Source organism: Nuphar pumila, chromosome 9, assembly GCF_984573655.1.
Source record: "Nuphar pumila chromosome 9, dmNupPumi1.hap1.1, whole genome shotgun sequence".
NCBI classification, from domain to species: Eukaryota; Viridiplantae; Streptophyta; class Magnoliopsida; order Nymphaeales; family Nymphaeaceae; genus Nuphar; species Nuphar pumila.
In genome coordinates this window covers 2,538,881-2,610,969 of record NC_143257.1, presented here as the reverse complement: position 1 = coordinate 2,610,969, position 72,089 = coordinate 2,538,881, and the positions used below count along the sequence as shown (strand labels likewise).

The 72,089-nt window shown below is 38.9% G+C and overlaps 3 protein-coding genes across 3 annotated transcripts; all 3 read right to left on the bottom strand.

The window, feature by feature from the left end:
- Positions 1 to 19,365: 19,365 nt before the first annotated feature.
- On the bottom strand, positions 19,366 to 31,867 carry LOC149828200 (uncharacterized). The gene is made up of 7 exons (XM_090017438.1): positions 31,335 to 31,867; positions 27,782 to 27,958; positions 27,547 to 27,696; positions 23,016 to 23,117; positions 22,851 to 22,921; positions 22,683 to 22,750; positions 19,366 to 19,860 (listed from the first exon to the last, which is right to left on the bottom strand). The coding sequence occupies exons 1-7, from the start codon at positions 31,593 to 31,595 to the stop codon at positions 19,625 to 19,627; spliced, it is 1,065 nt and encodes a 354-aa protein (XP_089873564.1). The 5' UTR covers positions 31,596 to 31,867; the 3' UTR covers positions 19,366 to 19,624.
- Positions 31,868 to 43,816: 11,949 nt separating this feature from the next.
- On the bottom strand, positions 43,817 to 48,754 carry LOC149828199 (uncharacterized). The gene is made up of 2 exons (XM_090018129.1): positions 47,297 to 48,754; positions 43,817 to 44,203 (listed from the first exon to the last, which is right to left on the bottom strand). The coding sequence occupies exons 1-2, from the start codon at positions 48,752 to 48,754 to the stop codon at positions 43,817 to 43,819; spliced, it is 1,845 nt and encodes a 614-aa protein (XP_089874255.1).
- A 12,553-nt stretch (positions 48,755 to 61,307) lies between these two features.
- On the bottom strand, positions 61,308 to 64,029 carry LOC149828198 (exopolygalacturonase-like). The gene is made up of 6 exons (XM_090018128.1): positions 64,005 to 64,029; positions 63,830 to 63,906; positions 63,033 to 63,347; positions 62,272 to 62,561; positions 61,757 to 61,988; positions 61,308 to 61,532 (listed from the first exon to the last, which is right to left on the bottom strand). The coding sequence occupies exons 1-6, from the start codon at positions 64,027 to 64,029 to the stop codon at positions 61,308 to 61,310; spliced, it is 1,164 nt and encodes a 387-aa protein (XP_089874254.1).
- Between the last annotated feature and the right edge of the window lie 8,060 nt (positions 64,030 to 72,089).

The window sequence follows — 72,089 nt, the reverse complement described above, 5'->3', positions numbered from 1 at the left end:
TTGAGAATTGCTTAAGGAGTGTCATGATACACTATAGGCCGGCCATCCTGGTCAGGAGCGGACCATAGCACTCCTTGAGCGCAACTACTATTGGCCGTAGATGAGGGACGACGTTGAGGGGTATGTACATACATGCCTCATCTGTCAGTAAGATAAGATGACAAACCAGAAGGTTGTCGGTCTCCTTGAGCCTCTACCAATTCCAGAATGTCCATAAGATAGCATTTTCATGTACTTAACTGTTACTTTGCCAAAGATAGAGGGCTTCAATTCCATCCTGGTTGTGGTGGATCATTTCTCAAAGTATGCCACCTTCATTTCAGCGTCGAAGGAGTGCCCTGCAGAATTGTTTGTAAAGCATGTGATGAAGCATTGGGGCATACCAAAGAGCATCGTGAGCGATCGCGATGCTCACTTCACAGGCAAGTTCTGGCATGAAGTATTTCAGTTACTTGGCTCTGATTTGCTGTTTTTAATAAGTTTTTATCCGCATAGATGGGCAAATAGAGCGCATCAACGAGATACTTCAGCAATACCTTAGGCACTTTGTTAGTGCCAATAAAAAATTTGGGTAAAACTCTTTGATGTGACACAATTTTGTTACAATCTGCAGAAGAGTGAGTCTTCAGGCTACAACCTGTTTGAGATAGCCACGGGACAACATCCACGCTGACTCCACCCACTTTTGCCGCACAAGAAAAAGGAAAACCATCTTTTGCCTATCAGTTTGTTCGCGACTGGCACGAGTAGAACGAGTTGGTAAAGGCATTCTTACACAAGGTGACAAAGAGAATGAAGAAGTGAACGAACAAGTATCGTCGGCCCGCTGAGTTCTAAGTTGGGGACCAAGTGTTGGTGAAGTTATATCCTAGTCACACAAACATCTTCTGCGGGAGGCACCACAGACTGCTCAGAAAGTACAAAGGTCCCTTCACCTTCACAAAGAAGGTGGGCAAGCTGGATTTGCCCCTAGAATTCAAGGTGTACCCGGTGTTCTATGTGTGCAACCTCAAGCAGTTTCATCCAGACGATGGAGATCCAGAACGCAGTGTGCCACAACGTACTCCCATCATGTAGAGGGCCCAATAACATAATGGGCCGAGAAGCACCTCAGTAAGATCCTTCGTCACAAGGTCAACTACTTGGGCGGAGCGAAGAAGTACCTAGTGCAGTGGGAGGAAACAACAGAACCAACGTAGGAGCCTGCATTCTAAATGAGCAGTCGCTACCCGACTAAAGTCAGGGCTTACCATGAAACAGATGGCACCGAGGACGATGCATGATTTGAAGGAGGGAGCATGTTCCCTTGCAACTTACATTGTAAAGTTGTGCTTAGAGTCTGTTTTACTTTTGTTGAGTCTGATGTAAGTTGCCCGGTTCAAGTGAATCAATACCCCGAAGGGGCGGTCCGTATACTTGAACTGTAATAGCTTGCAGGCAAAATTGTGAATGGATTAAATGCGTTGAGCTTTATTTTGTTCACCCTCATTGTGATTACTTCTTGTGATTGCAATTTTTCTCCATCTATTCTCTCTTGCACTCTAATTACAAGCTTCCGCTGACAAGTAGGCTTGCAGCGGTAAGGAAGGACCATGGCGCCACACTGGCCTATTGAAGGAAATAGGCTCATGACACTCTATGTCCCTCACTTTAAATTTAATCTTATTTCCGTTAGTAAATTGATTCATGATTTGAAATGTGTCATTGTGTTCAATACTGATCATTGTGTTTTTCAGGACCCGCACTCGAAGACGATGATTGGAATGGGTAAGCTGCAAGGGAACCTTTATATCCTTGAAGGTGATTGCCCCCATGCCCTGCATACAACACCGCCTTCCCTCTGGCATATTCGTCTTGGACATGTGTCAAATTCACGTCTTCAAATTCTTATCAATTTTAATAAAGTTAATGACCAGATCTCTACTGATCCATGTTGTGTTTGTCATAAAGCCAAACAAACTCGATTACCTTTCCCTCATGGGACCATCTCCTCCTCCAAACCGTTTGAACTCATCTATTGTGACATATGAGGGCCATATCAGACCCCCTCTATGTCTGGGGCCCATTTTTTCTTGACCATAGTTGCCGATTTTAGCATAAGCACATGGGTATATCTTATGCAGTACAAATTTGAGACTTTTAATATTTTCAAAAGTTTTCTTGCGTTAATTCATACTCTGTTTCAAACTCCTCTTTTATGCCTTCGATCTGACAATGACACCAAGTTTATTTCTCATGATCTCCAAACTTTCCTTCAAGAAAACATCATTCTTCATCAGTACAACTATGTCGCAACACCTCAACAAAATGATGTTATTGAATGCAAGCACCGTGACTTGTTGAATGTCGCTCGGGCCCTTCATTTCCAATCTAATTTACCACTCCATTTTTGGGGTGAATGTATCCTTACCGCCACATACCTCATTAATTGTCTTCCTTCCAAACCATTGAAGGGACAAATTCCTTACGAGGTCTTATACCACAAACCACCCACTTACACTCATCTCCATATTTTTGGTTGCTTGTGCTATGCTTTCAATATCAATCACAAACACAAATTTGATTCTCGGGCCAAAGAATGCATATTTGTCGGATACCCATATGGTCAAGTTGGTTATAAAGTCTATAACATTGAATCTCAAATGATCTTTGTTAGTAGAGATGTAAAATTCTATGAAACAGTCTTTTCCTTTCTTGACCATCCAATCGACATCACTAATGACCTACCCATACCCATCTTCGACCCTCAAGATTCTGCTTCACAGCCTTCGGTCGTCGCTCTTTCGTCCAACCCTCCCACACCATCGACTGCTCCACCTCTCTTGCCCATCACCCAGCCCCCTTCCGATCCACCCCCTCCTTGCCGCTCTGATCGTCCCCGCCGGTCACCCTCTTATCTCAAGGATTTCAAGTATTACCCGACAGCCCCTGTGCTCCCATCAGATACTTCTTGTGACGTGGCTTCCAACACTTATCACCCCTCCACCATCACCTTGCCTATGACCATTTTTCTTCTTTACACCGCGCCTTCTTAGCCGCCATCACCCAAGCCTTCGAACCATGCACTTTCTCTCAAGCCATGCAACATGAGCATTGGGGTGATGCCATGGCTGCGAAAATCCGTGTTCTTGAGGAGAACCACACTTGGATAATGACGACTCATCTCCCTGAAGGTAAACATTCTGTTGATTGCAAATGGGTATATAAAATTAAGTTTCGCTCTGATGGTTCCATCAAAAGCTACAAAGCCCGCCTGGTTGCAAAAGGGTACACGCAAATTGAGGGCCTTGATTATCATGACACCTTTGCTCATGTTGCCAAGATGGTCATCGTTCATTGCCTCTATTTGTTGTTGGCGTCTCTTTTAAGTTGACGTTAACAAAGTTTTTTTCTTTTTCATACATTGAAGTTATTGGATAACCACTTAAGCTTTATCTCCTTAATAGTGTAGGACACTATAGTCCACCGTTATCTTCTGTGCCTTGTTTCTTTATAAATATTGTACCAATGTATACCATGTAATCATTATATTCCAGATCCTGTTTTCCAACATCATTGTTTTTTTCATATTATTCTTTGTGTTTTATCACTTTCTTAGTTCATTTATGAGGGTAAAAACTGCATCCCAAACATCAAGAGTACTCACAAACCACCCATGACCATTATGGAATCTACTTTTCCATCCCTAAAAGTAATTTTCAGAGTCTCAAGATAGCGGGGTTTAGCATAACTTTTTCATTTGTATAACTAGTGCTTGTAATCCTTTCTAACTTTTGGGAAAAAGGCAACTATTTTACAATAATTTTTTTTAAAGGCCACTATTTTACAATAATTTTTTTATTTTTACTTGGATAAATCACTCCAGGTGCATAGACCTAACCGCACTGGCTCAGCCTCCCGTACTTACGGTCTCTGTCCATGTCAGCATAAAACTGAGGGGTTAACCCTCTACCCCAAGGAGTCGCCAAGCTTCGGCTTATGCAGGGGTGACGCCCATGAGATTTGAACCTAAACTGCCCGTCAAACTGTCTAGGCCCCATCCCACTACTTCAAACCCCTTAGGTCTCACTATTTTACAAGAATTACATGGTAAAAAGTGGGTAAAGAAAAAGGCAGTTTATTTGGACAAACAGCTATATGACATTGCTTTGAGTACAAAGTACCATAATTTTTAAACCCTAGCCACAGCTAACAAGATGTAGTTTATTATTTGCAAAATACAAAATAAAAAAGTATAGTCACAGATGCACTAAGTTCAAGCCAAACATATTCTCAACCAAGCTATGTCACAGGGACACGTCACTTTGGATGCAGCATCTAGGGGAGACAACAAGACCCATGGAGATACCACGCATCACATTATAACAAACAAAAGTACAAAAGAAGTATAATTGAGATGCACCAGCTCAAGCCTAACGTGTTCTCTACCATTCTATGTCATAGGGACATCCCATTTTGGATTCAGTGGCACAGCTATAACTTATAGTGGAGATGCACTAAGTTCGAGCCAAACACATTCTCTACCAAGCTATGTCATAGAGACACACATTTTGGAGCCAGCATCTAGGGTAGAGGTATCAATGTGTCGGGTTTACCCAGACTCTACCCGAACTAAATCCTATAGGGTCTGGGTACGGTCATAAATAAGAAGACCTATTTAAGACCCAGATCCAAATCCGAAGGTCCGATTAATACATGAACCCGGATATAGTTTGTGAAATTTTATACCCGACATGGGCCCGACACGAGTTTTGATTAAGATCTGCAAATTTTCAACGTAAAAATGATAAAAAAATATTATTTTATCAGGTATGACCCAGGTTTGGTTCAAGTAGTTCTTATCGGGTCCAGGTATAGTTTCTTTTATGGTGAGTCCGATTAGTTTAGTCTGGATCTGATACCATACTCGAAAGGTCAGGTCTGGTTTCACCTGAGTCTGAACCAAACCCAACCCAACCCAACCCGCTGACACCCCTAATCTATGAGAGACAACATGAGACATCACACGTCACATTATAAAAATACAAAAATAAAAAAGGTATAATTGAGATGCACCAGCTCAAGCCTATCATGTTATCTACCAATCTATGTCATAGGGACACGCCATTTTGGATCCCATGTCAAGGTGGAAACAACAAGACACATGGAGATGCCTCTTGTCATGTTATAACACATACACTTATTATTTTATAATTTTCAATAACTTCTAATTATATTTTGACTAAATAATACATTTCTTATATATTAAAATGTCAAAAATATCTTTTCGTCGTATGAAAAATTAAACAATCCGTGTCCTTGTGTCATATTTTGGAAAAATGCGACTCCTCAACTACTACTTGTATGGGTCGGGTCGGGTTTGGTTTGGAACCAGGTGAAACCAGACCCAGACCTGATTTGAAAAGCTGATACCGGGTCTGGACTCAAGTCCAATCAAACCCTCCATAAGAAAAACCATACCCGAATCTTATAAGGATACTTGAACCAGACCTGGACCATACCTGCTAAAATAATATATTTTATCTTTTTTACATTGAAAAATTATGGATCTTAGTCAGAACTCGGGTCTGGTATGAAATTTCATAAATCATACCCGGCTCCTTATATTAATGGGACCTTCGGGTATAACCCAGATTCTAATCGGACCTTATTTATCACCAAAGCCTGACCTTATAGGGTTTGGTACAGGTCGGGTCCGCATCAAACCCAACCCATTGACACCCCTACTGACAACATTGTGCAAGGGTACTCGTCAATGACTAATGTCCAATAGGTCCATCCTTTTCTTAAAAAGAAAGGGCATGCTATTTTTCTGTTGGTGAATGAGGAAGCCATGGACACAAGGCATCTTATCTTGGCTTTAATTATAAGTAGGTATCCCAAAAGAATGATACCATCCACTCGTTTGAATGAGCATCATTTCATCTTTATTGTGTCTATATATATATATATATATATATATATATATATATATATATATATATATATATATATATATATATATATATATATATATATATATATATACATGCACTACACTACTTCTTAAGACCTCAATATCACTCTCAACCGGCTTCTCTCAGAAGCGTACTGCTTTTTCTGGAAGCATTTGTTAGCTTGGAGCAGGTAATCTGCATCCTGAGGTTTAAGGTCTTAAAGCTTAACCCTAATCCTCAGGATGCAGGTTACCTCCTCCTCTCTAATTCTAATTCACCCTTCTTATGATGGACCACAATGTGTAGATTAATGAAGTGGAAGAGCACAGTTGGCAGTCATACAAGGGGTATCGACTAATTCACCCTTCTAATATATTTTGTTTTTTTATTTATTTATATTTACATGGAAAAACTGTGCGACCAGGAACAGAGACCTAGCCACGCTGGCTCTGCCTGCTATACTTACAGTCACTGTCCTGGCAGCATAAAACTCTGTGGCCTTACCCTTTGCCCTCATGGCGCCACCATGCTTCGGCTTGCGCAAGGAGTGGTGCCCATGAGCATAGGCGGAACTGGGGGGGGGGGAGGCAGAACTGGGCTGTAGCCCAGTCCTGCCTCTCGGCCCAGTTAATTTTTTTTTTAAAAGCCCAGTCCTAGTCCAGCCTTGATTCCATATGAAATAGATTTTTATCCATTTTTGTAGCCCAGTCCTAGCCCAGCCCTGACTGCAGCAAATAGTTTGATTTGTCCATATGAAATAGATTTTTATTAATAATTGTAGCCATTTTTTTTTATCTCAAAAAAAAAAAAAAATCGGGGGCACTGCCCCCAAACCCCAGAAGACTATCACACCAATTTTTTTTTTTGCTACACCTCTGTTTGCCCCCCCCCCCCCTCACATGAATCCTAGCTACGCCCCTGCCCATGAGTATGCTTAGTTAGGAGTTTCTTGTTTTCTTTTGTACTGATTATGCATTTGCATGTTTGCTCCTAACAGATGACAAAGCAAAGAGCATGACCAACCTTATATTTCTTGCTATAAAATTGAGACTAATATTGGGGAGTACAGGTTTGGTTCTATAACAAGTTCCTCACTCTAGGCAAAGTTGGTGGAGCAAAGGTATATTGACATGAATACATCCAAAGTTTGTGAACTATTAACACCTTAATTGTACTAGTAAATTGCTTGAAGTTAATCAACTTGTTGAGTGTCATGTAAATCCAAGTATTTCCCGAGTTGTTTTATATAAGATTTTATGTCGTAACCTTCATAAACAATATTGTTTTACTATTATTTAAAAGATTATATCACACACGTAGACTTAATTTGCATAGAATATGCTGAATACCAGTCATAAATCTTGTTCTGGGTAAAATCTCATGATATTTTAAGAAGTCTAGTTCTCCTTGAGGAAATCTCTCTCTCTCTCTCTCTCTCATGATCTCTAATGATAGGGTGCTCCGGGAACACCTACTCCTACCTAATAGAAGCTTTAGATTTTCAAATTTCATCAACTATTTTTGTTGATCAGACCTTATAAATATAATCTATACACATTATTTAGTAGAAAACAAGTTTTAGATCATGTGATTATAGCATACATGTTTAAAACCTTTAAAAATCATTAGCTCACAATATATCAAAATTTTATGACTTAAAAAATCTTATTTCTATGTCCAAAAAACATGATCCAAAGCATAATTCCTATCAAATAAACTATGCTGATCTTACATCCATACCGTCTGATTGAGAAGATACAACCTAGAACTATGATTTCTAGTATGTAGGAGTAGGTGCTCCCTGAACACCGTAGCATTACTCATATGTATATGTGTTTATTGCAAAAAATCAGTTTTTTATCGCCATAACAATAGCTAAAAATTGTGTTAAAACACAATTTTTTGATATAGAACTTTTTATTTCAAAATCTTGTGTTACAGCCACTGAAGATGTCAAGATATTTATCATGATTTGTTTTCAAAATATCATCAGTGATGTTTGTGGGGTCGCTTGATACTCAATTAATTAAACTCCATGACTGCATACTAGAGTGCATGTTGCAAACCAAGAATGGCTTTGTTGGTGTTTGCAGACAGCCTTCTTCAATGGAACTTCCTGACTTTTAATCTTTGCAATATTATTGTCACGGGCATAAATTTTCTGCGTGCGGGGCCAGGGGTTTTGGGACAATTATGATACTACTCTATGGTCCTACTCTTCACGTCTTGGGATCCCCGCAACTCACGCCTTCCTTGCCTTCAACCCTCAAAATGTCATTTTCCGTTAAGACCTTTAGCGGCGGTTGCAACTGTCGCTAAAGATCCAAAAGACAAAAAAAAAAGAATCGGACGCACCCAACTTGTCCAACCCCTTGTTCGATGATTGGGTGTTCAAACATGCGGCTTTTCTTTTATATATATATATATATATATATAAACGAAACACATTTGCGCTGAGCATTCATCGTGAATGCATCATGGAGCCGGCAGGTTATATGTTCCCCCAGGAACATGCACTCCTGGGTCCCCACTGAGTGCCACATGGAGCCGTATACCACCGTGCATCTTGCAGGCTGATGTATAGCACTGGTGTACGGCTCTCCCATACACCCCACTGAGCGCCACACGGCACTCAGTGGGAACCCCGGAACACGCACTGTAGCTACAGTACATGTTCTGGGGGTGCACACGCAACACCCTCTCCATCATGGACGTTTAAGGCTTAAAAATGTAAAATGAAAAAGACTTTTAGTGGTGCTTTTGAAGCGCCGGTAAAACTCTTTTGTTTTATACCGGGCGCATCCCCGCCAGGGCCTTTAGTAGCATTTTGAAGCACTGCCAAAGGTCTCAACAGAATTGGGACATTTAGCGGCACAGATAAAAGTATTTTGTTTTTTTGTTTTTAAGCACTCATATCAAGTTCACGAGAACTCCGCCTGTGTATAACTGTTTAGTTATACACTACCGGTCCCAAGCCCGGATAAAGGAGGAGGGTTGCGGTAGGCCTGTGACAGCCAGCATAAAAACTTAGTCATACCCTATGAAAATGAACCAATATGAGAATTTTGTTGGGGCGTTTCCTACTGAGGGACGCGTTGTACTCTCTAGGCTCGGCGGCAGTGATAAATGGGCAAGGGTTGCTAGGTCGTCGCCCAGAAGCGACGCGTCACACCGGCGCCCGGGTGTGGTGTCAAATAGGCAAGGGTTCCCTCACTTTGTTGGACGGGTGGGGGTAAAGAAGTTAGTCCAAGACCATAAAATTAGGTTAGCCACTTGGAACATAGGGTCTTTAACTAGTAAGTTGGTAGAGTTAGTAGATGTTATGTGTAGGAGAAAGATTGATATTTTATGTCTACAAGAGACCAAATGGGTAGGTGAGAAAGCAAAAGTGATAGAACCTTGGGGATATAAGATTTGATATACAGGAATAAATAGGAATAGGAATGGAGTAGGGATTGTTATGAGTCGTCAGTTTATAGATAATGTAGTTGAGGTCCGTAGGAAGGGTGATAGAATTTTACTTATTAAATTAGTATTAGGTACGGATATTATTAATATTATTAGTGTTTATGCACCTCAAGTAGGTTTAGATGATACTATTAAGCATCAATTTTTGGAAGATTTAGATGGAGTAGTACAAGGGATATCTTATGGAGAAGGGCTTTTCATCGGCGGTGACCTTAATGGGCATGTAGGCATTAGTAGGGATGGATTTGAGAGTATCCATGGAGGCTATAGTATAGGAGAAAGAAACGAGAGTGGAGAAAAAAGTTTAGATTTTGGTTTGTCCTATGATATGATCTTAGCAAACACTTGGTTTAGGAAGAGGGAGTCTCACCTAGTAACATTTAAAAGTGGGGTTAATACGAGTCAGATAGATTTTTTCCTACTTAGAAAGAGAGATAGGGGTTGTTGCATCGATTGTAAGGTTATACCGGGAGAAAGTGTAGCTACACAAAAGTCTTAATTTTAGATCTTAGAATTAGACAATGCCGCAAAAGGGATAGACATAGGATAGATCCTAGAATTAAGTGGTGGGCACTGAAAGGAACTAAACAAGGAATGTTTGTAGAGCGGGTAGTTAAGGAAGTTGATTGGTGTCTCGAGGAGGATTCAGAATCAATGTAGAATAAGATAGCGGGTGGCATGAGAAAGGTGGCTAAGGAGGTATTTGGTGAGTCTAAAGACGGTGCACCGCTAGGTAAGGATACATCGTGGTGGAACGAGGATTTCAAATTAGCTATTAAGGTTAAAAGAGAGTGATATAGAAATCTAAGTAAGAGTCGTGATAATGAGAATTTGGAGAAGTATATGATAGCAAAGAAGGAAGCTAAAAAAATAGTTCGAAACGCGAGGGCTAAGGTATATAAGGAGGTTTATGACAAGTTGGATACCAAAGAAGGCGAGAAAGATATTTATAGGCTTGCAAAGATGAGAGATAGGAAATCGAGGGATTTGGGTATGGTTAGATGTATCAAAGATGAAACACAAAGGGTTTTAGTCAAAGATGAGGAGATTAAGGAGAGATGAAAAGATTATTTTGATAAGCTATTTAATGATAGTCATGCTCAAGATCTTGGAGACTTCTCAATTCATTTTCATGAGATAAATCGTGACTTCATGCGCAAGATTCAAAAGAAAGAAATTGCAGAGGCTTTGAAGAAAATGAAATCAAGAAGGGCAGTTGGCCCAGATAGTATACCTATCGAGGCTTGGAAATGCTTGGGAGAGAAAGGTTTAGACTGGTTGACAAATCTTTTTAACTTGATTTGGCGAACAAATAAGATGCCTAATGAGTGGAGGAAGAGTACTTTGGTGCCTTTATATAAGAATAAGGGTGATATACAAGATTGCACAAACTATCGTGGTATAAAACTCATGAGTCATACTATGAAACTTTGGGAGAGGGGATTGAGTCTAGGTTGAGGAAGGTTGTTATGATATCGAAGAATCAATTTGGTTTTATGCCTGAAAGATCAACTATGGAAGCTATACATATCCTTAGACAACTTATTAAAAGATATAGAGAGAGGAACAAAGATTTGCATATGTTTTTTATTGATTTAGAGAAGGCATACGATAGAGTACCTAGGGACGTTCTCTGGTGGACAATGATGAAGAAAGGTGTTTCTCTCAAGTACATTAGTATAATTAAAGATATGTATGAAGGAGTAGTAACCAATGTCCGCACTTGTGGAGGGGTGACAACCAATTTTCCGATAACGGTTGGGTTACATCAAGGATTTGCTTTAAGCCCTTTCCTATTTGCGATAGTGATGGATGAGCTTATGAGATCAATTCAAGAAAATGTACCGTGGTGTATGTTGTTTGCTGATGATATTGTTTTGATTGATGAGTCTAGAGCTGGGGTTAAAGCTAAGTTAGAATTATGGATACAGACATTGGAAGCTAGAGGTTTTAAGTTAAGTAAGAGTAAGACTGAATATATGGAATGTCGGTTTAGTAAGCAACGAAGTAGTGATGGGAGTGTAGTGAAGCTTGGTGAGCAAGAAATACCGGTGAATGATTATTTCAAATATTTGGGATCCATCATTCAAAAGTATGGTGAAATTGATGGAGATGTAAATCATAGGATAAAGGTTGGGTGGATGAAATAGAAAAGTGCAACTGGAGTGTTGTGCGATCGTAGAATGCCATTGCGGTTGAAGGGAAAGTTTTATAGGACGACTATTAGACTCACTTTACTATATGGTACGGAATGTTGGGCTGCCAAGAGACATCATATTCAAAAAATGAGTGTAGCTGAGATGCGGATGCTTAGATGGATGTGTGGAAATACAATAAAAGATAAGATTCAGAACGAGGAGATACGTAAGAAGGTAGGTGTTGCACCCATTGAAAATAAGATGCGAGAGAATCGTTTACGGTGGTTTGGACATATTCGGCGAAGGCCTAATGATGCTCCAGTTAGAATGTTGGAGAAATGGGAAAATATATTAGTTAAAAGAGGTCGGGGTAGGCCTAGGAAGACTTGGATGGAGATGATAGGAAAGGATATGAATGCTTTGAACCTCACCGAGGACATGACATTGGATATAAATGATCAGAGGAAAAGGATTCATGTGGAAGACCCAAAATGAATTTCTTTTTTGGTTCATATCGCTGACCCCAATTGTTTTGGGATGAAGGCGTAGTAGTTGTTGTTGTTATCAAGTTCACGAGAAAGTTCTAACAGAGGAAAGACTCAAACATCGTGGTTTTCAACTTGTCAGCCGATGCTCTCTTTGCTTGGCAAATAAGGAAGATATTCAGCATTTATTTTGAGAGTGTCCGGTCACGTAGTTCATCATTAGGAGACCTTGGAGCGATATCAATATTCCCTGTAATGAGCATTTTTTTCCTAAGAAGGTGCTGATTGCAAACTTCTTCAAATCTAAAGGTACAAGGTGGAGGTTTATTTGGTGTTGCTGGTCGCTAAAGGCTTGGTCCTTAATATGGTTTGAGAGCAACAAGGGCATATTCAGAGATGAGGTCTCTGGGGTAAATCAGTTGGTGCAACCTTTGAAATGAGAAATATGCTGCAGATCGTGCAAGAAATGGCCTGGACAGAATCTGCAATGGATTGGAAGCAACAGGGTGTATTCTGATTAGCTTCTTTATAATCAGTTATTTATGTATTCTGCTTAGTTTATGAGGTGATATCTTATCACCGCTACTGTTCTGTAACTTTGCCTCACAACAGAAACTTCTCTGTTGTGTCTTGACTGAACTCAATGATGCACATATTTTTCTGTCAAAAATAATAATCAATCCATCAGATAACACTGAGAAGAGAACACAAAATTGTGATAATAACAATTGTTTAATCATTTGGTTATCAGTCGTATGCTCAATGCAGTTTACCCCATCAAATAGGATTAAACGGATCTGGATTTTGTGGGATATCCAATTTATATCTAAACTATTGGCCGGGATTTTAATTTAGGGCTGTGGATGGCTCAGATATGGTTGGATATCCCATTCGAGTCCAACATGTTATTTCAGGATATAGATCCTTTAAGTAAAATCTGAATGTACATTTGGATCAGATTTGGATCTGTTCAATTGAATTATTTTCGGATTCATGTTGGATTCGGGTCAGTATTTTAAGTCAGATATGGAGTTGATCCCAATCAAAATCCGACCCGATTGCCTTTTTACATGTAAATAGCATTTTTTTTGTTCTATTTTTTTGGGATCCAGTATTACCACATGTATTTTTGGATTCTGATTCAACCTCACCTCCTTAGATCTGGTTCGGATCCAGTAAGATCCGGCTCGAATCTGACCCGTTTTGCACCCCTAGATTTTATACACTATTCCTTTTTTTTTTTTGCGCCAAGAAAGCCTCTCCCGGGAATCTAACGGGCAGTGGCAGAAGAGAAATAATATGAAAAAACGGTGGCACTTTTGAAGCACTGCACCATATATAAAAACCGTGGATTCGAAGTCAGCGACGTGGGTCTCCCTCGTGGTTCCTTTCCTCTTCTTCAGATTCCCCTTCTCTTCCCTTCCTTCCTTCGTCAATTCCTCCTTCCTCCCCCTTTTCCTTCTTCTGCAAGCAAGAAGGAGGAGGATCAAGGTTTCACAAGTAGGGAGAAATCCCCTGGAGTTTCGAGGAACTGATCGATCTCAGGCAAGAATCTTTTGACATGTCAGAGTTGATCGGAGCGTCCATGGTGGTGCAGGAAGAGAGCATCGACCCCGCCGAGCTAGACGAGATCATGATCTTCTTCCTGGAGGTCCGATCTGTTGATCCGATTAAGATAACCGCGACCATATTTCATGGAAGATCTCATACGTTAAAGAGAGAGGAGGGCCCACTCTCTCCTTAACGGGTGAAACCACCCTGGTTGAGGGTTTCATTCTAAACTCATCCACTTGCTGGGGTAAATAGCTACCCAAAAGAAGGTAAATTCCCGGAAGCCCTTCTACTATAAATATATGGAGGGCTTACTCACCTGTGACATCGTGCGTGAGATAAACCCCCGTTGAAAAAAGCCGTAAACAATCAAACCTATCTCAAATCTTCTGTCGACCCCACAATCACGATCGTCGTCGAGGGCCAGAAAATGGGTCCGTCTGAAGGAATCTCAAATTCGGAAGCTTTGCTACACCTCATGAGAGATCTTCCTTGAGCAGTCGAACCTCTTGGAGCTCGAAGCCCCGATCAAGGTTTTGTTTCCCAGATTTCTCGTCCTTTCCCTTATTGAATTCTGGCTTCGGTTTTGGTCTCTTAATTTGGATCAAGTTGAGATTGTGAGTTAATTTCTCCCTTGTTTGTTTTTTCAGAGTTTGCGTTGGGATATTTTATGTGAATTACACACCTTGTTGCTATTACGCATATATCACGATTTTATTGGATATTTGATAAATTTCTTTCAATTTGGGGGAATCAAAAGAAATTGAGTGTTATTTTGAAGATTAAAGCTGTTTAAGTACTACTCGGAATATTAGCGCAGATTTTGAAGTTTTATTTAAGTTTATGTCCTCTACATGAGCAGCAAGTTGAGAAAAAGTAGTCTGATTGTGTGTGTGTGTGTGTGTGCGCGCGTGCCTCTGTAGACAAAATTTATTCCTTTATGCTTACCTTGATCATAAAACAAACTTCGTTTTGGAATTTGGATGGAATTATGCATGTACAAGTGCAACAATTTTGAAGTTATGACGCCTTGTGAATAAAAATATCCAAAGTATTGCTGATATTTATTGTGATAATCTCAAAAGCCAGTATTTTATTTGAAAATTGCATTATTTTCAAAGTATCGCCTATTTTGAAAATATTATTCACACTTTTTTTTTTAATATTTTTAATGTTATTCATATTTATATCTATATTTTTGTATATATTTTGCATATATTTATATTTTTATGTATACCAGTATTTCCTGAGAAAAGCTAGATCTCGAGCTTTTTCCTCGGTTGATATTTTAATATATGACAATACTATATATCTAATGGTTTAAAATTTAAATCTTCGCTACAAGCAATCTTCTCCATAACATGGGAGACACAAGTGTGCGCAGAACGCATGGTTATCAAACTAAGAGAAATAAAGAAATGGATTAGACCATGTCAGCAGGTCATGTTTATTCGACTTATGGAAGATGTCTGCTTTGCACCTGTACCTCAGAAGTATCTAGACTATAATTTAAAAATTGAGCATTCAATTTATTCAGGTTCAATCATGTGTCCCTCTAGAAGCCACAATCCTTTGTTCATGTGTAGAATTGTTTTATCTGTGAGATGGTCCCATATAGTTTTGTCATTATGTTGCCTGCATTGGCAAAGTAAGCATTTATGCAAATGCTTAGCCTTGTTAAGTATACTGTAACAGTTATATATCACTATATAGTCAGTATTGATAAATATTCTCTGCTATGTCACATGGGTGCGGGGTGCGGGTGCGGCACTTTAAAAAAACTTGGGTGCGGGGAGGATATATATATATATATATATATATATATATATATATATATATATATATATATATATAATTTTTATCACTTTTAAGTTAACACTACGTGTATTTGTGTGCATTTATGTATTTTTATATATAATATAGATAAAAATGAACTTGATTAGGGTTAACTGAATCTACTTTTGGATAGAAATGTTAACTTCACCTAACACAGAGGAAGCTGTGTCCAAGTGTCGCACCTGCCTGGATGCGGGTGTGGTGCCCTGTTAGAAGAGTCCGTGTGACATAGATTCTCTGCATTATGGAGTAAATTTCGTCACTTCTTTTGAGTTCTGCCCAGACCACATTCGCTCTCGTTATATTGTGAGCTCTTCAGTTGTTTTGTTTCTACTGGATGAGGCCGGGAAAAATAATGCTATCATTTTAACCATGCCCTCATGCCAACAGTGCTTGGAATGGCTGACTAGCTTTTGGCATGAGTAGAATGGTATTGGCAGCCTTGTTGGCAATAAACTTCTTATCCTGATTTTAAAGTACTTGAGCTGCACTGAAGCTGCTCATCTTGCATAGTGGCAGACCAGCCCAACTGTATCTTGATTAAATGTGGAAAAGTGGCATCAAGGCTGTTTGTGAACTTCAGAATTGCCATTATGTTGTGGTAGAATATCAAGTATCAAGGACTAGGAACAAGTATTCACCAACCTCTCAAAGAAATAGTAACCTGCAATATCAGGGTTCTAAAACTTAGAATTTGAGAAAATGTGTATGTGGCTGTGGATGTTAATTACCTGCCATTAGAGAGACTAGCTGGTCTATTGCTTTGTCCAGTTTCATTTTAAGCTCACGCCAACTTGATTTTGTTTTTAAAGTATGTATGTAAGTCTATTTTTAAACCATTTCAAAGTTCCCTGTGCCTTCAATTTATAGTCTTTTCAAACCTACTATTCACTGATGTGGTCTTTACTTCTCACCTGGTGCATTTTCTAACTGTATCATTTGGGCAACTTAGCTAGCCGTTCCAGCCTACAACAACAACTACAACTACGCCTTCATCCCAAAACAATTGGGGTCAGCCATATGAACCAACAAAGAAAATCATTCTGGGTCTTCCACATGAATCCTTCTCCTCCAATCATTTCTATCCAATGCCATGTCCTCTAGCCGTTCCAGCCTACTTTAAATAAATATCTTTTCATGATATTGTGCGAGTGGCATGCATCAAATTTTTCCCTCAACTTGAATGATTACTAATTTTAAATGGATTTTGTGTCTCTCCTCTTTCATCATGGGTTTGAAAATGAGAAAAAACCTAATCCTTCTAATAGTAGTGTGTGACTGATATCAAATAAATATACTAAATCATATTAGAATATACAGCTACTTGAATGCCTCCATCAACATAGGAAGGGGTACCTGAACTTTGGTCGAGCTGATCTGTAACAGATCGAAGCGACCGTTGGTCAGGCTGATCTGCAATGGGTCAAGGCAACCAAGAGGGCATGTACCCCATCCGTATTCCAGAAAAGGAAAGACTCACATACCAGTACTATTGCCTCTTACCTCTTCTCTGACTCCTGTAAGCTAATTTGGTTGTCTGACATGTTTAACAGTCCTGCCTGTGGAACAGGTCCCACAGTTCCCAGTAGTAGCAATGAATAGTTTCATCTGTAATTTTTTTACTTTCAAAGTTTTTGTTTAAAAAATGAAATATATCTTTGATCTTGAATATTCTCTCTCCTTTAATCAACTTCATTCAAGACATTGTTAATGTTGTGGAAAGACTTAAGAAGGTTTCTCAGCTGATACAGATTTATGATCCCCTTTCTTTTGTTGGATGTGAAAGATGCTAGCAGTCCAGCCTGACACCTTTTAGTTCTCCTCCTTTTTCCTTTTCACGATCAGTATATCCTATGTGAATTATTAGGATCCATAGCCATTGAACTTGGCGGTTGTTTGACTTCCCATCAATTTTTTATTCACAAAAAGATGAAAAGTTTTCAGTAGACTGTGAAAAGAAGAGTAATAAAAAGGATTCCTGTATATAGGTAAAAATATGGTCAGGTAATTGTATCATGATTTCTTTGAAGTTTGAACTAGGCCCAATTTCGAAATTCATGCATACATTCTTCTGGCAGTATGAATTTAAAGCCAATTTCTGCATTCACCTTTTAGATGAGGAAACAAGTATCTTCGTTTTCAATGTCTAAGCTGGAAGTAGGTTTCCTGGCCATTGGTGACTTTCGTAGTGCACATTTCATTGCACACCAATATTTTTTAAGATTGTAACTGCACATCTATGTAGAACACCATACTAGACTAATACAATAAATAATTTATTTTAGCGCTGTGTTTATCCATCCAATGTTCTAAACCCCGTATAGTTGGATCATCCTTGGTTCATGTCTGATCATTCAGGTTCCATATTAGAATAACATGTGGAATGAAAATCTTTTTCTTTGTATTTTTAAGAATCGTTTCTACATTTATCTGTGATTCCCTTGACCCTCCTTGGTCAGGTTGGATCTTATTAGGCCTGGATTGGATTGCAATTTTTGTCAATTTGTTCAATCAACTCATGGACCCAAGTTTGATTGGATACACTGAAATCTGATGTCCGTTGCACTATTTCAAAAATGCATTTAATTGGAGGTAATTGTAACAGAAAATGGATGTATAGCAACTAGATCTGGGAAACAGGCTGAGTCGCTTGTGGCTTGTTCAGCTCATAAAGAGCTTGTTTGAACCAAGGTTACCAGGCTAGGAAACGATACTAGAAGCAGAAGTGATGCATTTTAAAATGTATAAGAAGCGAGAAGCGAGGAATAAAAAAATTAATATAAGAATTGAATGGAAATTGAAATGAAACACAAATAAAAGTAATTATTCCTAAATTTCATGATTTTTTATTATAAAAATTATTTTTTAACAAATCTAAAAATGATGATTGCCAATTTGGAAAAAGCACATGGAAGTAAGTGAGAAAAAACACATAAAAACATGAAAAGTGAGAAAACATATAAGAATAAACGAAGCGTGTGAAAAGCATAAAATAAGCGTGGGAGAATCGAGATTTCCATCATGTTTCAGAAGTGAAGAGTATCGCGCTTTCAAAGTGAGTTTCCAAAAAGCGGGCTTCTCACTTATCTAAAAATCTTTCAGTAAATCTGGTTTGAATTTGTAAAACAAGCTTGGCAAGCTGAATGTGAACAATATGTGTGGCTGGCCTTACTTGAGTGATTCAGATTCAGTGAATGAAAACAATTCATAGGCTTATTGCATAGTTATCTACATAATTATATTCACATTTAATTTTCTTATTGAATAGATTCCATTAATTTACATACTTTTTTATTAGTGGGTAACTAGGTCTAAAATACCCAACTGAAAGCTGAATCCATTAAAACTCGAACCAATCATACCCGAACATGTTAAACCCATATGGGTCTACATTTTTCAGCCATACCCAGACCCCAATCAAAATGGATCGGGTCAGTCTAATTCTTAGACCCAATTAAAAATGGGTCTATTGACCCAACCAGATACATACCTGAACCCACTAACCTATATGGGTCCACAATTTCCAGCCCTATCAATTAAATTGGGCTGGGTTTGGGTCTAACTTTTAGACCCGATTCAGAATCGGGTCTGATAAGACCCAACCCGAACCCGACCTGGTTACACCCTTACCCGCACATATGGTGTAAATAAAGTGCAACACAATCGGAAATGAATGACCCAGTACTCAACTTCCATAACCTACGTCATTTGCCCATGCCCGGGCATAGATAAACAATCACCCCATTTGTGTGGGAAAGAAGATTGGAAAACTGATTCTCTATGCAGGTAAGAAAGATCACATATTATCGGATTTGATTCCAATTGGGTTATCCCCCCCACCTTGGCTACCAAGAAAAACATCAGAATCTGTGGAAGTAGATGCCAAACATTATTGCACTGATACTTCCATCATATAACAGTTCAAGATGGAGAGAACAAGTGAAGAGGGTATTCTGAAGAATGAATCATAAATTAGAGATAGTTCAATGATAATATAACCGATTGATACATTGACTCAACAATATTTGGATCTATACATGAACAAAATGTACTTTTTCATGGCAGCAATACCAAAACTTACCACCGTGGGTTTCCACAATGCATCACAAAACTCATCAACCTATCTATAACTCAATAGCAGATAGCAGACAACTTAACGGATGGTGGCAGATGCATATCGATATACAGGTGGTCGAAGAGAGCGCGTTCTTCAGATGGGGGAATCAGAAAGAAGCATTTTCATCGTCTCGTACGTCATGAAGACTATGCCAACACTTGGAACAACCTTGTAGTATTCAGGAAGAATTCCTCTGTACAATCCACGAAACCCTTCAGTCCGCACTATATGTGCAAATGTCCCCAAAATCCCTGTATTATAAACACGAGCCCGACCCCCAGCCCCTTCCAACTGCTTCCGCCGCCTCACCAGATCAAGAGGGAATGTCGCTGTTAATCATATCAAAAGAATTGTCCACACAGTGAGAACACAAATAATGTTTGTTTTTCTGGCTAAAGGGTTACCCTAAAAATGCAAGGTAGAAGACAAGACTAGACACTGCATTATCTCCAGCTTATTTGTAAATGCACACAAAAATTGACACCACTGATTGCTATTATAAAAATTCCACTTTTTTTGGTATAGCCATCGGATATTTCCTAATCCAGTTATGCCAGCATAGATTATGAATTGGTCAGGTGCGCTGGTAAATATGCAAATGCAGGCAATTTCCTACAGGGCCAATGTGGCAAGAAACTGAGAAGCTAAAAAAGAATATGTAAGCGGGTGTGTTCTTCCTAGCCTGTGCAATTTACTTAAATGAAGTGCATCATTCAACTTCGAGACACATGCATGCTCATAAAGTAAATCTCAGTGAGAAATTACTAGAATAACTATGGGCATTATTGCCTTCCCACAACAGGACTTAAAACAGGAAGGAAACCCATAAAGTAAACATAAGGGAAAACCCATCAGGCACATTCAATTGCCATGGAGATCAGCGGATCTCTTGGCTCGAAGAAGGGTCTGGCATGGGGTGCATACCAGATTGGACCCTCAAGCAAATGAGGATATGAGATCCCTAAAGCCACACGAATCAGAAGTTTTCTGATCAGGTTCAGGAAGGGGGGTGTCTCAAACCAGGAAACCAAGGATCTATTCATGTTGTTTCGGATCTAAGATCCTAGGCAGTTCAGACTCACCATTATGGAAGCCTGGAGATGTGAAGCGATCTTAGAAAACTACATACATGAGCTTGAAATCTTCCTCAAAGGAGAAGGAATATAGCAGAAGCAAATACTATGACCCTGAATCAATGTGAGAAAATTATGTTGAGACTAATGATGCTTAGTGTGGTCAAATTATTATTATCATAGACACTGGAAAATCCAACCCGAGCCTGAACCTAGTTTTGGTGCAGGCGAAAACTCCTGTACAGCTCCCCCCGACTCTGCGCTACATCCACTTAATTCCAATGAGGTAAGGGACACCCCATCACAAACACCACACCACCCCAATCATGTTTAGAACTGTGAATGTCTCATGACAGGTAACACCAGCAGTCAAGTTGTTTAATACCATGCTTGCCTTAATAATGCACTCATATGCTCCTCAAAAATCTAAGTCCCATAATTCTAGCATGGATTGTACTCTTGGATGACATAAGCAATCGTATGGGGATGCCAATAGATAGATGGCCTCTACAACAACAAGAACGACAAAGCTATAAAAATGGATGAAATGCTTGTATTTGACAATTGACTTGCACTTGCATGCATCTAATAAACATGATTACAATATCATATCAGAAAGTCTAATTAAAAATGTGGTGGATGTGAAAATGCCATGCCAGAGTAAGCATGTAGACAGGCATCATCATTTATCTGTAAATATTTCATATCGATTAGGTTTAATAATAGTTACATGTGCAGCCATGTGGCTCACTTAGGCACCCTAGGCATGGGGCTCCAAGCCCAAGCATTGGGTGCCTAGGAACTTGCCTGGCCAAGTTAGCCAACACCTAGGCACCTTTTGACTGCCTCGTTCTATTGACTGCATAGAGTTTAATGCCATATGCCCATATGCACTAAACAAGGTGGCATAATATTAAACCCTCACTGCCCACACCTTCATTTCTGACAAACTATTGTCTTTGAATACTTGTAGGCTATGTCACACTGACTCGTTAAAAAGGCTGCCGCACCAGCCTCGACCCGATGCGATGCGGGTGCCGGTGCAGTCAAACCCCCCGGGTGCAGTCAACCCACACCCAGGATTATATTTGTCCAAGATGGACTCAGTCAACTTTGACCAAGTCCATTTTGGTCCAATTTAAAAAAAAAATGGGTGGGGTGGGGAGTAGAGCACGATCGCGACCTCCTCCTCCCCACTCCCCCGACTCTTCCTTGTTAAGAAATGATTCAACACACTATCAATAGATCCCACTATTTCTCTCTTTAAATACAAGGGGTCTAGGGCAACCTATTTTGGATATGCAGAAATTAGGGATTTATATCAAGTTAGAAATCTGGTTCCACACTTCTCCAACACACCTCCCCCCTCCTCGACTCCTCCTCCCCGACTCCTTCTCTTCTTCTTCAGACAGCGACGACAATGACAAGAAAGACGGATTTTAGGTACCTCTCTCTCTCTCTCTCTCTCCTCCTGTCATTCAACTCCTTCCTTCACCTCCTCCTCCTGTCTTTCTTCTTCTTTCTCCGCCTCCCTTTGATGCCTTCTTCTTGCTTTCTTCTTCTTCCTTCTCCTCCTTCCCTGCTGAATTGATGATATGATAATTGTTTTATTGCATGAATTTATGCACGATGATTTGATCATTGTTTTTATTTCATTAGTGTTAACTTAAAACTGTTAAAATTATATATATATATATATATCCTACCCGCACACAAGTTTTTTTAAAGTGCTGCATAGCCGCATCTACATCCGTATCGACACCCGCATCTATGTGACATAGTTTGTAGGACATCCAAAGAAGACTATTTTGTGAAAAAATTTGGTTAAGGATAGTATATAGAGGGATAATGTGGGAAAGTGGAGTGGAGTGTAATAAATAAATAAAAAAAACAATTAAAATAACATGATTCAAGACATACATGTTAAACTTCCTAAAACAATTCATATTTAAGCACTATAAGGCAGAGAGAAGTACTTAAAAGTGGTAGCTCAAATCACAGAAACTATGAATGAAAAAATAAAAAAGCTACGGATGTGTAAAAATGAAATGAAACACTACTAATGTAATCCTGAGTACCTGTTGAAGATGCGATGCCTGAGAGACTTCCAGAAGCTAGGCTCACAAGGAGAGGAGAATCACTTGGCCTATAGTCAAAAAAGAAAAAAAGACATCAGAAAACTACATTGTTTCTTAACCAAAAGTTAAACATGCATTTAAGTTGAACTAGGAAAAAGGATTCAATACCTTCGCAATTGCCAAGAAGATCTCAGAGTTTCATAAACACAAAAGCTGATGGCTATGCTGGGACCCACCCCCTGTATCATGAAAATTAATCTATCAATTTCAATACATAAAGTTATCAAAGCACAACAGAAAAGAACAATGAGTACAAAAGAAAGATGAGCTTACCAGAAGAGTAGCCCCCATTCCCTTATACAGCCCTCTAATACCCTCATCTCTGCAAATGGTGTAAAGTGAATGTGATATGCCTCTATAGTAGATTACATTAGTCTGCAAGGTTGTAGATGCAATCAGTTAGGCTGTTCTCAAACAATTCATAAGGCCAAACAAATAGAGTAGAATGTAGCACATGGTATACAAATAACTATATAAATGAATGATGTCATGTCTATCACCATTTTAACCCCCAGCTCCAAAATTTGATCTTATGGGTTAACATATTTTCCAGTGGATAATAGCAAGTTCCATATCAAATCTTTCTGGCATTAAATCTCAATATGGGACTCTTTTTTTTCTGAAAAAGAAATGGATGAGCTGTGGAAATGGAAGTTTGGAAAGCTAGAGGAAAGCCGGCATGGGATTTGAAGCGGTATTCTCTCAATTATAATAGTGAGACTTTACCATCAACTTATCTGATTCGACCACAATGTGGTCAATAGATATGTACATGCAAAAGAAATACTATGAATAAAATACATAAGACTGTTATTACCCGAATAACCCAAACATTTAGGAATGATCAAGACCGGTGCTTTCCTTTCATTGGTTCTGTTTCTGTTCGATGCCCGAGCAGTCAACCAGATCAGGCTCGGTTACTGATAAGGGAATCGTGACACTTTCAACATAGATACCATTCTGTCCATCTTTATAAATGCTTCAAACAAGCATCTTAGCACATTGATGGCAAATACTGAACTTTCCAATCAACAATACATGCAGAACCCCAACCAAAACTTTCAGCCCTTGATTTATCTTTAATAAGACAACATATAAAACATACTCAAGATACATGTTTTCTGGCTGGTGAAAAGTTCATTCAACTTATAAATAGCATGAAATTGCAAAGTTTATAAATGGCATTCACACTTTTGCGGTTAATTTTTCAGCACTCTAACTAGTACTTTGGCATGAATGAGGCCTAAGGCTAGGCATCCACAAAAAGATGACTAGAATATCTACTGCAAGCTTTTTTTATGAGTATCACCATGGACATCCTTTTAGTTTCCAATGCAGTCATGGTAGCCTTTTTCATTATTTCCTACAGATTCATTGTCACTGAAACCCCACCAATTCTCTTCACTTACCAGATTCATGTATCAGACTTTGCAAAAGTCCATTTTCTGGCATCAGTGATGAAATATCCCTTGATTAATTCCTTCCATTAATTAGACAGATACTAAAAAAAATGCAGAAGAAAATCTACAATAGACAATCATAATAGGAACGGAGTCCACAGACAAGCTAATCTCCAATCAGAAAAGATACCTAGAAAAAAAAGCGACTCCTCCAAAAACAATACCCTTTTTTCTGACAGGCATCCAAAAAAGATATTGATTGAAATGCAGTAACAGCTTTTTAACATGCTGCCAGTTTATAGTTTCAATTAGTCATTGAACAACAACAACAACTACGCCTTCATCCCAAAACAATTGGGGTTGGCGATATGAACCAAAAAAGAAAATTATTCTAGGTCTTCCACATGAATCCTTCTCCTCCAATCATTTTTATCCAATGCCATGTCCTCGGTGAGGTTCAAAGCATTCATATCCTTTCCTATCACCTCCATCCATGTCTTCCTAGAACTACCCCGACCTCTTTTAACTAATATATTTTCCCATTTCTCCATCCTTCTAACTGGAGCATCATTAGGCCTTCGCCGAATATGTCCAAACCACCGTAAACGATTCTCTCTCATCTTATTTTCAATGGGTGCAGCGCCTACCTTCTTACGTATCTCCTCGTTCCGAATCTTATCTTTTATTGTATTTCCACACATCCATCTCAGCATACGCATCTCAGCTACACTCATTTTTTGAATATGATGTCTCTTGGCAGCCCAACATTCCGTACCATATAGTAAAGCGGGCCTAATAGTCGTCCTATAAAACTTTCTCTTCAACCGCAATGGCATTCTACGATCGCACAATACTCCAGTTGCACTCTTCCATTTCATCCACCCAACCTTTATCCTATGATTTACATCTCCATCAATTTCTCCATACTTTTGAATGATAGATCCCAAATATTTGAAACAATCATCCACCGGTATTTCTTGCTCACCAAGCTTCACTACACTCCCATCACTACTTCGTTGCTTACTAAATCGACATTCCATGTATTCTATCTTACTCTTACTCAACTTAAAACCTCTTGCTTCCAATGTCTGTCTCCATAATTCTAACTTAGCATTAACCCCAGCTCTAGACTCATCAATCAAAACAATATCATCAGCAAACAACATACACCACGGCACATTTTCTTGAATTGGTCCCGTAAGCTCATCCATCACTATAGCAAATAGGAAAGGGCTTAAAGCAGATCCTTGATGTAACCCAACCGTTATAAGAAAATTGGTTGTCACCCCTCCACAAGTGCGGACATTGGTTACTACTCCTTCATACATATCTTTAATTATACTAATGTACTTGAGAGAAACACCTTTCTTCATCATTGTCCACCAGAGAACGTCACTAGGTACTCTATCGTATGCCTTCTCCAAATCAATAAAAACCATATGCAAATCTTTGTTCCTCTCTCTATTTCTCTCAATAAGTTGTCTAAGAAGATGTATAGCTTCCATAGTTAATCTTTCAGGCATACAACCAAATTGATTCTCTGATATCATGACAACCTTCCTCAACCTAGACTCAATCACCCTCTCCCAAAGTTTCATAGTATGACTCATGAGTTTTATACCACGATAGTTTGTACAATCTTGTATATCACCCCTATTCTTATATAAAGGCACCAAAGTACTCTTCCTCCACTCATTAGGCATTTTATTTGTCCGTCAAATCTTGTTAAAAAGATTTGTCAACCATTCTAAACCTTTCTCTTCCAAGCATTTCCAAGCCTCGATAGGAATACCATCTGGGCCAACTGCCCTTCTTGATTTCATTTTCTTCAAAGCCTCTGCAATTTCTTTCTTTTGAATCTTGCGCATGAAGTCACGATTCATCTCATGAAAAGGAATGGAGAAGTCTACCAGATCCTGAGCATGACTTTTATTAAATAGCTTATCAAAATAATCTTTTCATCTCTCCTTAATCTCCTCATCTTTGACTAAAACCCCTTGCGTTTCATCTTTGATACATCTAACCATACCCAGATCCCTCGATTTCCTATCTCTCATCTTTGCAAGCCTATAAATATCCTTCTCGCCCTCTTTGGTATCCAACTTGTCATAAACCTCCTTATATACCTTATCCATTGCGTTCCGAACTACTTTTTTAGCTTCCTTCTTTGCTATCATATACTTCTCCAAATTCTTATTATCACGACTCTTACTTAGATTTCTATATCACTCTTTTTTAACCTTAATAGCTAATTTGACATCCTCGTTGTGTAGCTACACTTTCTCCCGGTATAACCTTACAATCGATGCAACAACCTCTATCTCTCTTTCTAAGTAGGAAAAAATCTATCTGACTCGTATTAACCCCACTTTTAAATGTTACTAGGTGAGACTCCCTCTTCCTAAACCAAGTGTTTGCTAAGATCATATCATAGGACAAACCAAAATCTAAATTTTTTTCTCCACTCTCGTTTCTTTCTCCTATACCATAGCCTCCATGGATACTCTCAAATCCATCCCTACTAATGCCTACATGCCCATTAAGGTCACCGCCGATGAAAAGCCCTTCTCCATAAGATATCCCTTGTACTTCTCCATCTAAATCTTCCCAAAATTGACACTTAATGGAATCATCTAAACCTACTTGAGGTGCATAAACACTAATAATATTAATAATATCCGTACCTAATACTAATTTAATAAGTAAAATCCTATCACCCTTCCTACGGACCTCAACTGCATTATCTATAAACTCACGACTCATAACAATCCCTACTCCATTCCTATTCCTATTTATTCCTGTATACCAAATCTTATATCCCCAAGGTTCTATCACTTTTGCTTTCTCACCTACCCATTTGGTCTCTTGTAGACATAAAATATCAATCTTTCTCCTACACATAACATCTACTAACTCTACCAACTTACCAGTTAAAGGCCCTATGTTCCAATTGGTCATTGAAGACTCATTAAAACAAAAGCAGTAAAAGGGCGATCTTTGGGTAGATGCCTCAAGTATAAAAAGAAGAAGCTCACCTGCTCTTAGCTACTTTCACTATCAGAGCAATTCAGACGTAATAGAGCAGATGATAATGTAATTGTACATGAAGGTGAATTCCGAATGTAGAGACACTAATAAGGAACCACATGAACAATGAAAAATAAAGTTGTAAACAAACAACTATCTGAAGTCAGAAACCGCTTGTCTAGAAAGAACAACACCTTTAAGTCAATACGCCAGTTATGCATAGTTTTATTCATAACATTTCATGCTTGGCGAAACAAATAAAGCATGCAAAAAACATAAATGAACACTCTTTGATCAATAAAATGACAGCAGTGGCATTCATTTGTTAGACGGCTGGTTCCAAACAATTATCTCAAACAGAAAATCAAGCAAATCACCTGGGCAGCAAGCCGTGTCCTAACAAGGTCCAGTGGATACGTCATAGAAGCTGCTGTTATTCCTGATAAACCACCACCAACAAGGCGCACAAAAAGGTCTGCACTCACATTTTCGTTATGTCTATCCAATCCAGGAACTGACTGTAGCATCTGCAATGAAAAAAAGTCTTCTAGTTACCAACTAAAATTTATTGGAAATGGAAGGACATTAAAAAAAACAACAAACTCTACTGACATTTTTGTAACGTTCATATGCATAAAAGCTGATTGATGAGTATGGAAGGCGATGAACTATCGTAACCAAATTTCCTTTCCAAAATGCTCTAAAACCTTCTTCATAAACAATACGAGAAGCCTCACGCCATATGCTGGTCTTGCTCAAAGTAGCAACATCAGAGTGCATGCCTTGTACCTAAATGAGATGACAGTGTTAAAATAGGATAAAAATATTAGCATATCATACTAATGGCATAAATGGGTATCTAAAATAGTTTTATAGGTAGTGCTAGGGAAGTTATGGGAAAGCCCAAGGTTGTAAGTATCCTACCATTACCCGTCTCGGTCGGGCCTAAGAAAAGATATGTATCGTAAAAAATCGTAACTTTTTAATAAAAAAATTCAAAAAATAGAAAAATAGCAAAAATTCTAAAAAAAATCATAGCACATGAAACAATGATGAATTGCACAAAACCATAAAATCACATATGGAGCATTTATGCCTCTATGAGCTACATAAGACATCATCAAACATCAACTATCTCACAAGAACAATGGAAAATATTAAATATCTTGCAATTACACAAATGGTGGAAATGCACTCTTACTTGAGCAAACCGCAAAAGCCCTCTCCCTTGCACATAGATTGGCCCCCAAATCGCTTTCGTGCCTCCTAGGGTGTGTGGATACCCATCCAATGGCCTCTACACAAATGAGGAAGTCAACCCTCAAGGTGTCTTTAAAACCCAAAAATAAAAAATATGATTCAGCTCTTTTTAAAGTACGTCGAAGATGTATCGTATGATACACCCTGTATCCTATGTCAAATGGGTGTGGGTGCGGGGGTGCGGCCTGGCAAAAATGTAATATATATATATATATATATATATATATATATATATATATATATATATATATATATAATTTTGAAGTTTTAACAATTAACATTATCATAATTTAACAGTTAACATTGTCCCTGTTGGCAGGGGAGGGGTCGAGCCCCCTCCCTGCGCTCCCTGTTGGGAGGGGAGGGGCCGAGCCCCTCCTTGTCCTCCCTCTTTGTGGAGGGGAGGGGTCGAGCCCCCTCCCTGTCCTCCTTCTTTGTGCAGGGGAGGGGCTGAGCCCCTCCCTGCACTCTCTGTTGGCAAGGGAGGGGTCGAGCCCCCTCCCTGCACCCTCTTTGTGCAGGGGAGGGGTCAAGCCCCCTCCCTACGCCCTCTTTGTGTAGGGGAGGGGCCGAGCCCCCTCCCTGCGCCCTCTTTGTGCAGGGGAGGGGTCGAAGAGGAGAGGAGGAGATCAGAGGGAGTCAGAGAGAAGAGAGCGTACCTTAAGAGGAGAGCAAAAGCGGAGCGGTCGATGGCGGCGTGGGGGTCCGACGGAGGATTCAGAAGGAGAGGAAGGGAGGATTAGGGCAAAAAAAAATTGCCCTAATGCTCCCCATCGCAGCGTATTTCATCGGGTGTAAAATTTTTTTTTAAAGTCTAAAAATTAGACACAAATGACCTTGGGTGCGTTGACCGCACCGGGTGCCGCACTCGCGTCGCGTCGACGTGGGTGCGGCATCCAGTTTGTCGAGTCCCTGTGACATATACGATACAGGGTTGTGTCATACGATATACGATACACACTCTATCACAATCCGAGTGTGTATCGTATCAATTTTGCCCATAGTTATGATATCTATCATACCACATCGTACATCGTTTTTGCCCATAGTTATGATATCTATCGTACTGTATTATACGATACGGTACGATACTTACAAGTTACAACATTGGAAAAACCACCTCGTACACATTAGTAAATGTTGTTAATTGAAAGAAAAGTGAGGATCTCCAAACCACTGTAAAAATATTGGAGTCTGGATCATATCGGAGGTGCCCTACGCTATGTCATAAAGATTCGGGTCGTAGAGAAGCAACGGGAAATTTTGATATGTGCATTGCAGCCCGTAGCACTTCCTCATGACTCCTTTATTTCCACATCCTTGGCCAAAGAGGATTATCTTTTCAACATCACTATTAATCAAGGGATATGATCTACAACACCAACATCGAGGCTCTCAATTGTGGGCATATTCTTCAACCAGCTCTTTGAAGACCTAAAAGTCTTTAATATTGTGCCCATGTCACGATGGAATTTGAAATATTTTATAGGCAATGGTTGGAAAAGCTACTTGAATTGCACTGGCACTTGAAGATATCAAAGTAGGTCACAAGTCCTGATGCATGAGATATCTATGTTTTGGATCGAAGAAGCCACAACCCTTGATTGTTGCTTTGGATGCATGATGCAGCACTCTACCATCACTTTGTGATGGTTCTTACCACACGTTGAACTTTTATCTAAGAAGGAATTCACTAATAAGCAAATGCAATGTCAAAGACTTTGGACAAGGATGATGCCAACTCTCTCATACAGTAAATTATGCTAAAGGCAAGGGTTAACCAACCAGAATTTCCTAACTAAACTGTAAAGCACATCTTCCTAGAGACAAAAAAAATCGTGGACTATTGTCTGTTGAAGGCTGTTTGCAGATCTCCAAAATAAAAGTTAATTGTGGTGAGTTAAACATCATAAAGGAATGCAAACATATGCACAGAAATATATAAAGAAGTTAAACAACTAAAATGGCCCTAACAGGACACAGAAAAGATAAAACTCTGTCCTAGCATTCAGTACACCCTGAAATTTTAAGAGCTGAAATCAAATCCAAGAGTGCCACGAAGCATCTTTGATTAAAAAGGGCAGCCTTCTACCCTCTTTGGCCCACCTCATGCAAGCTTTCAACAAAAAGATCTAAAAAATTCATGCTCAAAGGATGGCTATCCTACTCATTTAGCAAGTGCCCGTAAAACTTTTACAGAAGCTCGTGAACTTTCAACATGGAACCACAGTCAAAAACTTACTGACACTAATTAAAGTCTATTTGTATATTGGTGGAGAATCTAAATGAAAATTTGAAGTACCAGATCAGTGGCCTTCTACGTCAAAAATGCAATTTCTGGGAACTTGTCAGCGAGGGAATATCTCAGGGTACTTTCCAAAGACATATACTCTCTCAGAAATCTGAGAAAAAATCTCGCATGTTCTCAGTTCCAGTACTTACAAGTTTTGGCACACTATGAGGCTAATCCCATGATAATGTTAGGTGATAGTGCCTGTCGCATAATTCATAAAGCTATAGCATACACAGATATCATAAGCAATAACGAGCAAAGAAACCCCATTCTGTGCGAGTTCTAGCGCATACCATCCTACAACAACCTTCCGTGTCCCTCATTTCTACCACCAACCCAAAATTCACCCCAAAATGGCAAGATTATCAATTGACACCCGACCTTTCTAATTAGACTAGCCCAACAATCACAAATCAAGTGAAAGTTTCACATCAATAACAAGATAACTTCAAGAAATCACAATCTTGCATCAATATCACCATCAAAATCGGTTTATTCGCCAAAATTTCTGATTCTTGAGCTAGGGTTTCGAAATTCAAACTCTTTTCAGAAAGAAAAGGGAAAAAAAACTAAGAAACGAAGGAGATCTGTAGGGAGGGGAAAGGGATGAACCTGGAAGAGGATGGTGAGGCGGGCGAGCGGCGCGGTGCAGGTCTTGCTGACGGCGCCGGCGATGCCGCCGGCGAGGAGCTGGGAGATGGTTCCGATCTGCGACTGCTGGACGGAGTGGGCGTACTTCCTGACGCCGGCACGGTCGAGGCCGCCGGCGGAGTTGAGCGACTGCGAGCACGCGTAGAGGTGCGCCCTCGCCTGGTGGTGGTGGCGGTGGAGCCTCCCCTCCGCCGCCGCCGCCGCCGCCGCCTCCGTTTGCATAGCTAAAAGGAAACCCCCCTCTCTCCCTCTCTCCCTCTCTCCCTCTCTCCTTCTCCCACTAAAAGCCACCAATCTGTTCCCGAAGACTCTAGAAAACCCTAGCTCCGAACTCAAACCCTAACCCTTCAATCTCTCCCCCTCTCTCTCTCTCTCTCGCTCGCTCGCTTGCTTCTTCTGCACGCTTCCGAAGGGAGAAGGGAGCTCGGGAGTGCGAAGATTAGTGTTTGGGAGTCGTGGGAGTTGGTGGGGGACGAATCCGAGAATTGTTGGAGAAAAAACAAAAAGGAAACGGGAAAGATCTGGGGAAACCCTAAAGTCCACGGACCTTTGCTTCTCTACCGGATATTCTTCCGACCCGGTTTATTATCGATACGGGTCTCGTTCTGATGAATCGTTCTCAAGTAGGGGTGTCAATGCTTCAGGTTTGACCCGTACCAAACACTATCGAGTTAGGGTTTGGTGATAAAAAAAGGAGGCCCAACTATAGAGTCAGGGTGTGAAATTTCATATCAGACCCGGGTCTGACCTGAGTTCCGATTAGGATTTGTTATTTTTCATTATAGAAAGATAAAAAATATTATTTTAGTGGGTATGAATCAGGTCTGGTTCATGTAATTTTTGTAGGAACCAGGTATGTTTTTTCTTCTGATAGATCCAATTCGACCTGAGCTAGGACCTGGTACAATACAAGCACCTTAAAGTCAGATCCAGGTTCAGACTCATCTGCATCCAAACCAGGTCTGACCTCTCTACCTCAAGGGATAGTCTGTCCTCGGTTCCAGATTCAAACCTGTTTTTAGGTGGTGTTTGGGTTTTGCACTGGTTGAGAATTACAATCATAACTTGCATTTTCTCATTTTCTCATGCTTCTAAAATCTTGAGAAAGTGCAGTGACTGCGAGCTTCACAGGATCTTGAGAAAATCTAACATGCCCTTATGTTTGCTTTGGTTATATGTGGGGACGAACAATCACAGATGAGAAAGTAAATGATGTCATTGTCGGTCCCAAGGCCAATCTTGTAACCAAGAATCACAGGTTTCAATGAATGAGCATTCTCACGTAACAATCACAGTCACAGCTAAACTTGAGAAAGTGATGTGCTTGTGATTTGCAATCACAGGATCTTGAGAAAATCCAAAAATCATAGACACTTCTGAACATAAATGTAGTGTTAAATATAAGCTCTGCAGGAATCTATGCCATTGAGGTTTTTTCCATAAAGTCGGATTGCCAGGGATGCAAACGGTTCGGATTTGGATAGGATGTCGCCAATACCATATTTGATTAGTTGGATGTTGGTTAAACGGATTTGAATTCGGATTCAGATTTAGATGGTGGAAAACTTCATAATATTTATAAAAATATTTTGCTCCACAAAGCTCAGAAGCCAGGATTTCACCTTAGCATTATCCCTATCTCGGACCGAGCCTTCGGAATGGGGCATGTGCAGTGTAAAGCTGTGAAAATGCATTGAGTGTAGGAACGTGCAATATGTGGATATTGGATCTGTTTTTTTTTTCATGTAAAGGGGTTTGGATATCTGTCAAATTTGAATATTTGTCAGATTCTACAGTAAAAAAGCAAAACCACATCTGCATCCTATTATAATCTGATATGTTTTTGGCTTACTAAATCCAATAAAACAGAATTGGATTCAGTTGAATATCAGATAAAATCCTATTCATTGACATCCCTGCTGATTGCAAAGTTGAGAGGCAATATCATATTTCTGCAAAGGTGAAGGAAGCTTAGGGAAAATAAAGTATATTGCTTCCCAATAAAAGCCAATGTACACTATGGGTTTGGATCTGGATCAGATATCTAATCTAATCACAAGTATTTGGAGGGACACATTCCATAAAAAATGTACTTATAAACAGGTCATATTCTAAACAAATAGGGTTTAGTTGGATCTATATCAGAATCGAATAAATGGGTCAAAACCAGGTCTGTTTCAATCCAGGTTGGGCTCTTGTTCGGCTGGTAAAGAGCTCGTTCAAACTCATAAAATAGGTTTGGCAAGCTGAATGTAAACAATAGGTACATTCTTATTGGCTCTACCTGTATAAACTTGTTAAGTAGTAAGAAATATATTTTAGATATATTTTATATGTATTTTCTTGCAATCCCATTTCTCTCATCTCCAAAACAATGTATTTTCTCGGAAAAAACAGGTTATCTCAAACTTGGCTTGTTTAACTCAGCACTCATTTATGAGGTCAAACTTGGCTTGGCTCACCACAAAAATGATCCGAACTGGAACACTTCATGCTCGGTTCGTTCAATTCGTTTATCAGCCCTAGTGATAGGTGTTGAAAGTAAAGCAAAGTCAGAAATCTTTTTTTTTTTCGAATTTATAACCCCAAAAAATAGCACCGGGCACAAAGACTTGGTGGTGCTCACTACAAGAAAATTGTAGATTTGTGACAGATGATATCCATCGTTAATCTATCGCTAATCCATCGCTAAATTGTTTAGCGACGAATTGACGACGGATAGCGCTCATCATAAATTTTTGGTCGCTAATTAGTGACAACTTATTTGTCGTTACTTCTGTCGCTAATTTGTGACCGATTAACAACAAACATAATCCGTCGTTAAATAAGCAACACATATTTTGTTTTGTGACGGACATTATCCATCGCTACTTCATCGCTAAATTTAAAAAAAAAAAATTTGCTCCCTGTCGGGCGGTATTTCGACAGCAATAAGTGGGACTTGTATCACACCCGACAGGCATTGCTCAGGGTCTTAGACATGAGCAGACCGGCCCGCCACTGCGGGGTCTTCTGCACAGAACCGGCGTGCTCTCCGGCGTCGCCGTCCTCCGATATCAGCTCTGTCGTCCTCCATAAAACTTTTGTCCAACGGCCGCTTTGCCTCGTCGCCGTTCTCCGATATCAGCCCTTCCGCTTTTCTGCTTCCCTTTTCCCTGCCACTTGGCCAGGGATGCCTTGATATGCTTCACCGACGACGGTCGAGGAAATGGCCACCGGAAGAACCTCTGCAGTGTCAATAACCTTGTCGGCGATGGCGTCAACCCGGCCACAACGAACTGCTTTGGGCCCTCCATAAAGAAGTCGTCCGAACTTCGTTGCCCTCCACGAAGAAGTCTGTTTAAATCGAGCGATGGAGAGGTCGGTTTAAATTTTGAACAGGAAAAGAAGAAAAATTTTGCACTCTAAATGGGTCGGTTTAAATTGAAAATTAGTGCTGGATTTAGCGAGAAAATTTTTTTGTTCCTAATCCGTCGCTAATTAGTGACAGATTAGTGAGGGAAAAATTTCCTCGCTAAATTCATCGCTAAAATGTTTTTCTTGTATTGAGAATTAGCGACAAAAAACTGTCGTCGTTAATCCGTCGCTAAATAACGACGGATTAGAGATGAAATTTTTTGTCGTTGCTAATTTCACAAATCATACGAATGTTAACGGTGGACAGTTTTATCTAGCTAATCTATCGCAAATTTACAATAAAAAAAATTCATCACAAATTTTCGTCGCTAATTAACATTTTTCTTGTGATACCTATAACCTAAAAAAATTGCACCTGAAGACCCTGGTCATGCTGTCAGTCATACCTAGTCGTCATGCTGACAGAGGCTAGGACCCTTGCTCCCGAGGCTTATGCTACGCATTGGTTTGCACATAGGGATGACACTTATGAGAATCGAACATTGATTGCCCGTCTAGCAGCCAAGGTCCCACCCCACTAAGCCAACCCACCTTGGGGCTGGTCTTCAAACTTTTGCGAGCAAAGAATCTTATCCAGAATGGCATAATTGCATGCATACTCAAGCGCACACGAAAGCTCAGCAGTAGCATACAAGCACTTAGTGCATAAATGAAAACAAAAGACTTAATGTAATTTACAGAAAGCAGCCCAACTAGTGGGCTATTTACAAAAAAGTTCTTAACATATGGGTAATTACATTTAAATCCTGCTAATTGTGTTTCAAAGACATGCTTGGTCTTAAATTCATTCAATTGACCTTTATTTCTTTTTCGATTTATAACGCGAAGAAACCGCACCCGGCACCAACACCTGATCATGTTGGCTCAGCCTCCCATACCTACGGTCATCGCGCCAACAGTGTAAAACTTCGAGGCTAGAAACCCTACTCTCCGAGCTTATGCTATGGGTTGGCTTGTGCAGAAAGGCGATGCCAATGGTAATTGAACCATGGCTGCCCATCTAGCAGCCAAAGCCCCCACCCCACTTTGCCAAGCCAATGACTAACATGGATGGCATAAAAATGAGATGACTTGCAGTAAAAAAAAACAAAAGACAATGTGAAAAAGTCATTTCACACCTCAATGAAGCATTTCAAGTGAAGGGATGCAAGGGTCCGATCCAGGATGAAAGTTTTGCTATTTTTGGTTGTTCTGGATCCAATTCTGACCCGAATTGCTATGTATTTAGCTGTTTAGTATCCGAACCATTTGTATTCCTAAAAGAAAGTTAGATGACTTTTTGTAACCACTAACCAATTTGGTGCCTTTTTGTACATAGCTGATAAGTTAGGTGACTTTTTTTGTAATTTACTCAAAAACTTAAAATAAGTTAGGTCATCTTATCATCAGATAAGTTTTCCTAGATATGTTATGTTTTATGACTAAGATAATGATATGTATAAACAATTGCTGGTGGATATTTCATATCCACTTACTTGTGGATATCTCAAAATGATAAAAAATATTATTTTACCAGGTATGGCCCGGGTGTGGTTCATGTAGTTTTTATCGGGTCCAGGTATGGTTTCTCTTATGGTGAGTCCAATTAGACTCGGGTCCGAACCTGATACCATACCAGAAAATCTGAACCATGTCTGGTTCCCACCTGGGTCCGAACCAAACCAGACCTGTTGACACCCTAGAAATATCCACCAGCAGTAGTTTATAAATATCAACCATCCTACTACTTTATTAATGAGATATGGCAAAGGATGCAAAAGGATTCTAGTGTGGTTCATTGAGATCCTACTCAATTTTATGTAGAGTGTCCATTCTGGATATCACTAAGTTGGGTCTGGTCCATAGATACAAAACTTTAAAATGGTAAAATATCGGCAGCCAAAAACTTTGAGAAATAGATTTTTTTTTAAAACTCACGTTTTTTTTTCTGCAAAATATTGACAGTAACAAACAAATTAAAAATTAAAAAAATAAATTTTTATGAAGAGATACAAATGCAATACATTTCAAACACACACTATTTTCATGATAAATAGCCATTAAAAACATAAACATCATGTTTAAAACACAATATTTATGTTTTTATGAAAAAATCATGATTTCCAATTTATGGAGCATGTCTACTATTCCATTTTTTTTTCCTTTTTTTTGAATAATGAAGAGAAACCACCGCTATGGTTTGGACATCTCCATATGGTATGAGAGGTGCCACGTTAACCATGGCCCTATTTCGGTGTCTTGTCCTTTTGGGGCATGTTTGATAGGAGAGACAAATCCCACTCTTAGGACCATGCAGCGGCAGTGGTGGTTGTCGTGTGTTTGATACACAGGACAACTGTCGCAGCCAGTGGTGGATCTAGGATTTTGCTTAAACGGAGGCAAAAAATTTATTTATAATAAAATGAGATATAAAACTAAAATATAAAAAGAGGCAATATAAATTTTTATATTTTGCTTAAATGGGGGCAAAAAATTTTATAATAAAGTAAAATATAAAACTAAAATTTCAAAACTTGTGCTTAAAGAGGGGCAAAAAATTTCAAAACTTTAGGAGGGACTAGAGCCCCTTCTGGCAACATGGCACATGCCAATTGTACCCCTGGAGGTGCAACTGGTGGTTTCTGGACAAACGCTGTGAATCCTGTCCGCTCTGCATTTGTTCTGTGATTCAAACACACCCTTGGGGCTTTTTTTGATAGATTTGATGAAAAAGTTGCACTAGATGTATCATGTAGCCTCTACTCAGTAATATTGGGGCAATTGCAAATGAGTTGGTCATGGAACATTTTTTTCCTCACATTAAGAATTGAACCCATTATTTAAAAGCAAGACAACATTTTAAGTGAAACCACTGTTGAAGTACATGTATGCAGTGTCCCCACTGTCCCATCAGGTACTTGACCCATCAGCTCAACCTTTTAGGTAAATGGATCATTCTATGAATGGAAAGTGTTCACATTATATGCAGTGTCCCCACTGTCCTCCCTGTCCGAGCATGCAGCCACCAGCTTGACAACCACCCATCTTGGCATTTTTCGAGATGGGTATGTTGCAATGTTGTCAGTATCTGTATCGGCTCTGAATCGTGGGGTCACCGATTCAGCTGTATGCCCATACCGATATTCAAGTGAATCGTTCTGTATCGGTCAGAAAATAATAAAAAATATTACATGTCAATCATAACGTGATGCGTGTTAAAACTACTAAAATAATAATAATAAATGATATTTTTTAGTAATTTTGCATTTATTAAAAAATAGCCTGTTCAGAGGTGTTCTGTCTATACGATGGGTATCGGCCGATACTGATATCATTGGTATTAGGGGTGGCAATAGGGTCGGGTTGGCAGGTCAGCATACCTCAACCCAAACCTGACCCGTTTATTAAACCGGTCGGCTGTGGCAAACACGAACCCGACCCGTTTATTAAATGGGTAACCCGACACGACCCGCCAACCCGCTTAATAAACTGGTTGGGTCGGGTAAATGGGTTGGTGGGTTAGCGGGTCAGGTTGGCGGTTTAGCGGGTCGGGTTGGCCCGCCCGCCTAACTCGCTTATTAAACGGGTCAGCTGGGTTGGCGGGTTGGCATACCCCTAACACAAACCCGACCCGTTTAATAAACGGGTTAGGCAGGTCGACCCGTTTATTAAACGGGTTTGTTTTTGCCCAACCCGAACCCGCCTAAGAGGCGGGTGGTTTTGCCACCCCTAATTGGTATGGTGTCCGTGAAATACTGAGATGTATGGTCATCAGCAGCGACACCGCTGCATAATAGATGACCTCAAATGGAAATATCCACCTACAAGTTTTACCAAACAAAGAGTGCTTAAAAAGTTGTCCTCTGTTTCTTGACTAGGGCTGCAGAAGGATCGGATATGGTCGGATATCCGATTCTAATCCGACATGTTTTTTAAGATATGGATCCTTTAAGTAAAATTCGAATATAGACTTGGTCAGATTCAGGTCGGATTTGAATCAGCATTTTAATTTGGAACTGGGGTTTATCCCAATAAAAAACCAAACCAAATCCATTTTTTACATGTAAATAACTTGTTTTATTCTCTTTTTCTCTGGATCCAGTATTACCACAAGTATTTCAAATTAATATTCAATCTAACCTCCTTGAATCTGATTTGGATTTAGATCTTGATTCGGATCTACTGTTTACATTTCATATTTGGGTCTAGATCTAGCAGGATCCAGCGTGAATAAGCCCCGTTTGCACCCCTATACTTGACATATCGGACTTTGAAGTATGCAAAATATGGATTGCTCAAAATATCCTTCACACAGTGACAAATCTCACAAAAATATCGTGAGAAGTTTCCTGAAAGTTAAAAATGGCAACTCTTGCGATATTTTTAATTTCTAAAGATTTTTCATCAGAAACATAAAATATTGCATTTTAAATGTGATATTCATGTTTTTATCGGTTATTTATCATAAAAACCATGTTTTCTTTATTTTTTAATATATTTATCTTTGTCTTTATAAAAAAGTATTTTTTATTGCCAAGATTTTGCCAAAAAAATGTGAGAATTATATTTTTATTTTTTATTTTTTGTGAGTATCCCTTGTTTTGTACCATTGGCAGCATGACATCAGTAAACTTGACATTTTGGTTATGTTGATCTTCATTCTCTTTCTGCTACATATAAACTAGGGATGTAAACGGGTCCAACTAAGGCTGGATCTAAGCAATACTGAGTATGACCTAATCCAATTTGGAGTTGGCTGAGATCAGATGAAACTGAAACCTGATCGGACTAGCTTAAAATCTGACATGTACAGGTATTCGGATTTAGATTTGGATTTGGATTTAGTCCGATAACAAAGGTTCAGTTGCCATCTCTAATACAAACTCAAAACCTGCCATTGTCTCTAAACTAGTTTAAATCCTTTTATGTGAGTGGGGTGTGTGTGTGGACACTTGTGTAGGAGCTAAGATTTTTTTTTTCTTTTATTGGCAAGCTGTGTTTAGAAAGAATTTGACCAAGCCACAACTAAGCAGATGGCTCGGTTTTCATTCATTCTCAAGGCCTTTTCTGTTATATCCAGGCTTCAAATCAATGAGCAAAAATGTAGAGTTTTTTCTGCTATATCCTCATCTATTGGGATCGAGAACCTCCTTTTTCTTTGTTTCTATTTCTATCTATTTTTGACATTTTTCATCCATTTCGATCAAGAACCTCCTCATGTCGATCGAGAACCCCCTTTTTCTTAATTATATTCATAAACTGTTTACAAGTATTTTGAGGTATGTGAAAGCATGATTTTATGCTTAAATGAAAAAGATGTTAACTGTATGCATGAATTTGTATGTGAGCCTAATTATATGATCAAATACTCTCTGCATGCAACTGTATATATGTATGATTATATGTTTAAATTCTATATATGAATAAAAATATATACATGAACTATATGCATATGTATGCATAAATATATAAGTTCATTATATGTTTAATATACTCACGAAAACATGTGAATAATTTGCTTATGTACGCATTAAAATAATAATGCGATGTATATGTATGATTTGTATGCTAGCATCATCTTAGGATTAAGTAAAGATGGTTTGTCGAGATCTAATAAGAATCAACATAATTTTGCTAAGACATTATATATCTTAAGATCCGTTTCCTTTCAATTTTCAGCTCTGCGAGAATAGGCAAATGAATGTCAATGAATAGTTGGATTGGATTGTACTCTTCTTTTTTTTATTGTATTTTGTGCACAGTATGACAGTAACTAATGTTATCAGTATCGATGGGTATCTATCGATAGGCATTGTATCAGCAGAAAATCGACACACTTCAACCCTGAATTGGTTAATTTTTAATAAATGTAAAAAAATACTAAAAATTAATTATTAATATTATTTTAACAAATTTAACAAGTCTCATTATGATTGACGCATAATATTTTTTATTATTTTCTAGCTAATACAGAACAATTCACTTGAGTATCGGTGAAGGCCAATTCAGCTGAAAGGGTGGCCAAACTAAAACATTGACCATAACAGATTCGGGCATGCATTGCTACCTCGATCATTCCCACTATTAGTATCACTCTGTCATTACCAAGTGAGGCATGGTTTCATGGCGGGATGTGGGCAAGCAGACTTCATTGTGATGGAGTCCTAGAGTCAAGGACACCCCACCAACTCCACCCATGACATGGGGGGCCTGGGCCAAGGCCTCATTTGACTGGTAATGTGTGCCATTGACGCCACTGCTGCTGTCATTAGCAGTTGCCATTGGCATGTTGTCAGATCGTGATCGCTTTCCGGGCTGGACGTCCAGGTTCTGAAGGTCCGCCAAGCTGTTGCCATTGGGGTGCATTGCCAGGGCTAGCTGGGCCTGATGGCCCCTAGTGTGTCTCTCACCCGCAGCAGGACTGGACTCTGTCTTCTTCACCGAATTCGGGTCCATCGAAGAAGAATCACACATTTCAAGCTTGTGGATTTCCTCCACCAATGGCTTCCATAGTCGGACCCTTGCATTGATGAACCAGTTCGAGACCTGCCATAGTGACCATCATTCTCATCTTTTTCTTTTTTGGCATAATAGAGAAAGAATATTATTAATCAACAAGAAAAAACTAATCATCATCACCATGTGTCCAACAAGCTAGTTTTATATCATGCATTTCTTTTTTTTTTTGAAAGAAAAATAATCATTATCAATATCATAAAAAATGGAAGAATTTACAGCACACTCGGGAAGACAGATCTACAGAACTGAAATTTAGAATTTCTCCTTCACATATCAAATCCTTATTCTCATTAGGCCATTTCAAACAAATTCATGCCATCAGCTCACATTTAGATTTCCTGCCAATTGAAACGGAATTTTGATATTTTCCCCTGAATAACCTGTTATTTCGCTCTAACCAGTTCTGACGCCAAGAAATGAGCACCAAACACCACCCACTTCCGGCAAAATAGATGCAGTAGCATTGTACTACTTACTGAAGTTAAACTATTAACACATACAGCCCAATATCATACTAAAAAATGGAGAAATATATCATAATATACTTACGCTTAAAATAAAGTATGTACATTTTGTTTTTGGAAAGAAAATGTATTATTCATATCATTATTTTCACCATTATATGATACTAGACATAATGACATACCATATACCACAGAGTTATAAGGCATCAATATTATGTTACATAAGGGCAAATTTCCTTCCACCAAAAAAGCAGACAAATATGGTAAGAAGAAGAGGGTGATCTTAGATAACGCACCTGGCTTCTCGTGAGACCCGTTTGTTTAGCTAACATTTGCTTATCAAAATCCGTAGGATACCTACAAACATGCGTTCGATGTAATTCTATTAGGTACAGTGCTTCCAGAATGTGTGTGTATATATATATATATATATATATATATATATATATATAGAGAGAGAGAGAGAGAGGGATCCACTGATTTTTTAACTCATTTCCTATTTGGGCACAGCCAATCACATAATAACATTTTGAGTGGCTTGCACTTTGTTGTTGTTATGCAAACCACCAAGAAAAACAAAGCAAACCACTGAGATACAGAGGAGGAAAAAAGTGTTACCAAGATTTTCATGGGTTGGCACTCAGGCTTACATTTATTGGCAAAGGAGGAACAGAAATCCATTAAACAATGTCAGGAATACAATGGTGAAATACAAGAACTATCAAAGCTTCAATCCCCAATACACCCAAACTCTCTCTCTCTCTCTCTCTCTCTCTCTCTCTCTCTCTCTCTCTCTCTCTCTCTCTCTCTCTCTCTCTCTGTGTGTGTGTGTGAGAGAGAGAGAGAGAGAGCTCCACAAATAAAGAAAACCCAAAAGTTACATATAGGGAAATTTCGAAAATAAGGCATGTCCATACAGGGGGAATGGAGTCCCCACACCTCCAAAAGAGGTTTGTGATAGGCTCTGGGCTTGGGTTTATAGGCCCAAGCCTTCTACTACCAACACAAACCTCATTAAAATTCCCATTGCATGACTTTAAAAATATTTTTTTGATAGGCACAATGTTAAAAATATTTTTCGGATTGGGTCATGGATTGTAACGAGTCCAGATTTCAAGAAACCCATAAAATGGGTACCAAGATTTTCGTGGGTTGGCACTCAGACCTACATTTATGGGCAATGGAGGAACAGAAATCCATTAAACAATGTCAGGAATACAATGGTGAAATACAAGAACTTTCAAAGCTTCAATCCCCAATACACCAAACTGTTGGATTGTAAATATAACAGTTGCTGTGAGGCCCATAAAATGCAAACATGTGATTACCTGTGCACACATAAAAGACACACACCATGGAGGGCATCTTTTGCCACAAGGTTGAAGTTGGGTATACTCTCTAGTGGGCAAATACTCACATTATTTCCTTGAAAATAATGGGACCGTCCATCATTTTAACTTCTTTTTTCCTAGTTTCATAGTCAAGCTGGGATAATCAAGACCCTTGCTTTGTATTAATTAATAATTTAATAGGTTCGCATTACATGCAACCCAATGAAGAGGCTTGCCTTTCTACCAGCAGAGATTCTCTGCTTATCCTTGGAATCGAGAAGATCATATGCATTTACTTACGATATGAACCATAGACACGCTACCCCTGTATGTATTATTCCCCAGCAGTTCTGTCACTGTGCATTAGTCATCCTCTCAATTATTGATTGAAAAAAGTGTACAATATGGACACAAAAAGGTGTGAAGCTGAGGGTGCCACATGGCTATAGGGCATCCAATTTGGCAAGGCTAAAAAGAGAAAGCACCTAATGCACAAAGAGAGCAGTATGATTCCATCAGTAGCATGATGATACCTCCCACCAAGGGATACGTTCACCCTTCACGTGAGGGTCATGAGCTTGGCTGCATTTCACGTGATATCAAACGTACCCTAAGCCTAGACCACGCCAAAAAACCACAAACTACACACACAGAGAAGAGACACAATTTTGAAAGAAACACAGAAGCAACATAGCATAAACCAAATTTGAGAGAGAGAGAGAGAGAGAGATGCTTACGGATGTAGGAAATGTTCATACAACCAAGCACGAAGAACTGCTACAGCTCGTTCCGGGAGACCCCTTTGTGGCCGCCAAACATGCTGCAGCTGTGGCTCCACGATGCCCGAAGCTTTGTCGTTCCCCCACTGCTGCCCCTCCAGCCTTAGCCTTGAAATTTCATCCCTTCTGGCCTCACCCATGGGGAAGCAATCCTCACCAAGAACTTTGCATGTGAACTTCAGCTGGTTGTTGATGGTGTTCTTGAGATGTTGGAAATTCTTAGACATGGCCTTGAGAGTCATGGAAGTGTACGGAGCAGCATTGCTTAGACCAGCCACATATTCAAAGGAGGTGAGAACTACCTGGAGCTGTCGGTAGTAGTGCCTGTACTGCCGGTAAACCTGAGACCAGGGACCAACGGATCGATTAGAAGCCATACACCATAGAATCATATGGTAAACTATAAAAATTTACCACAATCTCGAGTCAAGGACACCAGCAAGAATGCCTTGGAGAGTATATTCTCAAAATTTCTGAATGACAATGATTTTATGGAAGTTTCATTCACTCTAGAGACCAAGTTCGTTGATGACCATAGTAAGCATCTCAATTACTCATGTATGGAATAAAGCATTCAATTCTCTATATAGCACCCACTAAAAGGTTTTCTCAGCAAGCATTGACTTTGGAAAGCCGTTAGTTAGGATCATTGGCTTCATTTTGAAAAGATGGAGAAGGATGACAAATCTGAATGGAAACAAACACAAGCATGCAACTGCAAGCTTTAACATCGTAATTCCCGTCTCACTGAATTTAAAATAACTTTCCTTTGAAAGCAGGTAAAATTCCTTTATCAATCTATATCTATGAAGGAAAACAGGTTAAGCATATCATGAGCGTGCAATCAGACCAAGGAGACACCAAAGAAACAGTTTAGCTAGATGTCAAAGCGGCTTTTGGACATGGTAGAGTGATCAGGTTTACTCTTGACAGTATGTTTAAATGAATGAATTAAGCACATCAGACACCTATGATTTTCAGTTGACATATATGCAAACATATACTTTGTATGACATGCATTAAATTTCATATATAACAAGCCACCAACTGAAAAGATCCTAGAAATCTTGAACTCATTGAAATAGCACGAAGGATGCAGATGTGAAGTTACAAATCAGTTAGGCATACTGGTTTGTTAACGATGTTATAAAGGTATAACAGGGCCCCGATTGTTATACATATAAATATATTTTTAAGACACTATTTTGTAGCTATTCCACAGTACCTTAATTAAACAAGGATTCTGGACGACTTAGTTACACTACCAATTTCCTTAAACATAGAAGCAAGTTTTGCTAAAATAAAAGCAAACATGATATCCAACCAAAATTTGAAGTATTTCAATTCTGGTGATAAGCATCATACACTGGCAAACTTAACAAAAGAACATACACAATAATAGTTTCCAGGATTTTTACTTTGAGCAGTGAATCACAAACAATGACCCAGCATGCTGGCCATACCCAAATTCTTCCCAATTCAAATGAACTTACCCAGACAAACCATGGGTGAAGTTAGTCATGTCTAATTTAAAGAGTAACGTCATATAACCATAATTCACAAGCCCTATAGATAATGATTTTTTGAATCAATTCCTCATGTCCATAGTAGCCAGTAGACTAGACAATGTAACAAATAGGGACAAACTACAATGAGGTAAGTTTTCCCTTCAATGTGAGCGCCATGTAAACAAAATTTTAGAAGGCTTCCTTCAACACAGTCCTTGAAGGACAAAAGGAGTTGACTAAGGGAAAAAAAATCCAAAATAATTACAGATGATGTTTCCTTACTTTTTTCAGATAGTAGTATTTCTTCAGCTTTTCTCATTGCATTGATCTCAGATTTCAACATACTTCTTGTAGGCATTCATTTTCAAGTCATTTATTTTATTTTATATTTTTTGAAAGAAATTTTCAAGTCATTTATAACTTTGACCAAAATTGAAAAACATAATAACTTATAAAACCACAACCATCTGAATGTTTTATATGAAATTATAGAAATATCAGAACAAATTTACTCTTTCTGTGGTTTTAGAAGGAACTGAATAATCTACAGTAATTTCAGAAACACATAAAAATACTATTCCCATTTCACTTTCACGATTCATTTTCCAAATCTCCCAGCCACAAAAACATAAAAATTTAACATCATTCTACACCATCTTGATGTTATAACCGGTCAAACCGCTATTCCATGAACTTCACTTCACAACGATCTATCTGTCACAATTTTTTGGGATGACATCTAGAACAAGGAAACTAGCACGTACCCATTCCCTGTATTAATGCAATCAATAATTTAGATAAATCCACCAGAAGTCTTGCTCCACGTCTCTTTGACTAGCAGAAATAACCAACAAATTACCACAATAGCCTGACTGGGAGACCATGGACCACCCAATTCTCAGGCCAAGTCGTTAAGTCCTCACCCGCCAGTGAGTAATTTTTTACTTAATTATGAACTGATTTTTGTTGTTTCCAATATAAATATAAGCTTTTATTGGTCAAGTATTGAAAAGGGGGCATGGTCACAAGGGTTTTGAAAGATGGGAAATATCAAAAGAAACGTCCTTGATCAATGCTCCAACATTTGGTTTTATTTCAAAATTTATTTTAAGCTTTAGGCACTAAATATCTATATTCAAGAATTCTAGATAACGAAGGTCTATGTCCATACTGAATACGTCTAAAATGTAAAACCATGCAAAACGTTATATTGGTTTACAATTTATAGGGATGCGGAGCTCACATGATCAAGCCCAACTTCTTATCTTTCACGGTTTTCAGGAAAAAAATTAAGGTAAGGTCTTGTAAGAATGAGCTCTTCAAGTTTGAGAAACATTATAAATCGTAGAAAATAATGAGCAAAACATGATACATAACTTAGTAACAAAAAAGAGAACAGAAACACAATAAAAAGCACCATCGAAGATGATAAATTTTGGAGCAAGAAAAAGAACAGTAATGTTCAAAGTTTAGGCCACCCTGTTGGTCATTGAGAAAGGACACAAGAACTAGTTATGGAAAGGGCATGGTTCAATTCTAATTAAACTTTCTACAGTATAAACTAGAAGGAGGCTACATGGTAAAGATGATTTCAAACACAAACAATAATTGCACTGTCATTGTATCTACCTTGGTGACCCACAAAGATGAACACAGCAAATCTTGGCAACCATTTTTTTTGCTTTGAAGGAAACCAAATCTTAGCAATCATAACATAACAGAATTAGCATTTGAACTTTACAAGCAACAATTAGTGGAGTTCAAACCTGAAATAATAGATCAATAACCAGGAAATACGCAATGGAAATCTAAGCGACTTTAGCAGCAACAATTCAATGCAAAAACCATGAAAAAACAGAAAAAAAATTATTACATGCAGAAAGGAAATCTTCTTCTAGAATGGGATTAAGAGGGCCAACAACTTACCTCATCAAGCATGGAAATAAGCCGATTCTTCTTCCTCATGTGATCGTTACGATCTGCAGCAGCCGAAATTGGGTACTGCACTCCGGGTCCTGCCTGCGCATCCGAAGAATGATAGATTGAAGAGGTCGAAGAGATGCAGGGAGGATCTACCATCCTAGCAGTGGGAGTACTGTCACAAGAAACACCAGAACCCCCAGAGTTCCCATCCATCTCAATGTACCCTTTGGCAGCCTGCAACTTCCCAACAATGTCACTGCTGCTGCCACCGCCAGGGAAAGCGACCCCGCCCACATTGCAGAGCCCATCTAGCAATTTCTGAGCAGGCTTCAAGAACTTGGAGTTCTTCAGCACGTTCGCGTACCCCGTGAACGGCCCGAGCGGCGCGGGGTTCTTCTGAATCTTTGAGATGGATGGAGCAGAGAGCATGTTGGCACAGGAAGAGTAGGCCCCAAAACTCCCCAAACAATCTTGCTTGTGTCTGTCATTGTGACCCATGCTGTAAACAGAAGCAGGAACAGGAGCCAAATTCTGACTCCCAAATCCTGTTTCACACTGCTGCAACTGCAATTCAGTAGCCTTATTGAAGGACAGAGACAAAGACAAGCCATGCCCTGTTGAATCTGTCCCGAACCCTCCATCACCAGTATCACTTCCAATGAAAGACTCCTCACCCCACTGTGGTCTTAAACCTCCGTGCCTATCGTTCCACTCAGTGAAACTAGGCTGCCCACTCTGTAAACTTCCAAAACTTGGCACAAGGAGGCCTTGGCTTTGCTCCCTAATCTTGATTTCTTGGGGAACTGGAGACAGTAACTGAGATTGGTGAAGTTGGTTCTGCTGTATCCCTGGAAAACTCAAAGGCAAAGGCAATTCCGTGAAACCCTTGTGTCCATCTTCCCTCCCTCCATTGACAAGAGATAGTGAAGACTGTTCATCTGGGTTGCAGATGGGAAACCCACCAACTGAACGCAGAACCATAGAGCCCACAACTGGGTTTTGGGTACCTGGGTTCTGCATGTAATTGATGATGCAGTCAGTGTTAGTGTTTCCATGAGAATGTATGCTCTTCCAGCCACCGTCATTCTGAGAGACACTGTCCTTGAAGGATGGGAACCCTCCAGCAGCTTGAAAACTCATCATCTCAGATGAGATCATGGTATTGGGATCATAAATAGGCATTAGTCCGCCAATGTTCCCCGGTATTCCGGAGTACCCACTTCTCGATAACCCACTGTTCCTCGATTCCTCAACTTCTTGAGATTGAAGAATAAGGTTGGAAAGCCTAGCGGAGGGGGAGGGGGAGGGGGAGGTGGAGGAGGAGGAAGGCGGGGCAGAGACGTGTTGCTGTATCCTGAGCTTATCCCTTCTGATTTGCTGTGCAACATGGGGTGGTTGAGATGATCTGAGATCTATTCTTTGGTGGAAAGGATGTTGCATGAACTCAAAATTCTGAGACATGGGTTCTCCTCCTGTTGGGTTCAGGTTTCAATCTAGACCATCTTATACTCCAGCCCTGCACACACACACAAGTATTAATTCAATCAAACGTAAACATTAACAATAATAATAGCTGTTATTATCATTATTATATCAAGAAAAACAAAGTTGCACTGTTGAGAGAGAGAGAGAGAGAGACCTGTGAGTCAATCTGAGGCCATGTAAAGAAAACAGAAGCAAAAGAAAGAAGAGATCAGGAGATTGACATCAATCTGCAGAAACGACCATGAAATAACGATATTCAGACACCTTGATTCGAAGACAACCAGCCAAATCTTCTGTATCTCAATCACCAACAAGAGAAAAAGAGAACATCACCTACAGTAGGAAGAAAAAAAGAAGAAAAATAAAAAATTGAAATAAGAACATCACATACACTAGAAAAGCTAAAACCCTAATAAAACTTATACTCAAGGAAAATTAAAAAGATCAACCTCAGTCATGAAACCATGTAAATAAAACCCATGCCCACAAACATTCGTCACCCATACCCTTCTCTTGCACTTAAAGTAATTAACACTTACTCCACAGATGAGTCAAAAAGCTAAATACCTATCATTATGAGCCCAAGAAAAAAATTATTCTTTTTTGAGAGAGAAATTTCAATAGGGGAATGGAGGGGAGATAAGTGGATAATAACAGAAGGGAGGAAATCAAAGCAAAGCAAAACCTTACCATCATTTATCACACTGCTGTCGCAGTGACAGAAGCACGGTCACCATAGGCGCCAGGGTCTCGATTTATGCGAACCCCTAAAACCGGCGTTTGCCGGTCATCATCCCCCATGCCTTTGATATCCTTCCCCCCCTGCCTCAAACACAAGCATTAAAAAATAAATTTTTATTTACAGATTAAAAAGAATATAAGAAAGGACCCCCCACCCTCATACACTGATGTACCTATCAGTACTGAACATTAGGGCATAGATAGGCATTTTCTTTTTAAAGCTGATGAGTGCTGAGAGAACTGGCTTCACACTCTTTTGCCCCTACTCATAAAAATCCCTCCTTTCCCTCTTTCGGCACGTAAAATGGAGATTAAAAAAAGTCTTTGTCTTCGGTTTAGAGAAGAAAGGGAGGTTAAAAAGTACTGCAAATTTATGCAAATACCCTCTGTCTTGCAGTCGCATGCCATGATTTGGTCTGCACCGACGAGATTGATAATTGATATGTGAGGTGGTTCTAGGGGTGTCAATGGGTAGGGTTTGATCCAGATCCTAGTTGTACCAAACCCTAAACCTATAGGGGTTGGTGATAAATAAGAAGACCTGATTAGAATCCGGGTCAGACCCGAAGGGGGTCTGATTAATACATGGAGCCGGGTATGGTTTGTAAAATTTTGTACCAGACCCGATCCCAACCGGAGTTTTGATTAAGATTCGCAACTTTTTAATATAAAAATGATAAAAAAATATTATTTTACCAAGTATGGTCTGAGTCTGGTTGGTGTAGTCTTTATAGGATTCGGGTATGGTTTCTCTTATGATGAATCCGATTAGACACGAGTCTGGACCAGGTACCATCATCTCAAATCTGATTTGGGTATGCTTCCACCTGGCCAAGGTGTCACAGGTCAGGTTTGGTTTGGACCTAGGTGGAACCAGACTTGGTTATGATTTTGGATATGGTATCAGGTCCGAACCCAAGTTTAATCGAACCTACCATAAGAGAAACCGTACCCAGACCTGATAAGAACTACATGAACCAGGATCATACCCAGTAAAACAATATTTTTTTTATCATTTTTACATTGAAAAATTATGGATCTTAATCGAAACTCTGGTCGACCCCGAGGGTCTGGAATAAAATTTCACAAACTATACCAGGATCCATGTATTAATCAGGCAATTGGATCTGGACCTGAGTCTTAATCGAGTCTTCTTATTTATTACCATACCTGGACCCTATAGGGTTTGGTTCGGGTCTGGGTAAACGTGACCTGTTGACACGTGCATCCCGTAGAGATTACTGAAGCATGAATAATTGCTTAACGTCGGTGCATTTAAGCTTACGTCCACAGTTTAAAGAAGAGCCAAAAATTCATTAACAATATATGAGAAAATACCATGGCAAGATATAAAGCTCTCAAAGCTCTAATATATATAATTAAAGGCACGAAACTTTAGTTAATACAAAAGAATACAGAGTCCACTGCATACCTCACTGAAAATTTTTACGATCTCCAAAATATTTTGGATCAAGTCATGAACCTAAGCGGGTCCAAAATTCAAGACACCCAACACTTATAAATTAAATTGGTATTAATTGAAGTTGGATTGGCTATTTTTAGCAAAAAAAAAAAAAGATGGATTGGCTTGTTTTGAAGTTTTGAACCATAGTCACAACTCGTGTTTTAATTGTTTGGATTTTTATGGAAAATGAAAATCATGTGATGAATTTTAAAAAGTTGTTTTCTTTGAAAAATTAGGTGAAAATATCATTGTATTCAAAATTTAAAAAAGAATAAAAATATAAAATATTTAAAATAAAAACATGAAAACATAAATATCACCTTATTAACATAATAATATCATGATAAAAACGTGATATCTTCAAAATAGGTGATATTTAGAAAAAATCAAGTTTTTTTCAAGATCACATCAGTTTTAAATAGCCTAAGTATTTTTTGCTTCTTATAAGAAGGAAAAGTTAACTCTGTGACTTGTGAACTTATTGATGCAGAAATCTCATGCTCTCTTTGCCCATCAACGAGCATTCGTCGTTTTTGAACTCATGACATCTCTCTTTAGGTGACTTTCAAGAACTATTCATATCAAATGATCATCATATATTTACTGGTATGAAACAATATTTTCATAAGTTTTTTTATTTTTTTATTTTTAAATGTCATTGTCTAAATGCTTGGTTTTATAGAAACAGACTCTTGGATCATCCAATTACGAGAAGTATAAGAAGAATCTTTTAAAAGACGAAAATCAATGGCTTAAAATTTTCATAAATATTCAATCATAAAAAATCATATTTTTTGATCCCATTACGATGATCCAACAGTTGATTCCTTGTTTATGGACCACGCTGAATGCATCTTCAGGGTTAGATTTGCAAAAAAAACTTATGAATATCTCAATTCATACCAACAAATATATTTGGTTGGTAAACATATTCCAATTTCCCTCTATATATATATCAAAGGGATGGTTCAGAATTTACTTGGACCCATCCATATGACTAATAATCCAGTTCGGCCGGGGTTGAGTTTTTCAGGTCAAGAAAATAAAATTCCAAACCTGAACTTGCATTACTTTAAAATTTTATTTTTGTTATATATATATATATATATATATATATATATATATATATATATATATATATATATATATATATATATATATATATATATATATACTGTGGTCAAGTTTCAGGCAAAAAAAACAGAGTTGGGTAGGATACCCGGCCGACAAAAGTTAAGACCCAAACCCAGCCTGCATATTGCTCCAGCCGAGATCAGGTTGGTGCTTTCCAAACCCATACTTGGGAGTTTGGGTTTGGGTCAGGTCACATACCCGATACAAACTGAACCCGATGACAGTCCAATGAGAGAGAGAGAGAGAGAGAGGCTCACCTCTATATTCATTTATTATAATTAAAGTGTTTAATTAATACAAAGTAGTGCCACGTGAGATACAAAGTGATAAAATCTCACCTAAATTGGTTTGCTGTTGGTTAAATCATTTGCATCAATGATTAAGCTGCATGGTTCCAAAATCACAGAGCTGGATCACTAAGAGCAGGGCTAGCTATCAGAGCCGAGGAATCTCGGGTTCGAATCCCACTGTGGGCCATCACTTTCAGCTTGCCAACTAGAAAAAGATAAAGGACCATGGTCTGCATGCATGCATGTCCTGATAAAGGAGCAGACATCCCTCATTCCCAGTATGGTGTTGTGGCTGAACAGCATCACCTTTTCATGACAAGAGTACCATGGTTCAAAACCACTGCAACCACTCTTGTAAGAGCTAGTCCGACAGCAAGCTAGGTAGCTATATTTAGCATAATCTGATGAGTGAGTATCCGGTCAGAGTGCTCTCTCTCTCTCTCTCTCTCTCTCTCTCTCTCTCTCTCTCTCTCTCTGATCGATGCCGTTCATCCATACGATACAATTTTGATATATTCCAAATATGATAGCTACGTCGGACTATCTTAATAATCAGAATTTTATCATTTTAAATGTTTTTGAAGACTATTTCACGGGCAAAAAAGATAGGTTGTTTACTTTTATGTATTTTTATTTGTGTTGCTTGCTGGAATCTCTTTAACCCCTTCATCAATTCCAACGCAGCTTCCCTGAATAGTTATACTATGGTAGTCCTTATGAACTAATTATTCTACACTTTTTAGTTGGTGTAACTTGTTACATAACAGTGAGTGGAGAGCTTAGCTTTCATCTGGGTATGTGCTCCTAAATTGCTGCTGTTTTTAATTTTTGGATTTATCTTTTTTTTTTTTTTTTGATAAAAACATGAGAAAACAAAAAAAAAATCCCAATTTCTCACGACATTTTCCCTAATGTTATTTCCTGTTTTAAACTTTTGTAACTATGTGCACAGGCTAGCCTATGTGAAAAACAATGAGAAATAATTGTGCACCAATCAAGTTACGTTGTCTCCTGGAGTCGGTACATGCAGATAATTGTACAAAATTAATAGTTCATAGCTCATGTGATAAGCAATGACAAATAATTGTGCACCTACCAAGTTCTGTTTGCTTCATAGAGTCAGTACATGCATGCAGATAGGGGTGGCAATCGGGGTTCGTGTTGGCGGGTTGGCAGGTTAGCGGGCGGGTTGGCATACCCCTAACATGAACCCGACCAGTTTAATAAACGGGTTAGGCGGGTCAACCCGTTTATGACACAAACCTGTTTAAGCCAAACCCGAACCCGCTTAAGAAGCGGGTTGACGGGTCGGGTCAGATTTTTCCACCCCTACATGCAGATAATTATACAAAATTATTAGTTTATGACATACACATGTAATAAAGCTTTTGGCTTTGATATATTGAATCCCGCACGAATCGGCACCTTAACGCAACTACGAAACTAGCAAACTACGAGAAAGCAAGAAATTGATAAAAAAAATTAAAAGAAAATCACAAAAAAAAAACTCATATTTCATTCACCTCTAACTTTTCATTTACAAGATCTCTCATCTATAAATAGATGAGTTTTTTAACTAATTTTAATTCAAGTAAACTACCTAATATAATAACTCTCTTAAAAAATAAACTTATTTTAATCTAATCAGATATGAATATTGGATCTAATACCTAAATTCAATATCTATTACAAATGAACCAAAAATGCAAAATTGATTCAAATACAAAAAATCCAAAATACAAATTAGATACAGATGGATCCTTAGCATAAGACTCAGGTCCATAAGGATTATTTTTGCATTTTGGTTCATTTATTATTATTATTATATTTTTTAATACTTTTAACATGTCACGTTATGATTGACAATATATTTTTTATTATTTTCTGGCCGATACAGAACGATTTACTTGAGTATCGGTATTGGCCAATACTGCTGAATCGGTGGCTCAACTATTCAAGGCTGATATCAATATATACTGACAACATTGTGTTCAGCCATCAATTTTTTACCATATTACCAACAGCGGCTCCCGGCTTGTCTGGTAGGAGCAGCTAGTGGACATCACCTTGTGTTGGAACGTTGCAAGTTCGAATCCCAATGATATCGTTTTACAAATCTGACCATGTCGATGTGTTTGACATAGTTCATTTGCTAGGAATCAATTTTTGGGTGAAATATTTTCAGTGAAAATTTGTGATTTTTGGATCCTTGAATGTAAATGAAAATTCTAAGCTAGCCATTAATTTTCAAGCCTTAAAACTAAAGATACGGCTAGTGCATCGAATCAGACCATCCAATAGCTGGTTCCTATAAAATCAAGCATGTAGATTACTGAAGTTTAAGAAAAAATCCAAAAAACTCGTAAAAATCTCAATTTATGCTCTACTTCATTTCAATAGTCAACATATTCTAATGAGAGAGAAGAGAGAGAGAGAGAGAGCCTTGAATCGTTTGGGCTTCCGATTCAACTGTATCAGCCTATACCTGGCTCAAAAATAATAATAAATTATTATCTGACACATGTTAAAACTATTAAAATAATATTAAATTTTTTGATATTTTGTTTACATTTATTAAAAATTAGCCGAATCGGCCCTGCACGTATCAAAATTCTGCCCATACTATTTGTATCTGCTGATACAGGCAGATACACACCGATACTGATAACATTGGTCTATATATACAATACTCCAATCATAACAAGAACCTAACCAAGACGAACTTAGGTGCTATGGAGAGAGAGGACAGACCTATGCTGTCTGCTGTCAAGCTCAAAGGGGTCACGAGCCATGGCTGTTATATGGCATAAAGTTGGATAATCCAAGGGCAAACACCCTATCACTGTCTGCACCTTAGCTGGCCTCCAGCTGGTAAAACCCTTAAGGTCTCCCCTGTTCATTGGTAGGGGTGGCAATAGTGTCGGGTTGGCAGGTCAGCATACCTCAACCCAAACCTGACCCGTTTATTAAACGGGTCGGTTGTGGCAAACACGAACCTGCCCAATTTAATAAACGGGTAACCCGATACGACCCGCCAACCCATTTAATAAATGGGTTGGGTCGGGTAAACGAGTTATCAGGTTCGCGGGTTGGGTTGATGGGTCGGGTTGACGGGTCACCGGGTTGGCGGGTTGGCATACCCCCAACCCAAACCCACCCGTTTAATAAACGGGTTAGGCGGGTCGACCCGTTTATTAAACGGGTTGGGTTAAGCCCAACCCAAACCCACCTAAGAGGCGGGTTGGCGGGTCGTGTCAGGTTTTGCCACCCCTACTTGGAGAGTACACTCCGATTCGACCTTGCGACAAGGGATGCCACTCATGAGTTTCAAGCTTGTGACAGCCCCGTCAACTCGGTGACATTCACAGTTTGCCCCTACCAGATGAGCGGAGCCCTTGTGAGCAAAATGCCGGTCAAAGTTCGCACACCCTCAAGGCCTCAACCAAGGCTCACCGCACCCAGCACGAAACTTGGAATAGTAAATACCATATTTCCGTCTTTTAATACGACGGAGAGAACGTAATCGGTTGGGCCCCATAAGCACTCCTCCTCGTGGCCCCCACGTCATTCCTCACGTACACGTGCCATGATCTATTCAATCCGTGCCGTACATCGGCGATTCCCCGCTCCTTCCGCGGCATCCACACTGTGACGTCAGCCCATTGGCTGTACAGTGCGCGACCGCGGATTTTCTGCTCGAGGGAACGCCCGGGTTTGATGCATCGATCTTGGTGAAATCGGACGGTACGGAATTTTTTTTTATTTAAGCCCGAAATTAAAAGATTTAAATTGATTTTTTTTTTGTTTTTTTTAAAGGCAAGCTGAGCCGCTCGTGACTAGGTAGGGATGGCTGGGGCGGGGCCGGGGACAAGGTTTCCACCCCCGCCTCAAAATTTTATCCTCCACCCCCGCCCCGCCTCCGCGGCGGGGATGGATTTTATCCTCCACCCCCACCTCCATCCCCATTTCATACCCTTCATCCCGGGTCCAAACGGGGATGAGGCGGGGCGGGGCGGGGATATTGCGGGGAAAAGTGGTCGAGGCGGGGATTAGGCGGGGATCGTGGCGGGGATGGGGCGGGGTGGGGAAAAGTGCACGTCCACCCCCGCCCCACCTCCGCGGCGAGGATGGATTTTATCCTCCACCCCCACCTCCATCCCCGTTTCATACCCTTCATCCCCGGTCCAAACGGGGCGAGGCAGGGCCCCGCTTTCCCCCGGTCCACTGCCATCCCTATGACTAGGCTTATGTTTAGTTCATAAAGAGCTCGTTTGAACTCGTAAAATAGGCTGAGCAAGCTGAATATGAACAATAGGTATTCACCTCGGCTTGACTGGTATAAGCTCGTTGGCTAGTACGAAATATATTTTAGTTATCTTTTACATAACTTTTTGTAATCGTATTTATTCTAGCTAGCTTCAGCTAATTCGTGCTTGTCTCGTTTAACTCGGGCACATTATGAGCTTAATTTAAGCTTCGGTCACCACTAGAATGAGCTGAGTTTGAACACTTCAAGCTCGTCTCGATTCAGCTATTTTACCAGCCCTAGCCCCGCACACTTGTCTAAATACATCAATTTAAGGCTTTCAAGTTGAATGTAGAGTCCCATACTCTTGATGCACACTCTTATCACAAGGCTTAAACCCAACAGTTCGTGACTTGGCTGGGTTCAGTATGTTATGTTCACGTTTGTATAGCCGGTGAGCTCAGCCACAAGTAGCTCGTTTAGGTTAAATGAGTCAAGCTTGAATATAATGCGTTTAAAGTATATATATATATATATATATAGACTATAATCTATAAAAATAAGGATGCAAATAATATATACATAGAAAAAACATATGTATTCCATATATAAATAACATGGATTTTTTTTACACAAGCCAGCTCGTGTTCGGCTCATCTCGTTCAGGAATGAGCTGAGTGAGCCGAGATAAATATGACAGCGAGCCGACACGAGCTAGATCCGCTGGTAAAAAAGCTGAGACCGAACAAGCCTTGTTTGCCTAGTTCAGCTCATTTACCAACACTAAGAGACACCCCCATAAGTTGCTAACAACAATAGATGGGTATTTGAGTTTGAAATCCATGGGTGCACATCAGGTGGTGAAATGTTAAAATTTGAAAAGCAAGTGGGATCTAAGGTTGCCCCAAGTGGGGTTGGCGTAGTGGGGTGGGGCCTTGGCTGCTAGACCAGCAGTCAAGGTTCGAATCTCATGGGTGTTGCCACTCTACGCAAGCCAATGTGTAGCATAGTCCCTGGCAGCATGAACCTAACCTCAAAGTTTTATGTTGTTGGCACAACGACTGTAGGTACGGCAGGTTGAGCCAGCATGATCAGTTTTTGGCGCCGGGTGCAGTTTCTTCGGGTTATAAATTTAAAAAAAAAGTGGGATCTAGGGTTTTTAAACTAATGAGCTGGATGAGTGTGGCAGTTTTCTCGATTATAAAAAAAAAAAACAATAGATTGATCTTTAACAATGGCATGAAGGATGATAATGACCGGATCATTAATTGATCAACTTGTTATCAATATCACCAATCATGCCGGTCTCAACGATGGATTGATAATAGGTAGGGGTGTCAATGGGTCGGGTTTGACCTGGACCCGACCTGGACCAAAACCCTACAGGATCAGGGTTTGATGACAAATAAGAAGGTCTGATTAGAATCCGGGTAAGAAGGGTTCAATTAATACATTGAGTTGGATATGGTTTGTAAAATTTTATGCCAGACCAAGTCCCTAGTTGAGTTTTGAATAAAATCCAAAATTTTTCAATGTATAAAAGATAAAAAATATTATTTTATCAGGTATATATGGTCTGGTTTATGTAATCTTTATAGAATCTGGATATGGTTTTTCTTATGGTGGATCCAATTGAACCTGAGTCCAGACCCAGTACCAGCATGCCAAATCAGGATTGGGTCTGGTTTTACCTAGATCCGAACCAAACCCCACCAGTTAACACCCCTGACTATTATGTGAACCATTAACAAAGTTTATCTTTGAAAAACATCCTCAAGGAAGTAGGGGTATCAATGGGTCGGTTTTACCCGAACCCAACCCAGACCAAACCCTATAGGGTTCGGGTATGGTGACAAATAAAAAGACCTGATTAAGACTTGGGTTTGGACCTAAAGGTTCAATTAATGCATGGACCCAAGTATAGTTTGTAAAATTTATACTAGACCCAGGCCCAACCTGAGTTTCGATTAAGACCTACAATTTTTCAATGCAAAAAAGCTAAAAAATATTATTTTATCGAGTATGATCTGGGGTCTGGTTCTTGTAGTTCTTATTGAGTCTGGGTATGGTTTCTCTTATAGTAGACCCTCCGAACCCGATACTATACCCAAAAATCTGGTCCAAGTCTGGTTCCACTTAGGTCCGAACCAAACCAGATCTATTGACACCCCTACATGGAAGGTGTTGAAATGTAGTGTTGGGCACACAAACACTAGTCCCAATGCATAATTGTTTCAGCAATACCGCTGCTCTGAAACAACAGAGTATAAGAACATGGCGGAAACCATAACACAAGCCCCGATTCAAGGCTACCAAACATATCTTAAAGGTGTTGCGATAGAAATCAGTTCTTAGAAATCATTCTAGAAAAAAAGAGCTCACTAAGGGAAAATCTCACAGCATTTTAAGATTTTAGCTTTTTGAAAAAAAAAATATCAAAAATATATAGCATATAGTTTTGAGAATTTGGGTTTTTAGAAATACAACAAATTATATAGAATATAAAAATATATAAAGGATATATAAAAGTGCAAGTACAAACATAAAAAACATAATTGTATCACAATATCATGATAAAGCAGCCGGAGATGGATTTGGGCCAGATTGGGCTCACTTTTGTGGGCTGCCCTTTGCTTCTTATAAAACTGGGGGTTGATACCTCATCGCCCTTAGCTTAATCTATATTCTAAATCAATAAAATCAAATTTACCTTCTTTTCAAAAAAAAAAGTTCAAACCCATCCCAAGTATTCTATAACACTTTTGGGAATATTAATTTAGACTTAATAAATAGGTCTCATGTATTATATTTGGATTTGAATTTTTATCTAAATTAGGATTTAATGGAATGTTAATTCGAATTCAAATTACTCATTAATTTGAATTTGAATGTAATTAGGAGTGAATTTATACTTACCATTTTATTTATTTTTTAATATAATTTAATGTGTATTTGGAGTTGGATTTTTAATTTGGTAGAATTAAGAATATAAGTTCAAGTTTGAAATACATGTGAAATTGAACATTGGTTGAATTTGAAATTGAACTCAAATTTTGAATTTTGATAATTAATAAATAATAATAAATAAATTTTTATATTTGGGTGAAATATAAAATCTTAATTAAGGCTAAATTAAGATTTAATTTGTGTATTATAGATAATCAAAATTTAATCAAAGAATGAAATCAGATTTAAATTCAATGCTAAATTAGATTATGTTTATAATTTAATACATTTCAAGCAAATTTACACTAAAATTTTAATTGAACATAAATTAAATTTAAGGTAAATTTGGATTTAAGTTGGATATGGATCTAATTTAGAATTTCTTAAATGGGGTTGCATCCCAATTGGATTTGAAATCCAAAAGAAAAATTCATAAGAGATTTAATTGTAGTAAATAAATGGAATAAAAAAATTAAATTTAATTATAATGTAATAAAATGTTGGAGTCCATGGGCGGGACGTCTCACCCTAGTGGGCCTTCCTTATGTAGATAAAATGTTACATTTAAAAAAAAATGCTAAAAAACCAAAGTTGCCAAAAAATTAACATAGTCTAAAGTGTTAAAAATCTAAGGTTTCTAAATCTCTTGTGAAAATTATTGGAACAAGAGGGGACTTCCTATGCTAGTGGCTCCTCTTGTGTATGGCTGGAATCTCTTTAAGAGGTAGGCCAATTTATGTTTATATGTATACTATATAGTTTATATTATGTAGTTTATATAATGTAACTTTTACAACTTAGAAAATAATATGTCTAGTTAAAATATGAAAAAAAAATCAAGAAAATTAAATAATGAAACTTAAGATTGATTTTAGAAATAAATGAGCTGGAATAGGGAGAGGATTTAGAAGGTTGGAAAGTTGAAAAAACATAAACAAACCTAAGGGAGGAGCTCATGCCTCCCTTTCTATTCTTCTCTCTCTAATCTCTATTATCTCTTTTCTCTCTCTTATTTCCTCTCTTCTTTCTCTTTTCTCTCTACTGTCTTCTCTTCTTCTTCCATTGAGTTGAGGAGAAGTTCAGCCACTTCGAAGGAGGCAATCAATTCGAGTCCACTCGGTGTTTGCACAGTTTTGACTACTACGATTTTCGATGATTGAGGTAGGGGGTTCTAACCCGATACATATAGACTAGAACCCGTATTTATGAGCATACTTTGGTTGGACGGTCCTCCTACAAAATATATATATATATATATATATATATATATATATATATATATATATATATATATATATACTCCTCACTTGTGTGCCAAAAACATTGCCATGTTAACTGACTTTTAGAAGCTTCTAGTTTTTGGTACAATGATATTCGAATAATCCAAGATGGAAGAGTGATATATGCTTGATTATATACATTTATTACCAGGCATCATTGGAGAGAGGGAGAGAGATGCAAATTTGATAGTGTCAAGAAAAGCAGTATTTCCAATGATAAAATAGTAATACATAAGAACCAAATAGGTGGCTTTGTTCGATAAAAAAACAACCAACATGTGGTCGTTTGTTAGAAAGATGAAAAAGAAAGAAGAAAAAAAAAATCAGCTTATCTTAGGCCGTGTGTGCCAATAAACTAATCACTACACTCAAAGCACTTGTCCATGCCAGGGAGTGAGCTAACTTATAAGTTTATTGTTACTGTTCTTCATTTACAAGGAGGAGGATTCTGTGCTCCACTGTAGGTGGGTTTGACATTGGCACAAGCTGCAGTTGCAGCCCCTCCTCCAGGGCCCTTGAGGTTAATCTCCTGAACTTTAATGTTCTGGCAGGGATACCCATCACTGCACTGTAGAGTCACTGCCACTGGAGTGCTGGATGTCCCCTTGATGTTGCTAAATGTGATATCACTGATCTTAACACGTGACGGCGCCTGCAGAAGACGATTAATTAGCTTCATGAATGATTAATCAATATGGAGAAGTGAAGATGGCAATGCAATTTAACGAAAAACGTGCAATATATATTCAAAGGGGAGCATCCGTTTTGTCTTGTTGGTAGTTGTAGCATGCTACTTACAGCATGGAGGATTCGATATTTATGTGAACAAAAGACAGAAATTGGAAATTATTAAAGGGAGAAAGAGGTTAAATTTACCATTTTAGCACAAGCAGTTTTGAAAGGGCAATAGTTTTGATCGACGATGATTGGGTTGCCAGCATTTTGAATGGTAATGTGGTCGAAGGTCATGTTTCTTGCAGAGATCATGGCTGGGGATGCTTGCCACGTCTTGATCCTTACACCATTCATGGTGTTGGTGAGGGTGCACCCTGTTACTATTAACCCGTTTACATCCTTCTCATAAGAATACCTTCCCAAGCTGCCCACACTGCAGGTTTTGAAGTAACGTGAATATAATTAAACATATTAGTCTATGATATATTAACCCTTGTATAATTAGTTTCTTTTGTGTGTGTGTGCATATGTGTATGTATTATTTTGTTCCTGCCTTTGTCAATAACAGCTTGTATACATGAGCATATCTGGTGATTGGGGCCGAACACATTATTCAACCCCAATCACTGGATGCCACGTATGTCCGACCCTGTTCGAAAGGGCCAAACACATTGAATGTGTTCGGCCCCATCACAGAACCATGCCTCCTTGTATACCTGATTCCGTGTCCCGGACCGCAGTTGACACCACTGATGTAGACATCTTCATTGCCATGTCCAACAGAAATACAATCATCGCCTGTACCAATGTCGCTGTCCATGATCTTGACGCCGGTGGAGGTCTCAAGGTGGATTCCGTCAGTGTTGGGGCTGTCTTCTGGTGCAGTGATGTGGACATTGTGGATCTTGATATTTTTGTTGCCCAAGAGAGCCATGTGGAAGAACTTGGGGTTCAATGACGTTATTCCCCCAACTTCGGCGTCGGTCAAGAAAGAAAACTTGAGTGACTGGCAACAAATGAGAACGGCCAACATCCGAATTAGGTAGTAAATCAAACAAAAGAAAGGAGTGGTAGATATATGTGAGAACTAATTAATGTGTGAACCAGGAACTTCAATTTTGTGTTCTTTTCTCTTGAATCAGAGATGTGTTCTACATGCTTTGTTTTATAAGAACCCACTCCCATTTTGATGCATAAATGAGATTTTTTTAAGGCTTTAAAATGAATGGCTCATAATCTTCATAAATATTCAAGCATTCACAAATCACATCTTTCATCGAAAATACACAATCCAATCCAATGGTTGACTCCTAGCAAATTCACCATGTCAAGCTCATCCATATGGTTGGATTTGCGAAAAAAAAATTGTTGAAAATGGCCATATTTCTAGTTCTTATATTCTAGTGATTCTTTCTCTCTATAGATATATATATATATATATATATATATTGGTGCCAATAATTAATTGAAAACTTACAACTGGTAAGACTTTGCACTGTTTCTGGTAAGGGCATTGGGCGAGCGGCCAAGTTGATTTGCCTTGCCCATCAAAGGTTCCAGTTCCGGTGACCTTGAGGTTGGTAATCTTGTTAAAGAGTATCCACTCCTGCCCCTTGTACAGGTTTATGTTGGTTGATGCTAGCACCACTCCGTCCACTTGCACCGTCAAAACACCCGTGTTCTTGCATGGCCCCTCAAACACCAGGGGTCCCACCAAATATTTCTTCTTGGGAATTACGAGAGTTGGACTCCCGGAGGCCCCACAAGCCGCGCTCCAAGCTTTGGTAAATGCCTGCAGAGATGTCCAATAATCAAAATAAACGAATATTTAGAGAAAGAACACATCTGTTGGTATATGGGATATATTATAACTAGAAACCAAAACTGAAAGCCAAACAGTCTGTCAGCCGATCGAGAGACTGTTTTCTTCATGAACATTCTTATAAGCAGAATTCACAATTTCTTGTCTATTTATCCATATTGATTTTTTGGTTTAGTCATCAATTCATGAAAGAACTGAAAGCATAAAGGTTGAAGAGCCAATAATCAAAGAACCAACAAACAAGTATTTAGAGAAAGAAAACATCTGCTAGCATATGGGATATTATAATTGAAACCAAAACTAAAAGTCAATACCTCCCATTTACCTGAACATTCTTATAAGCAGAATTCACAATTTTTTGTCAATTTATCCATATTGATTTTTTGGTTTAGTCATCAATGCATGAAAGAACTGAAAGAATAAAGGTTGAAGAGCCAATAAAATCAACTGACCTGGGTATCATCGCTTTGGCCATCTCCTTTGGCACCGTTGTCGTCTACACTGAAAGTCGTTCCATCGCCTGCAATGCCTGAGTATGCACAAAGAGCCAAGGTGAAAAGCACTACAACAAAATTCAGATCCATTGAGATGAGAAATATGAAGAAGAAAACAATCAACTTGAAGTACAAGAAACAAGGAAGACAAGCAGCATCTTATAGGTTCTCTTCAGATCTTAATTTGGAAATTAACCAACCATCGATGCTCCAGAGCCACCACTAAAATCCCATGGCCAACCAGAGAGGTGAATTGTTTGGTGGTGCGACTCAAATCCACACATGAAGCTGCAAATGCTCCAAATGTCTTGAGAAGCTATTTTTTTGTGTAGACAGAACGGTCATGGCTTTCACCAAATATAAATTGCTGCACATTGTTTGACGTGTTTTTCGGTTGACATGCATGTTCTTCACCACACTAAAATATGCTGCTTTTTTTTTAACCATATGTTTTCCTCCTTCACGTAAATCTAAATAAAGAACCACCAACTTCGGGCTCTAAATAGTTTTGCAAACAGTGGATAGATTCAGCTTTCCCACTTCATTCACCAATCAAGCATTATTATCACAATTTCAACCATTTTACAAAATCACAATAATGCCGAGCCCAGCTAGGTCTTCGTTTGGGTGAGAGACTGGTCCAGTCTCGGTTAGCAAACTAAGCCAGCTCAATCAGGCCTTCGTCACCCCCTTGTTGCCTCTCTTGGCACGGTCGAGCCGAGCCAAGCTCAGCTCAGTCCCTGGTTTTTGGAGGACCAAGCCCAGCTCAGTCAGCTACCAAACCGGCTCAATCACACTCGCTCCTAACCGAGCCACAGCCCGGTTAGGTTATATCGAGCTTGGCTTGGTTATACCGAGTCGGCTCGGTCATGGAGCACAGAGTCATTGGCATTGGGTTCGGCTCGAGCTCAACCGAGCCCGGCTCGCTTGAGCCTAGCTGAACCACTCACCCCCTCTCTCTCTTTGTTTTAGTTTAAACCACGTCGAGTTCGGTTCAGATATCATAACTGAGTCAACTCGGCACTTTCCCAAATGAGCCTGGCTTAGTCCTGACAGCTCGAACTAGGTTTGGGTTCAACCCCTAAGACACTATCATCGACTCTTCCTCAAAAATGAAAAAAGTTCTTTATGCAGTGTGACAAAAACCTTTTGAGTGCACCACATTGGTGCAACCAACGAGACTTTATATCTGCAACATGCATACTGAGGCACGAACAAGTTAAAAACCTATGCTTAGAATCGTCATAGATTCAGACTCTCAGAGGTAGGAGAAATTTGCATACGATGACAACAATTGAAAACTTATTATATATACGTATTTATATTTATGTTAAATATAAATGTATCATTAATATATATATATATATATATATAATGTATGTATGCATTTAACTCAAGGATGCACTTTTTGCGTATTCATGTCCTAATTAAATTATGCATTTATTTCAAGTATGTGGTTTTACATACTTTTGCTTTATTTACGATGACCTTTTGGCAGACACTGCTTTAATATATATATATATATATATATATATATATGTATATATATATATATATTATGCATATATAAATAATTATTAAGAATACACAGTTTTGTGTATTCTTGTCTTATTCAAATTACGCATTTATTTCAAGTATGCAGTTTCACGTACTTTCGCTTGATTTATAATGGCCTTTTGGCGGATGCTGCTTTGATATATGTGTATTATATATATGTATATAATTATTTAGAGTACGTAGTTTTGCATACTCTTGCTCTATTTTGATTAGGCATGCATTTATTTAGAGTGTGAAGTTTTGCATACTCCTACTTTAAATTATGCGAGTATTTATTTAAATTCGTAATTTTGTGCATCTCTGCTTTAATGCAATTTCAAAAGTAATTTCATGCAAGATTTTAAGTATGAATACCTCTGAGGTTTTATAAAATAAAACAAGTGTTTTATGTTCAGATGTTCTCGATATTCAGCATACACATGCACCGCATATCTTACAAACAAGATAAGGCTCATGCCCTTGCATGCATCAAAGTTTTTACATCTGTTTTGATCGGACTACCTCCAAGCATTTGAGTGTTCTTTGAAACACTATTCTAACCCGGTTCAAACTTTAAATAAGTTAAGATTGACATGACTTGTGTATTCACAATTAAGTCTTCTCTTCGAACCAATAAAATATAAGGACTTTGACTACGTAGACTTCGATTGTGCTTATGTCAGGTCCTTTCATTCTGTATCCAAGAACGACCCAGATATTCCCCCAACCTAAGGTGTGAGAAATCATAAATTTTAAAAGTTATGATTAGTCTTATTTTTTAGAAACCAGTGATATTAGCATCACAATAGTACTATCAGACATGCATGATATACTCGTATGTCGATGAATGATGAGGTTTATGATAAACTTGTTGTGCAATAATGCACGGTATTATGAAAAAATTACGTAAATATACATGATTGCCTTCACAGACAAGATGCTCGATTCGATTTAAAAGACCAAAGCATAATGAATGGGTTGCTGGATAAAAGAATACCTAATACACACATTCATCCTCTAGTTCTGTCAAGAGAGAGTATATGAAGTACAAATTCTGATAGACAATGTTGTTAACAACTACACTCCTCGAGTGGTAATGGCTCGGCATTCCTGGTCATCGAAGTTAGGGGACATGACTACTAAATATTGTCCTAGGTAGTAGATCTCATAAACTTCTACAAAAGTTCAAATGCATCCTCCGTTTATTCCTGCCTCTGAAGAATTCTCTTTCGGTCTTTGAAATCATCCCCTTTGTAACACACTCAACTAGTCTTTCGGATTATCAATTTACATAAAATAATAAACCTCAAAACAGTCTCAGTTGTTTCTACATTTTATCCTGTGAGTACCTACAAGTAGATAATTATCAAAACAAGATTATGATATCAACTTTGCTTCTTCAATCTAGAAACGATACACTGCTTGCACCGATTTGTGATTCATTCATTTGTATACAATCTAACATTTTGAAATATGATAATGCAAATATTAATCTTGTTCTCTTGTTTGATATTGTTGCACCTATCAAGCTTTCATGAGTCTGGCCTATTTTATGAGATGAAGGTGACGATTGGACGGATGTTGCAGACGATGGCACAATGACGCGATGATATCAAGAATCCATTATCTATGTTGTTCGCTCCTGAGCATATTTTGGATATTTTGTATAAGGGCTTTTATATAACATTGTTTCTATATAAAATCTTGTTTTAAATCTTTATTGTTTTAATAGATGTATAGAAATGCGGGCCCAAATCTGAGATATTTGGGCACCCAATTTGTTTGTTAAAAATTATGCCTTTAACCCGCTCAGGATTCACCGACTTGTTCTTTTCAAACTATTATTTTCGTTGAACTATCAATTTAACTCTAAAAAATGATTGACTATAAAATTTCAAATGTTTCCTAAATTTTATAAGTTAAAAATTCTGAAGCGTTGTAGTGGTGGTGCTCCTCGTCAACATCTGGTGTGAGTAAGAAAACGAGAAGAAGTAGGTCAGTCAACTCCCACCCTAACACGCCAACGAAGAGAGAAAAGAAAAAAAAAAGAGGGAAAGAATAAAAGAAGCAAGTACTTTACATGAATATGATGAGTGAATGTTTAGGAGGGGTTATTTATAAGAGCATATATGTTTTGGGATTGAGTTATGGATGTGATGGGTAGTATGTTCTTGGGAATGGGTTGATGTGATGTCAGAGAGATCTTTGGGAATGAGTTGATGTGATGGTTGATATGATGTAAGAGAGATCTTTGAGAATGGGTTGATGTGATGTGAGAGAGTTCTTTGTGAATTTGATTAGGTTTTGGGTTCTTGGATCCAAACCCAAATCCATTACTCATCCCAAATCCAAATATGGATACAAAACTACGTTGAGATTTGGTTTGGGTTGGTCTTCTAAAGTGAATCCAAAATCAAGATCGAAACCCGTATAGCATTTTAAACTTCGTAAAAATCTAATTTTATCATAAATAATAATTTATAGTTAATTTACCTAATTAATTAGAATTTCCCCAAAATAATCAATTTAATTTTTTAAATAATCGTAAAAGTCAAAGAATAGCTAAATATTTGAAATTTTCAGAGTAAATCAATTCTGAACATGAAGTAAATTCCAAAAATTTAGGATTTTGTAAGTGGGTCTTAATCGAATTCACACCAAGATCCAAATGTCGTTACTTCTTTCGGCCAAACTTCATAATCGAATAGTTTAGATTTATGCTCTCTAAATATTTAGTTCATAAATTAAATATAATCAACATGTAATTACTAATTAATTATCTAAAAATAGTTATTTTAAATAAATTAAATTAAATGTTAGGATAATTGCTGAAAATTATCCTTTTTTATTTATTCAAAAAATGTAAAAAGTTTACGAGTATTACAATTGTAACCCATTTTGATCATAACTCATTATGGTTATCTTTGGATCCAATTTAGATCCATATTTTGTGACATGGATAACTAGTACTAATATCATATTTAACTAATGTTTTGGATTGGATATGCATATTTTATAGTTGTGTGTAATTTAACTTGGTCCAATATCATAATTGCTTATCTTATATGATAAACAATACCTAATGTTTGGATTAAACAAGTAGATTATGGTCATTGATTTTTTTTCTGAGAAGAAAGGCAATATTTATCTTATTTCTAGAATTTATCTATGATACAACGTTACATACCCCCATTATGAGACCCAAAGAGTGACAAGTTGTCACTCTTATCCCGCTTATACTAGCCAAAGCCTGGACACAGTTAGAGAACAATTCATCGACCAAAACTATGCTATTTTTCGCATTCTTCAGCTTGACATATTCCCAAACTTTACTACTACTTCTGTTGTAAATTATCTGGATGTTTGGAACAACCCCTTAAAATATGATTATGTTACTGTGCAACCAGATTTGTCCATAGGGATGGCAGTGGACCAAGGTGGGGGACAAGGTCTCCACCCCTGCCCCGTCTCAAAATCTGGACCTATATCCCTGCCTTCATCCCTGTTTCATGTCCTCCATCCTCGGTCCAAACGGGGCGAAGTGAGCAGGATCCCATTCCCCCACAGTCCATTGCCATCTCTAAAAAAGGATTGGGGATGGAGCGGGCCAGGGCAAGGCAGGGATCGGAAACGGGGATGGGGCGGGGTGGGTGAAAGTGTAAGTCCATCCCCCCCTCCATCCAAGCATAGGTTTTGATTTTAATCTCTATCCTCGTTTCATGTCCTCCATCCCCGGTCCAAACGGGGCGAGGTGGGGCGGGGCCCCATTTCCCCCCCCGTCCAGTGCCATCCCTATTTGTCCATGGATTAGAAGAATGTTAATGAAGCTCTGCATGGTTGGTAGGAGCTGTTAGTGCACGTCTCCTTGTGGTGAGACGTTTTAGGTTCAAAACCCAGGGGTACGTTGAATAACTGGTGGGGGTCCCTCTAACCCCACTTTGCCTTTAAAAAAAAAAAAACTTTTCATGTATAAAAAGGTCACAGATTAAACCTTATTAAAACTATAGAATGACCGGTTTATACAAATAGGTCACATACAGGCACATAAAACACACTCACCTACAGGTACACACTCTTAACTTAAAAAGTATCTATATTAAATTGATTTTTATTAATAATTAGTATATTTTTCTCTCCCTATTTTGATAATTTAATATTTACATATAGATAACTTTCTAAACTACATAACTCTCTCTCACATATCCGTAAGATCCACCAATAGGTTTCTCTCTCGTGTGATGGAGGATCTTTCCTTAAAAAAAAGTTTATAACAAATTTATAAATGACATGTATATCATAATACATTGCATGTCATTAGAAAAAGATAATAGTTGTGCCAATAATTTGCATAATGTCCATCCAAACTTTAAGAAGTATTAAGATTAGGTTTTCTCATGAGATTAAAATGTTTTTCATCGTAAGATTCTCCCAGATTATATCGGGTCATGGAGCGAAGCAGGTACAGATTGAAGGCACAAGTAACACCGTGCATATATTTTATTAAAAAGCTTGAAAATCAATGACCCATGATCTTCATAAATTTTCAAACACGATTCAAGTATCACTACAAGAAAATTGTGAATTAGCGACGGAAATTAGCGACGGATTTTTCCCGTCGCTACTTAGCGACATATTAGCTAGAGATAGAATCTGTCGCTAATTTACGACGGATTAGCGAGGAAACGACTTTTATCGCTAATCTGTCGCTACTTAGCGACGGATTAGCGACTGCATGTTTTTGTCGCTACTTTTGATTACAAGAACACCATTTTAGCGACGGATTTAGAGAGGGAACTCTGTCGTCGCTACTCCGTCGCTAATTAGCGACGGAGTAGCGACAGAATATATTCCGTCGCTTTTTTGGTATTTGGGTTTCGCGACGGCTTCGCGACGGAATTTTTCTGTCGCTAAGCCGTCGCTAAATGTCGCGTAAATCCCTAATCCCATCCCTCTTTCTCTTTTCCCTGTTTCGCTGTACTGCACCCTCCCGCCGCCCGTCGGCCCTCGCCACCGTCCGGCCACCGCCGCTCGCCAGCCGCCGCTCCCCGTCCACCGCTCGCCAGCCGGCGCTCGCCAGCTGCCGCTCCCCGTCAACCTCCCGCCACCGTCCGGCGAAGCGCAGGTTCTTCTTCTTCTTCTTCTTCTTCTTCTTCTTCTTCTTCTTCTTCTAAACGCAGGGGGTACGCCCCTTCCCTGCCGGAAACGGAGGGGGTTTAACCCCCTGCCGTGCTTTCCGGCAGGGGGGGTCGACCCCCTGCGTTTTCGGCAAGGGGGGTCGACCCCCTGTCGGAAAGGCATGGGGGGTCGACCCCCTGCCGGAAACGCATGGGGGGTCGACCCCCTGCCGGAAACGCATGGGGGGTCGACCCCTCTGCCGTAAAGGCACGGCAGGGGGTCAACCCCCCATGCCGGAACTGCCTTTCCGGCAGGGGGTTTAACCCCCTTCCCTGTTTTGAAAAGAAATTTTGTCGGCTGGGCCGGCTGGGCCGGCTATGGCCCTGTCATAGGCTCGCCTAGCACCCAGCCGACTGGGTGCTGGGCCTGGCGCACCTGCCAGCATGCTGGCAGTCAGCCGAGTGCTACTCGGCTGGCTGCCAGCCAGCCAACAGCCACCAACGTGAATAAAAAGATTTTTTTTTTTGAAATAAAGGGATCATACCCAGCCGATCACTCGGCTGGGCCAACAACGAGGGTTCACGGCTTGACTTCGGCTGGTCTGTCAGCCGACACCCATACCACATCGATCGTGCCATGGATTTCTTTTTGAAAAAAAAAATGAAAAACAAGGAAAAATATCAATATAACATAGTGGATTCGTAGATCCACTGATTCGCCATGGATTTCCATCAAAACATGCATGGAAATCCTACCTCTACCCGATTTCTCAAACGTTTCACATAAGAAAATGCCCGTACCTTGAGAGAAATACCCGATTTTTTTAGTTAGTGTTTCATCTTGTTTCATGATTAGTTAGTTTGTTACTTAATTTGTTTTGTTTTTGTGCAGATTTTTCAACGGAACCAACTCGTGCTCGGCCACCTGTGGTAAGTAAATGACAAAAACAATGCAAATCGGGTAAATACCCGTGGTGAGTAAGTGATGCAAACGTATCACATGTTATTTAATTTATTGAATGCAGCACTTTATTGTTCACACACTCACTTAGTTGTTGATATCTAGGACTGCTTTGTTGGAGTTCGGAGATCATGCTGAGCATGATTTTAATGTAGAAATATGGAAGTGTTCTTATTTTTGGAGTACGGAGTCCATGCTAAGCATGGTAGTAGTTAGTGAGATATTGAAGTGTGTTTGCTGCAGGTACATGTTTGCCATTTATTTGATATGAATGATTATGATGTATTGCAATGTTTGATGTAATTGTATCCATGCTTGCATGTAGTTACTTTCAATTTGATTTTGACTTCCATGTGAAATTTTATAATAAAAGCATGCTTCAAATGATTGTATCATGTCATTAATAGTTTGCACATGAAAATATTAAGTTATCAATGCATGCATCAAAATTCTTGTTATTGTTTGACATAGTATATTGCATGATAAATTTGATATTTTCTTCATCGTCGCATTCTGATTGTTTTTTTCTTAATTCGTTAGGATACTATTCGTAACATCATACGACAGAATGACTGCAAACCGTGAATGGATGTACCGTAGGATAGTG

Bases quoted from the DNA above. Each gene is read 5' to 3' on its own strand.
- LOC149828200 (XM_090017438.1), bottom strand. From the start codon at position 31,595: ATGCAAACGGAGGCGGCGGCGGCGGCGGCGGCGGAGGGGAGGCTCCAC. The intron at 22,922-23,015 runs GTAAGCTCATCT...TTCATGATACAG, and splicing joins GAATGGGGGCTACTCTTCTG to GGGGTGGGTCCCAGCATAGC. The intron at 22,751-22,850 runs GTATTGAATCCT...TTTTGACTATAG, and splicing joins TCTTCTTGGCAATTGCGAAG to GCCAAGTGATTCTCCTCTCC.
- LOC149828199 (XM_090018129.1), bottom strand. From the start codon at position 48,754: ATGTCTCAGAATTTTGAGTTCATGCAACATCCTTTCCACCAAAGAATA. The intron at 44,204-47,296 runs GTAAGTTGTTGG...CCCTGGTCTCAG, and splicing joins TTATTTCCATGCTTGATGAG to GTTTACCGGCAGTACAGGCA.
- LOC149828198 (XM_090018128.1), bottom strand. From the start codon at position 64,029: ATGCTGCTTGTCTTCCTTGTTTCTT. The intron at 63,907-64,004 runs GTACTTCAAGTT...GTGCATACTCAG, and splicing joins GCTTGTCTTCCTTGTTTCTT to GCATTGCAGGCGATGGAACG. The intron at 63,348-63,829 runs GTCAGTTGATTT...ACATCTCTGCAG, and splicing joins GCCAAAGCGATGATACCCAG to GCATTTACCAAAGCTTGGAG.